General features: G+C 39.9%; 2 protein-coding genes across 8 annotated transcripts; one reads left to right on the forward strand and one right to left on the reverse strand.

Annotated features, from left to right (window-relative positions):
* Window positions 1-330: 330 nt before the first annotated feature.
* Window positions 331-29,006, reverse strand: FBXO15 (F-box protein 15). 6 transcript variants are annotated; one of them, XM_071804293.1, is made up of 11 exons: window positions 27,488-27,976; window positions 24,833-24,952; window positions 22,773-22,877; window positions 18,310-18,552; window positions 17,822-18,031; window positions 16,036-16,165; window positions 13,568-13,650; window positions 12,488-12,633; window positions 8,504-8,628; window positions 5,361-5,422; window positions 4,891-4,987 (listed from the first exon to the last, which is right to left on the reverse strand). In XM_071804293.1, the coding sequence occupies exons 1-10, from the start codon at window positions 27,637-27,639 to the stop codon at window positions 5,402-5,404; spliced, it is 1,335 nt and encodes a 444-aa protein (XP_071660394.1). In that variant the 5' UTR covers window positions 27,640-27,976; the 3' UTR covers window positions 4,891-4,987; window positions 5,361-5,401. The 6 variants fall into 6 exon arrangements, with proteins under 6 accessions (XP_065687915.1, XP_071660396.1, XP_065687914.1 ...); XM_065831843.2 differs by lacking the exons at window positions 5,361-5,422; window positions 27,488-27,976 and adding an exon at window positions 28,637-29,006 and having other exon boundaries at window positions 331-4,987; XM_071804295.1 differs by lacking the exons at window positions 5,361-5,422; window positions 27,488-27,976 and adding an exon at window positions 28,005-28,614 and having other exon boundaries at window positions 331-4,987.
* Window positions 29,007-29,232: 226 nt separating this feature from the next.
* Window positions 29,233-35,769, forward strand: TIMM21 (translocase of inner mitochondrial membrane 21). Of its 2 annotated transcripts, XM_065831846.2 has the most exons (6): window positions 29,235-29,765; window positions 31,414-31,476; window positions 31,576-31,673; window positions 33,059-33,132; window positions 35,077-35,182; window positions 35,280-35,769. In XM_065831846.2, exons 1-6 carry the CDS (start codon window positions 29,474-29,476, stop codon window positions 35,370-35,372), a joined length of 726 nt encoding a protein of 241 aa, XP_065687918.1. In that variant the 5' UTR covers window positions 29,235-29,473; the 3' UTR covers window positions 35,373-35,769. The 2 variants fall into 2 exon arrangements, with proteins under 2 accessions (XP_071660397.1, XP_065687918.1); XM_071804296.1 differs by lacking the exon at window positions 31,414-31,476 and having other exon boundaries at window positions 29,233-29,765.
* The last annotated feature ends 36,320 nt before the right edge of the window (window positions 35,770-72,089 follow it).

A 72,089-nucleotide genomic window follows, 5' to 3' on the forward strand; every position in this document is an offset into this window, starting at 1 on the left:
GTTTAAAATTTTAAGTAAGAAGAGAATAAGCAATGCTTTGATGTTGAGCACAGTAAATCTTTCCTCACCGTACACAACTGACTAGCTACCCTTGTTGGCATCATTTCCCATTCTAATAAATGCTGGAAGCAAGACACAAGGAACAACACCACGATTTAACTTTTCATAGTAACGTACTTCTAACCCACTACACCAGGGGTGTCGAACTCATTTTCACCAGGGGCCACACCAGCCTCGCGGTTGCCTTCACAGGGCCGAATGTAATTTTAGGACTGTATCAATGTAGAAGTAGTTACATTGATATAGTCCTAAAATTACATTCGGCCCTGTGAAGGCAACCGCGAGGCTGGTGTGGCTGCTGGTGAAAATGAGCTGGACACCCCTGCACTACACATAAGCAGGGACTAAAACCCATTGCTTGTTCTCATTCTGATTTCTTGAAACATTGTTTTATCTGTGCAGTTTCTAATGCAGTTATATTTGAGCTCAGACTCAGTTATCACAATTTAGTGAGTCACTGCGTATCAGCTGAGCTGCAGTAACATGCCAGACAGGCAGAAAAGCAAATGCTTTTAGCTAAATGTCCTTGTAATTGTTTGAATGTGTTGGAACACCTCATAAATATAGGGTAAGCTACTACCTGACTGTTGCTGGATGGTAACTGATTAAGATGTACTTTAGATATACCCCTTGATGACTTGTCTAGAGTCTTATTCTGAAACAGTATTAATCCCTTTCAGCTCATGGTATCCTTATTATTCTATATTTTTGCTAAGTATTCAGTCACGTGCATCAGATAGCCACCTAGCTGAATTTAAAAAAAAAGAAAAAAAAACACAAAACAAAACACCACAACAATGAAAAACGAAAACAAAAACACAACAAAACACAAACAAAACCAAACAAACCGACACCCACAACAGTCCTTGTCTCAAAAAGCAAGCATATGACAATGAGAACTGTTTCAGTGAAATCAAGACCATACTTAAATACCTAACAGACAAATGTGAATCAAAACATGCCTGCTAAACAGGGATAGAGAGGCCGGGCAGGAAAAAAATAATATATCTGTAATGAGCCTATGCAGCAAACAACTGCATTCTGTGTTCTACCAAATGTATCAAAAGCACATGGGAACAGAAATACATAATGAAAGCAGAGCTGGATCTCTACTAGCAATTGCAGAAGGATGGGAAGAAGAAACAAGAAAACTGAAAAGCCACTTTGAAGCAAAATACTATGATTACTAACCTACACTACAGACTTCAGAAATACACAGCTGCTGGTAGTTCCCCACTAAGTAAGCAAACCACAGTAAAGAGCAATGATTCCAGAGTGGCAGTGTTAAAATTAAAGACAATTCTTTAGATGTTATAAACCAACACAGTTCCAGCTTGTATCAATGGAAGATAACATTAAGTGCCCAGGAACATTAATGAGTTGTTTACTGAAGACAAAAATAAAATCAAGAACACAGAAAATGGAAGCATTTAGGTACACAGCAGACATCTGGCAAAACAATGACAAAGGGCAGGATTAACATTTAAATGTAGTTCTATTAAAAAGACAACTTCTCTGCTGTTGGAATAATCTCATAAAAGCCCTTTCATTAAATCACTCTTTCATACTAACGGATTCCTTTTCAATGCAATTTAAACTTATTATGTTAAATGAGCACTATTACAGTTGCAATAAAATAAACATAAGTACTGTTTTTATGCTTGCCTACCAGGTAAATCACCCTTTTAAAAATACTACAGTTCTACCTGCTGCAGAGTACTTAAAAAATACACATTTAAAAGTTCGTGTTGGCTACTCTCTTTTTACTTAGATGAGTCGTTCCGTGAGAAACACACAAATAAAAGTAAAATCTTTAACTTTTCAATCTTTTCCACTTGAAAGTGCTTATACGTTCTCTCACAGGAATTGTCCTACTACTTGCACAAATGATGCAATCACAACAAAGACATTGTCCTGTCTTCAGTATGGAACACTAACAAAACCTTTAAGAGCAGCTGCAAGAAATCCTGAGGCATTAAGAGAAAAATGTGATGTAAGGCTTAGTGTCATGACCAGTTGTGTATTTTGATGATCAGATTTCAAGTGGTGCCTCCATTTTGCCCGTTTCTTGTAATAATTGCCTTTCATACAGCAAGAACATTTTATCACAGAGTGGGACATGCAACTCGTCCTGCTGCCTTTTGTATCAGGCATATAAAAAGAAACTTGGTAGAAGATTTGCTAAAGCTTTTATCAAGCCATGTAGTATTTTTGGAACAGATTATATTTTTTTTCATAAAAAGGGCTAATGCTGTTACCTAATGTCACCCATTTTCTTTGTGGAGGTTCAGTGTTATTTTCTCATTTATACAAAGAAAGCAAAATAGGAGTTGAAGAAAACTAATTTTGAGTAAAGCCTCATGTAATTTTCCAGGTTTGATCATACAGGTGGTAACTACGGAGTTTGCTTCTGCTGTGCAAGTTAACATCAACTGTCAGCTGAAATTAAAGCAGTGTACACATGGCATAACACTACAACAGGTTTAGGTCCATCTCAGGTCTATCTGAAGAAGTAAGAATGCATTCTTAGTCTTCATATTTTCAGGAAGGACAAGATTATGGTCCTGATATTCCAGTGAAGATGTGCGAGAACAGCTCTGCAACAGTTACCTCCATTTTTGAAGATCTCAGAACCATCATTTGCTTGGGTCTGCTGCAAATACATATTCTTGTTTATGAACAGCAGAAATAAGTTAGCAATACCCTGAGGAAACTCTGCTATGCCTTGTATCACTTTTTAGGTTGACAGTGCTGCTAAAGACTTGCCCACCTCTTTATTACTGCTACTAAACTTTCAGGCTACTAGACTGGAGCATTGGGGTAAGGACAGCCATACTCTCTTGTTTCATTCCCAACAGTGACACCAGAATTTTCTATAAAACATTCAATTGTATAACGAATTCAAGTGCCTTGGAAATCAAAATTGCTTTTTAAAGAAAATTAAGTACTTAAAAACCAAAACGAAAACAAAACAAAAACCCCACAAACAAACGAACTAACCATTGGAAATGCAACAAAAACTCAGCTAGAGTAAGCAGTGACAGGATTCTTAACCACTGGATGGCTGCTGCACACCCATTGACTTCGGCAGCTTCACAGCAGGTCAGAGAGCATGCTTGCACATCTTGAAGGATGAATGCAGCCAGAATAATTCTACATCTTCATTTACAGGCTTAGCAGTGAGGTCAGTGACTGAAGACTTTGGGACTGGGCTACCATTCCCTTGCTTAAGGTGGTGCCACAAAAGAAAAACTTGACTGGCCACTTGGCTGTGCAGTATGAGTTTTGGCATCTGTTACTCTGGAATTCATCACACCTAGTCCACTTGTTAAAACATCTATGTGATTTCTTCCCCATCAGCAGTCAATAAGAAAGGAAACTGAATGCAGCTGATCCTGCTTGTTACACTGGCTAAGGACCAAACACAGAAATATTTCCATTTCTTCATTAGGTAATGTTATACAAGTCAAACTAGAACTGAATCAGCCTTAACTTTATTCTCTTTGAAAGTTACATTAAGAAACAACCCTGTCACTAAAGTACAGGTCTCCTACTGTCGCTGCAGTATAGAGCACAGGTGCTTCCACATAAACACTACTTGCATGAACCAAAACGCTACCATAATAAAGTCACAGAAGGCAACAAGAGAGTTGTTCTTTTTTCTTCACAAAGTGCTGTGAAACTGCACAAATTTGCTGTGGTTTCAAACACGCCATGTAATGACACTGGAGTCCCGATGTCACGTAATTTTATTTTTTTTAAACAGGAGCAGTAGATTTGGTCCTAAAGTTACTTCAAATAACATGAAAGATCAGACACACATTCAATTTTTATATTAATGCTTCTTGTGAAACAAATGGTATCAGATATGCATTGTTTCCAAAGCAACTGAATGTTAGGTACATTCAGTAAGAGCAGGTATCAGCTCAGCTGTGCTGATGGTTTGGATACCAATACATAGGCCAATACATGACGCAAATATTTAGGTTCAAATCAGACAGAGGGTCCCAACATGGGAAAACAGATGAAATATGAATTCAAATAAATTTTGTAATAGACAGTATATGTGATTTTCTTAATGAATGACTTAACTGCTATATTGTTCAGATCCATCACTTCCTGTCTAGCTTTTAAATACCCTACTAGAATACATTTAAGTGAACTATTTTATGAAAAAAGTACTTCTGCATTTAACAAAACCTGTCAAAAACTGGTATTTACCAATAACATTCTAAATAATCTGAACAGAACAGCACATATGCTGTTTTACTACTAGGCATAAAAGTCAATGTTCTCAAAAATAGTGTAGATTACGTAAGGTAAGACATTTTCACAGTATGGCTCTCGCAAGAAGCAATTATTTAACCATAGAACAAGTATCTATAAAGAAAAATAATCCTAGAAATAATGTCAATATACTCAGTACCAGAAACAGACTAACCATGTGATGTTCAACAGAGAAGAAAAACATTCATTTATCAAAATGTCTCTTCAATTCCTCCTATATCAATTTAAAATATATATATACATATATAGGTACACAAGTGCACTTCTTACTGAAAAACTTGCAGAAACAGTCTTGCTCATTGGTATCAACTTTAAGCATCAAAAGTTTAGTGTGTTTTTGTGTTTGAAGGAAATTTGTGACCCAGTTAAGTCAGTAATTGGTTCCATACCAGTTATTTACCTTTTTGGTGCTTATATAGAGCACCAAATTGACTATAAAATACTCCTTGGTTTCTTCCAACCATACGAACTCAACACAGACTTTACCCTCTGAATCTGCATAGTCTGTGGTATACATGTGACCCATGTAGTCATAGAGGGTGGATGCCTTGGAAGACAGTTCCATGTAGACTGGGGCACTGAAACACCAGAAGGGCTTCCCAGTTTCATCCAAGAGGGTAAAATCCATCACGTAGCAGTCCTACAAACACAAGCAGAAGAAATTATTTAGCTGTGTCATGGCACAGTAAGTAGATCTGTCCCTGATTTTAGGAGACAGATCAGAGTTCAAAGAGACATTTCTGACATGAAGGGTAAAAATTGAAAATATGATTGGTAGTCCTCTACTGACTACTAAAAGCTACAAATACTTAGATGTTTCCTACAGAAATCGAAATGCAACTTTCAGACATCAAAAACTCCTACAGAAGGTAGCACTGCCAACCTAAATGAGACATTAATTCTTGAACATTTTAAAGCCTTTTAAGATCTGTGTTTCTCAATTATTAGTTACCTTACAATTCAAATATCGCTAGTCCTTCCAATATGAGAAAGAAATCTAAGTTTAAACTCACGTGCTAAACTTGTGCGAATGCAGCAACGTTTGCAAAGATTCTCAGAGATCACCTCCAGGGCACTGCACACACACACAACAATTACCCTTATACGCCAGCTACAAATGAAAGGTATACAGCACTTTTTGAATGGCTGCAAGATTCAGTTCACAAAAAGGTAACGTTAACGTATCTTTTTACCCTTTGAATAATTCTTCCTTTTAAAAACTCTTGAAAATATTTCCTTACAACACTACACAATCAACATCACTTTATAATGCTAAGATTAGGATGCCAATTCTTAGGTACTTGCAAACTGCTGGTTTCACACATGCCTTAAAAGCACATGGGTTGTGTGTCACTGTTAATATCAGCTGTTACCTACCCTCATGAGTTCTGAATCACTAAATGAATCATATTATCTTAACTAAGATATTCATTACTTCCAGGAATATCACACACTGCAAAAGTGTAAACAAACCAACATCACATATTCTGTGCCAAAAAATTCATTAGGAATGGTTTATTTCACTATATTACAAAGTTGTGCTTCCATTGTTTTAAAATTTCTTTCACTCTCACTGTACTTCAATGAAACAATACAGAGCAGATGGCACAAACGTGATACAGACAGTTTCCCTAAGTTTGTTACTATACCCTACACTGGAAATACAAAATTCAAGCCAAATCTGATGATCATTTAGTAACTTATACAAGCTATAAATTTACTTCAAACAAGAAAGAATGGTCAGAATTTCTGGTCTGACATCTTACATATCAAAGGCCAATTAATGAAAACAAAGCAAGATGGCCTGGAGTGTCGGAGGATTTTTTTCTTCCCACGTATTTCTAGCTACCTGTACTTCAGCATTTTTTTGATTAAAAAGTCCCCCCAAAAAAAGAAAAAAGTTGGCTTTTTTTTTCCTTAGAGTATTGGACAAAATTCAAATAAATTCGAAGTAGTGGCACGTTCTCCTGGCCGTTGCTGAGTTTATTTAGCCTTCCGATGTTTTAAGAGTTTTGGAGATTTATGTCAAAAGCCAAATCGAATTCTACCCACAGTTATGTGTTGGCATGTGCAATCTCTCACCACAAAATGAGGGGTTTAAAAAGAAAATTGATATTATTTATTTTTTCCTAGAAAAAAAATATTCAGCATCACTTATGCTGTAGCACATAGGCCTGAGCTAAACTAAAGGCTACAGCCATAGCTCTCCGTTTCCACTGACAGTTAATTTCCCAGATTTTTATGTGCTTCTCATTACTATTTTCACACCAAAAAAAAAAAAAAAAACAACAACCTGTCAAGCAGTTGTTAATCATAGAGAATAATAGAATGATTTGGGTTGGAAGGGACCTTTTAAGGCCATATAGTCCAACCCCCTGCCATGAGCTGGGACATCTGCAACTAGATCAGGTTGCTCAGAGCCCCATCCAACCTGGCCTTGAACACTCCCAGGGATGGGACATCCACAGCTTCTCTGGGCAGCCTGTTCTAGCGCCTCATCACCCTCATCAGAAAAAAAAACAAAACAAAACAAAAAACAATTCTTCCTAATATCCAATTTAAATCTACCCTCTTTCAGTTTAAAACCATTGTCCAAGGTCTGCAGTGACAGGACAAAGGTAAAAAGTGTGTCTCAGTCTTTCTCATAAACCTCCTTTATATTTTGAAAGGCCACAAGGAGGTTTCCCTGGAGCTTTAATTTTCTGATATCTGTCCAACACGGCAGCAAGATTTCCTACCTCCTGTTGTATGCTTTTCAAGCAAATGACGTATATTCTGTAATTACATGCTAAAATCCCACTAACTTTAAGCATGCAAGTAGTTCTAAAGAATTAATGGGACATACAAAATAAAACTAAAATAAACCAAGTTTTCAGAAGTTTCAAAAAAGCACCTATTACGCATTTTGGTTCATGACTAATCATAGCAATTAAAGAAAGATCACAAACAATTGCCTTAAAAGTGTTTCCTTGTTAGCCTGAATTCCTTCTAATTAATGATACATAGGGGAAGAATTTGTTGTTCTTTTGAAAACAAACACCCAACTCAAAAAACTTTAGTACAAAATGAGAAAAAATGTGAGTGAACAAACTCATCATTTTACAAACAACGAATTTGAACAAAAAAAATTGCTAAAACTGAGCAATTAGAGGAGGACTGAGAACTGTAATCCAGGTTCAACTGTATTTGATGTTCCTGACAAAGGAAGTAGATTACTAAGTTCTAAGATAAATTTTATATTCCTCATTGCACAGGAAAGCTGGCTGACACTGTAAACTATAGAACAAGTATGTGAATATCTATGAGCAAAATATGATGTTATCAAACAGTACTCCACTCCACACTTACGCAGGATTAGCAGAAATTAGTTTTATTAAGTGCCAACATTGAAATCACATATTGTACTAGATATTTTTTCAGAATATTTGGTACTTTTGAAATATTCATGCAGCTAAGTACATATATGTACCTTCACCACTATTGCAAAATCTACAGAACTACTCTCAAACTTTAAAATAATTATTTCAGGAATCTTATACAAGAGAACAAGTGCAAATTTCTCTAAAATACAAACAGTTAATCCAGCTGACCTATGTACATGACTCAAGAGCTATGTGCTGACTGCATGAATGGGGACTGGAGTTTCTGCCTGTGTCCATCGGCATTTTAACATTTTCCAAGAATTTCTAACTTTCATTGCATGGACATGCTACAACAGAACTGCAGTGTTTCCCCAGGGGTTCAAGATTTCCAGAAGAAAAAAAAAAAACACACACCAAACACAAACAAAAGTCCAACACCACCAAAGAAAAAAACACACACAACCACAAAAAGCAGATCTGCAGGATGTATTTTGGGCAGCATTTCCAAGCAGCGCTGGTCAGTCACAACATCTCTGCTGAGTGGAAAGCACTGGGGTCATCACACATGCATTATGGATCTATCATGCAATCTAGACTCTAAAACAGAAAGGATACAACTTTTTTCCCATCAAAATTCACAGCATTTTTGCAATAGTTGAAATTATTTTTTTCTAGTTACATACATCTCACACAAATAAACACTTATTTTTTAACTTATCATCTTTAGGATGCATAAACGTAATTCTGTTTCAAGGTTAGTATTTCCAGAAACCAAAAAAATACTTCTGACTGACCTTTACATTGCCTTTCAATGCATCTGTTTCCCAGGATAAGCCAAGTGTCCCAGTAAGAGGCACGTGCTTTGTACTATCCTTTAAGGTTACAACTGGTAGCCTCAAATATCCATTTGCAATGTCACCTGAAAAAAATAACAATATATAACATTATACTACTACAAATCAAACTAAGCTCAAGTACACCATAGATGTTCTCTCTGCATCTCTCCACATCTCTAGTTTCCTCCCACTCACCACTAAGGAACCCTGACATATACCAACAGCTAGATAGCGAGCGCATTATAGAGAATTTAAGTTGCAGTTCATGGCTTTCATTCCGTGATCCACAGTTAGAAGCAACAGCTAGAAAAAAAATACTTGGTATGTTTGATTATGAAAATCTGAATGCCACCTAAAATACTTCTGCAAGGATGCAAGGAGTAAATTCCACATTCAATACTTCAGTTTCATGCTGCCAGTGCTCCAATCACTGCTCACTCTCCAAAAGTCAAGCTCAACACATAACACATGAAATAAACTATTAAATACTCCCCTGTTTTTGGTTGGTTGGTTGGTTGTTTTTTCCCCCCCTCTCCTTTTTTAATCTCTCTGTTCTGTCTGGTAGCTCAAATAACCCTGTATGATAGGATATAAGAATAACTAGCAGTCCTCCCTGGCAAGGGCATTGCATCATTTAAACTGACAAGTAGTATGTGCTGATTTGAATCAAGTTTTTAAATTACGGACTATTCATTTTTTAAATGGTCTTCAAAGACTCACTTTCATTTTTTGACAGAATTAAGATTTCTTTGTAATTTTTTAAAATTTTATTACTACATATAACCATATTTCTTCAGTATGGCTTCCTCCTCCCTCAAAAGAGATTGGCCTTTTTCAGTTGGTTTGAAAAGGTTTCAAAAGGTTTGATGGAATAAAAACAGATTGTAAAACACATACTGCTAACAAATTAATGAAGCCCAGGACATCACTACTATTCCATGGCATTAATAACATGAACAGCTGCATTACTAGATGGATCACCTAAGGTGTAAGTTATAAAAATAAAGGGAATATGAATATAGAAACATATATCACGTAAACAAATCTCAGGGGAAAGAAACAAAGAGCCAAACAGTTCAAAGGCATTTTTTTTTTAGGTAAAAGTCAAGCAAGTTTGTTTTGCTACCCAAGCCTTTGTTGCAAGGTTATTTTCACAGGGAAGGCTTAACACTAATTCTGGTGGCAACAGCCAGCCTCAACAGGCTGAAAAGTTCATTTAAACTTGCAAATCGCTTTTCAATGACAAGCAAAAACATTTCAAACGCAAGATGTGATATTTTACAAACGAATCTTAAAAGCTCCCTAAACGCACAAAAATCACCCCATTACATTTTGCAAGCACACCACATCAACAGGGAACAAAATTGAAAAGCAAAAGCTTAGACTACTTTATGGCTACACAGCCACGCTTAAAAAGTTGAAAACCTCGGTAAATACATTTCAAGAATGTTTATTAAAAAGCTAGATGTAGTATTCGTTGCTTCTCTGAGTCATATGAAGAGCCTGTCACAACTTCCTGAAAACAAGAAAAAAAAAGTTTCCTAACACTTTCCATTCAATTTGAAAGTATTTAGCATATCCACCCTACAGTATCTGTCAAAAAGTCCATATTGCCATTTCTGTTTAAATGGAAGCATAAAATAAAATGCTAAAAAACAGCCAAAACGTAGTGGCAAAATAGCTAGCTACTGCAGTGCAAGTATTAGTAACAGAAAAAAAGATCTGAAGCCATATATACTCCATCTACTTTGTTCAATGAAGTGTGATATTACTTTTTTAATTTAATGTTAAGAATGTTGCAGAACAATTTGAAAACAGAGCAGCAAAATGAAGGACAACATTAACGAACACTAACAAAAAGCAGACAAAAATGAAACTAAACACAACAAATAAATCAGTTTTTCTGTAGAACAAATGGACATTCACTGGTAACTCAGAAGTGTCTACAGCTGCCTAATGGAAACAAATAAACAAGTAAAGCTCCAGTGTAATAGCTGACAAATGATCTGTGTCTCAGCTTGTTCAAAGTGACACTGGCATGGTACATCCATAATTTAAAATACATCTGGATTGGGTAGATAATTTAAAGAAATAGCAAGACTTCTCAGTATGTATGAGACCTCCATGCCTCAGAGCCTTCCCAGAGAAGAGGACAAGCCTATGACTAGAACAGAGCTGAAAATCAAAGCGCAAATTGTCAAATAAAACCAGCTTGGACAAACCTACACTGTTGGCCACATTCAGAAACACCATGTTTACCAGCAAGAGCAAAGGGAACACGAAAATACTGTGAAGATACGTGGCAGCAGCCAGCCATTAAGCTGCCTCACTACATTATTTTTGAGCACAAATTATGGAGGAAATCAAGCACTTTCCAAAAGAATTATTGTGCATATTGCCTGCAGAAGCCTGGCTTCAGCTGGCTTATGTCCTCTGAAAGCACAATCCAGTGGCTGCCACACAGCTCAAGGACACAAAACCTAAACAGTTCAGAAAACATTCATGATCATAAAACAAACCCTGTAACTAGCAAAGTGAGATGGCATCACAGCTGTAGCTCCTGAACATTTGCTATAATTTGCATAAACATCAGCTTTTTCTTTAACAGAAGCAGCTTCTAAGCAACAAAAAAGTGATACCAACAAAGAAACTGTGCCACATACTGCTTTCTCTTGTACAGCTGTATTTCTGGGAGCATAAAATTTTCATTTCAGAAGACAAAACATGACATTCACCTAAAAAAAAAAAAAAAAGTAAAATGAACTGGCCCTCTGGGCAATTTACAGAAGATTTTTTTTTTTGGAGGGTATAAAGAAGATGCCTGTATTGAACAACACCTCAGGAGAAATTTCTATTGCTACCTGGATAGAATTTCACTCAAGTTTTATCCTTATAAGTATTTCTTTATTTCGAGCTTGGAGCTTTTCTGGAATCTGAAAACACGGATCTTTGAAATTCAAAGGACTACGACACTCCACACTGCACACAAGGCTAGAGTTTAAATGACAGTACTTAGAATCATCAAATACAAATTTTAAAAAAAGAACAATTTTCCTAATGATTTAACACTGTAAAAGACTTAAGCCTGATAACAGTGCCCTCTACTGTTTCCATCAAAGCAGTATTTTTTAAAAATCAATAGAAAGTTCATTAGTAGTTATCAGAAAAATACTGGGAAAAAATAATTCATTTTCAGTGTTTAATTTTAATTGTTTAATATTTTAATCTGCCTCTGCTGACAGACAGGCAGCATTGTTTTAAAGTTAGGTCAAGAGATAGATCACTCACATTAGAATTATTAAGTTGGGCAGTACATGAACAGCAAGGATAGCAAATCACATCTCATTAAAAGAAATGCTAAGTGTTGAAAAAAATGCAGCACAGTTAAAAACAATCACTGAAATTGTTTATCACACAATGAAACAATGTCAGAATAGGCAACCTCAGGTTGACATAAATAAAAGCCATAAATCTTAAAGATTACAGTATCTTCTAAAAATGTATTTACATATTTAATCTGTCAATGCACCTAAACCATACTTAAAAATTCTACAGAATAGGTCCCCAAAATGTGTGAGGACAAACTCACTCTCCCTTATAGTATAAAAGTGGAAAGAACACCAACCTGCACCAAAAGCTGTGCTGCTGCATTATTAACTCGGCACCGAATCAAACAAAAATACCCTGACAATCTGCAGACCTTGTATCTCAGGCCTGACATCGTGTCAGTGTTATAGCGGGCAGACGTCACATAGAGCAAGCTTGTGAAACCACACAACACACCACACAGATACAAAGAAATCACCCAGCGAACAAAGAGATAGCTTAGTCTTAAAAATCCATCTCAGTTTCTCCCCTTAAAACAGAGATATTGGATATAAAGGAAAAACGTAACAGCAGGGATCATTTTAAAAACAGACATTACTGTTCTGTCAACTCTACCTTTTCTGCAGAAGAGGTTCCTGAATGTCCCACACAGGTAGGTGCAGCTTCTACCATGCATATCAAGATGTAGACTGTAGTCATGCAGGCCATATTCTGGGTCAATGTCATCCAATACAGGTTTATTAGGTGGAAAGGCATATTGACTTTAAAAATAATGATAATAGAATTAAGCAAGGGAGAACTACTTAACAGAGACACAGTAAATAGCCCTAACACTACAAATCTGAAAGCCAACTAGCTACAGACTTCTCTGGAGTAGCAGTTATTGAATAATTTTGTCTGCGCCCAACCTAAAAGAGAAACTACTGCACACAAATGGCCAGAAGAGCCCAAATCCCAGGAGCAAACGAGCAGCCCCTCCACAGGACCCTATTTGGTAGTAAGGAAGATGGTGTTAAGTCTCAATTTCTGTGTGAAAAGAGCCACACTAAATTACAGTGGGCACAGAGTACTACCAGTAGATACAACAGTATCTGAGCAAAAAGCTGAGGTGGGCTAGGGGGAACATAAATCCCCAAAATCGTCTTCTAAAGCTAAAAAACTCCATCTTTCTAAACAGCTTACAGTGTATAAACAGGTATATTATACACTGCAATATGCACATATAAACAAATACTTCATAGGAAATCCAGCTAGTTTTTCAATAGGACTGAAAAATAAATACAGGTACCTCACCAATTTCCTAGATTTCTTTTCTCTCCTCTTACACAGCGAAAGATTATTTTCCTGTTTCCTAAAATGTCTCCCTTCTTTTCTAGGTCTTTCAGAAGGAATAGGGAATAAAAAGACTGTATGTGGAAAGGGAGAAAGCATGTGCAGTGTATTTCTATCTTTCTTAATACAGCAAGCACTCATACACTTGTATGACTAAATTATCTCCATAATACCATAACAATGGCAACATTTTAGTATGAAAATATTTCTAGAGCTTTGTATATAGTTACCATAATGGTTGTTTCTATTAAACAAGAATAGTTAATTACTGCCTAAATATAAACCTCTTACCAGCAGCCAATTTTAACTGTAAAACTCAAAGCTTTATTCAAAAGGTTATCTTTATTAGCCACAAAAACTTACACAGTAGCAGAACCCAAAGTGCTTCTCTCAAGAAGTTGATGATAATGAAGACTCGCCATAACAAAAGCAATTTCATTTTTCTCCTGAAAAGTTAATTAAAGTAGATGTATTTTCATCTGGAAATACTTTTTTTTCCACAAGGTCTTCCTGAGCATTAAAATTCATAGATAAATGCTGCTGCTCATTACTCTGCCAGTAACTGTAATGATATTAATAATAATGGCTTGCTTAAACACTTGGAGGACTATGACTGCTACTGTCCTTTCACAAGAGTAGAGAATCTATGTAAAAGATTAGCACATTTCTATATTATGGGGAAAGAAGGGGAAACCAGCTATGTCAGGGCAAAAGTAAGCAGCAGGAATCCACAAATTGTACTTCTGTAGCTTCTGCTTACCACTTTAAACCAGACACCTAGAAAGGCTCAAACAGGCCTTACTCCTAGCTACTAAATACCTAAGCATTAAGCTTATTTTAATACATAAGGAACTATTTACAAAGAGAGCTAACACCAGTGAGGAATACAGAGCTGTTCAATAGAAACATTGAATTTCAAAGTAAAACCCCACATGTCTTCACCAGATTACATGCTCCTGGGAAAATGATAAGAGATACCTTCTATAGGCCTATATATCTCAAAGGAAACTTCAGAGCTCAATGTGAGAACTAAACATAGTGAAACTTATCTATTACTTCAAGTACACAGAATGTTAGGATTTCAGCTCTTAAAAAAAAAAAAAAAACAAACAATTTTTTAAAAAAGCATTTTTAAGTCCTACATTTGCAAACATATAGATAAAGAGCAAAATTATTCACTATCAGCAGTCTATTACTGTCCTGAAAAGTAGGTAACTATTGTTTTCATGTCTCTGGGTTATCAAAAAGAAAATTACATCCCCTATTTGAACTTTTTTTTATTATTTTTAGCTATTCCTGTACATTCATAGTGCAAAATTACAGCTAGAACATATATAATGACAGAGATCTATCAGTCACACAGGGGCTCTCAGTTTTGCTCTGATCAAATAACAGAAGGTCCACATAACATGTCCTTGGTTATCAAAACTACTAGCATCAACCATTTCTGTTACATGGCTATGCGTAAAAAAATTAAAAATAATAATTTTTAAAAAGTAGTGTCGCATTTACAAATATTACACATCTACAATTAACAGCCTAACGTTACTCTGCCCATATAGAGATTAAAGAACAGTTGTTCAGAAAAGTAAGCAGGAAAAATATACTAGAGAGAGGCATTCGATGCTTAACAACTTTGTGTAACTTAAGTTATGATTGAACCATTCACAGGTGCTGAAGGAAGTCTCTTTCCAAGCATGGGAACAGGTAACACACTAGCTAGACCACAGGGGCAACACAGAGACACCAATTTACTAAACTTCTGAATATACAGAAGAAATGACTGTTCAATTATCAGATTTTTTCATAGGCTGAGACGACCCATGACAGACCCAGGCAGGTCAGCTTTCAAGGTCAAGTTTTCTAAGAAACAGACAGCTTTAAGAGTGAACCAAATATTCCTTCTGTGGTTTTAAACCATTCCTCTGGTGACTGTGCACATTAGAGGCAGCAAGAGTTTCCAGTTGGAAATGAGACAGTTTAGAACAACTGTTCACAGGCTCCTTGAGGGAAGTTCCTTGCCAGAGCCAAATAACTTCCGTCTACATCATTAGCATGACTGGGGGAGGAGGAAAAGGCTGCCACCTCTGAATTTGGACCAAGAGCAGAACATCCGAGATGGGCTTCCATAGCACCTAACTGTAAGCAACTTCAGGCAGACAGTGAGGTCACCGTGTACTCAGTGCAAAGACACAGATTCCTTTAGAGCAGACATCTAGTTTGGATGTTTTGCGCTGCTCTCTGAAGACATTCATCTGCACACACATCCTGCAGAGACTAACCCTTAACTCAGACAGTTAATATCAAGAACTGAATGTCCCCAGACAGGCATGATTTTCAACATTGTTACTGCTGGAGCAGGATACGACTACCTGGTGATGTAGATTAAAGGAAATAACTAGCCAAGTTGCCTTGTGGGAATTCATCACTTCAAGTGACAGGGACAGGGCAAGGCATGAGTCAAAGGAAGAAGCAAATCTCTCCTCAAACAACTCTATTTACAATGTCTCTAGGCTACCAAACTTTGACATGTTAAGACTGCCTAATAAATACAACTGAACACAAAAATAAGTCAGCACAGTATCTGATATACTATAAGACATAACTGTTCTTTTAATTGGAGGTGGATTTTTTTTAATACAATAAATCATCAGCTAGCTGTCCCTACCTGTATTTTATTGTCGATACAGACAAGATCTTTCAAAATCCAAAGGAAAAAAAAAGTAATATTAAAAACAAAAAAATAAAACCTCCCAAAATCCCAAACTGCAAGCAAAAAGAGTTAGTTTCTTTGCCTCAGAGTACAGTATTGAAACAAAATGTTATCTTACCTTCCAAAGTCCTATTAAGAGTTCCGGATTCAGACTGAAGAGCTGGACAAGCTTATCAGCACCAATTGCTACACCACTTTCAGTCAGGTTTGCAAGATGGTATTCAGCAATTAAGGAACGTTGACGGGGTCTTTGAAAAGAACATATAGGAAGTAGCAACATAACTATGTCTCCTTATATGAGTAGAAGTTCAGGCTAATTTCATTTTTAACCCTGAAGTCTGACCAACAGCACTTCATGAAAATAGTTCTGAAAGCATTCAGCATGCACAGCCATACATTTTACCTCTGAACAACCACAGCACACTAGCAGGATCTCAACACATCACAAGAAAAGAAACAAAAGCCACAATAGGATGGTCTGATATACTATTTAAAGAAAAACTTATGTGCTTGCCCAGTATTTCGAAATAGACACAGAATTACTTCATAATTTGTTTGTACTACTATATTGGTACTAGATGGAATCACTGAAAAATTGTCAGTATGAAGCAAGCTACTAAGAAGGTAAAATCTTCTTCCACAGAAGCAAAATTTCAAGGAAAGCATCAAATTGTACATATAATAAATTAAAAGCTTATGTTAGAGGAAGCTTTCCCTTTTTTAGAATGTTATTTCTAGATTTTTGCCTGTCATCAAAGCTATTTAGCTCAGCTTTAACACCCTTTAACTCAAGTTCAAACTCCACTGGCATTCTCACTGGCTAATGATGCATTAAAAAGAGCAGAAAGTGAAGCCTGCGTTACCGACTCAGCCTCTACCAAAAAGGCTTCTCGTGATATTTTTTTTAGGCAAATACTTTGCTTCTGCTTGAGGAATCATGTTTTTTGTAGGTGAACAACCGTTCTCCCTTTTCAGAGCTCTACTGCTAGGGGTTTTGTGTAAGAAGCATGTAGCTGACGTTAATGTGTTGTGAAGTTCTGTTATACTTTTGCCAAGTCACTATTCGCTGTAACTGGTATTCCAACACGTACTTTTAGTAAAACTCATAATTGAATTGGACCCCGGGACTGATTGTCTGTCATTCACTTCACATAACCGTGCAGAATTAACCCAGAGTTAACTCACACCTGGTCTCATCTGTTGAGTCAGGGCGTGTGTCACATTTAGAATTAACTCATCCCATCTGTTGGGATGGGACACATGTGGAAAACTCCTTGACAGCAATCAAATACTTACATATCTCAAATGTACGTTTTTAATTTAAAAATCTTTTCTCAGAATATAATGCCAAAAAATATTGTACACACTTAAGTTACAAAACAACAGCCATCCAACACTGTGCTGTGGACTGCCTTTTTTTTTTAATATACATATACACATTTATATATTGTACACGCAGCCAAACAACAGGTTCCCTAAATTCACATACGTACCTATCAGACAGAAGAAGATAAATGTTAGTAACATAGTTTACTAGATTGTAGCCACACAAACATTGATGAACTGTTCCAATCTAAGCGTCTCAAGTTATCCCCAATTTACATGTTTGTTTCATGCTCATTTGTATCTATGCCTTAGATTCAGCTTTCCAAGGCAGGACCTATCAGTCAGTATGCTGCATGCCAGTAGCTACATTAGCCTGTGAATTAATGTCATAGTTTGCTGGATTATTATCTACTTCTTGCTAAAAAGCTGTACCAATGAAGGACATAGGCTTTGGAAGAAATACTACAGAGAGGCTTTCTAAGAAAGCATTAAGTCAAACCAAGCTCAGATTGTTCCTACAGACACATAATCAACCAATTACAACAAAAAACCCTCAAAAATCCTATGCTAAAACTCACCCATTCTTGCTGGGAGCTCTGCTTTGGTCAGGAAGCAATGGTGTAACTCCAAATAGTTTTAGGGTTGACAGGATGTCCAAGCATGGCCAATTTGTACTATACCAAAGTATAGTAACAGATGTGTCCTTAAATGATAGGTTTGCCTTCTCCATTACGTGTTCCTTTCCATTTTTGTCCTTGAGAACAACTATCCATCTCAAGTCCAAGGCTCTGTTATTTTAGGAATTGAGAAGAGAGAGGGGTATTTAAAAAAAAAAAAAAGATTCTCAAAGTGACAAAATTAAACTATGCTTCCAACAGAATTTTAAAATTTCTACTAACTGCTACTTATGTTTCTCAGGCTAGGTCATTTATAGGCTATCACCATATCTTCCCATTATGATATACATTTTATAGCTCTATTCCATATCTCCCTAGCATTTCTAAAGCCATTAATATTCAGTATATTGTTCTTCAGTAAACATCTTCTGTGACAAGGCATTGCTTACTCCATAGCTTCTTTGTTTTTACATGGAAGACCTGTATAAGGATCTACAGGTTTAACAAGTCGCATTACTCTAGTTTTGACAGCAGCTATTTGTTTTAAGATGTATTCTTTCTTCCAGTATCCAGGCTTTCTATCGCATAGAGGAATACAGCCCAAGGAAATAGTTTCTGTTTGGTCAGACTTCATTTTCCACATTGTCCTTTTTGCTTGAAAACAACTGGAATAGATTTTCAGCCAGATTCCACTGAAAATAAAAATAGAATAAAGAGGAAAACCACATAAATTTCAATAATAGTTACCTAATGATTCTTATATGCATGTCTCAGCTACCACTCATCATAATGTTAGCAGAAAAACATAAAGGCATAGATTATCAGCAAACTGGGTTTGATCTAAATCTAAATTTATAGAAGACCAGAAACTGTAGCATCGTAAGTACTAGTCAAGAAAACGTAAAAGCAATTATACACTTTTCCCTATTTTGACCTTCCGACAGCTTATATGAAGTCAGTTTCCCTGGTGCAAACATGAAACATGAAGGCAGAGGAAACAATAGATGCAAGATGTCAGCATTTCTCATGGGTCTACTAGGTTATCTCAAAGAACATGGAATCTCTGAACACATTTCTTGTTCTGGATTACACATACCAAATGAGATCCACTTGTGACTTTTCTGCTCTACCACAGAAAAAACAAACAAATTTTTACAATATGCCAGTAAGGTTGATAAACATCTCAAAGTAGGATCATCATATATTGGGATCTTCCCACTGTTTTATGCCTCTTAAGAGCACACTAGAGCATGTGGTTTTTAAAAACCCTTCCTGCCGCTTATGCTGCTATTTCCATCACTGACACGGAAGCAGATTAAAAAACAAACAAACAAACAAACAAACAAACCACCACGCAGTACATCCCTGAGAGAAAGCTATTATGTGGAAACAAATAAAAGGTAACTTCTGTCTGTCTTCCTGAAAAATACAGGATCCAGGAGGATGCTCAGAAACAGCATAGCCATACACAGCAACTTAAGTGAAAACTGATTTAAGGTTAAGCAGTTACTTTCAAAAATTCTGCCCAAAAATGCTAATGCATCCTCCTCACACAAAATCAGCTGGTGAAAAAAAGTGGTTTAACACCTCTTACCCAAAAAAGACAGCCTGGACCCCTCCAGTTTCTCACACAGATCCAGCTGAAAGTGGGGTGGAGTAGGAGTAGTACAATTAGAATCACCTATGTTTGGTGGTGGTACCACTGTCATGTCAATCCCTTCTGCACTCTCTTTTGAAAAGCTCAGAGTTGTCTTTTTGAAGAGATCAAAGAAACATGTAACAGGAATGATGGGTTCACCTCTTTCCTGCTAGAAAAAATATGAGGTTGTATTTCTGCCCCTCACACCCCAGTATCCTTAGCACAGTTCAGGGAATACTGAATAAAAGAATTTACAAGAATTCAAACAACAACCTGTGAATAAAGGTTTCCAATAAGTTTTCTAATTTTAAAGTGCTAGCCACACAGCCTATATTAGTGCACTAAAGAAAATTAATAGCAACAGAAACAAATTCTCAGGAGAGATTCTCTACCATTTATCAGCAAGATTACCTTCACCAGTCCTCACTTATCCCCAGGCAAACTTGAGCTAACGTGCTTTGTAATGCATTTTCCCCTCCTTAAGGCATTAAAGCATTCAAGGACTGAATCCATCCCAGACTGCCTCCTACCCATGAAAACAACTCTCACTTCATCAGCTGCTGAGAATAAGTCCCCACATGCCCAGAGCCAGGTTCTTTGTTATTGATGGAAACGTACTCAGCAATTTTCCAAAAACCTTCCAGCCTGCTGCTCTGCAGGTCTACATGCAATCTCCCACTGCCATTTTCTGACTCAAAGCTCTTTGAAACACACAGAAACATAAGCTTCCATGACTGGTAAAGGGGGGTTCACAGTCAACATGAGCCTCCAACTTGCTTTTCACCAAAATCCAGGGGGGGAGGCGGAACATGAAGAACAATCCTATACGTAAAACAAAGATTCAAGATACCTCACTTTCGAGACCACAAAAGACAACGCAGTTATCAGATAGCATAAAATATTTCTGATGGAGGAAGGAAATTATTTAGTTCCAAAGCAGCTAAGAATTGCAGAATGATGAAAACAGAGATGCCCTTGACACACCATCATCAGAGGAAACTGAGCTGTGTGTCATCCAACTGGTCTTAGTCAGCCTAAAACGTCCAGCAAGATTTCCTCTTACAAGACTCTCCTGTTAGCTAGAAACCCCTTCCCAAGACAGACATCCTTTGTTTCATGGGGAGAGATGCTCAGCATCTGGCTGCTCAGTGCTGAAAAGACAGGGATTAGTAGTAAGCATCTTCTGCATTTTGAAGGTACAATCTCAGGCAATGGAAGTTGAATGAAGACAGATTTGCCATGAATACCTACCACCCTTCTCCTCACTCTCCGTTACAAATTGCTTCTTCCTTTCCCAAAACAGCATTGTGCAAGCAGATGAAAAATTAGTTCAGGCAGCTCAAAAATTCAGTTAGGGCAGGATGGCAGAGGAGAGAAAAAAAAAAAGGGGGGGGGGGAGCTTGGAATCACAAGTGTTTAGGGAGGTATCACTGCTCCTTCATCCTCAACTTCTGAGGAATTCACGGCAGACAAATCAAAAAGGCATCCAACAGGGAAGCATGAATTTGCCTCTTTTATAGCTGAATATGTGCCACTTTTGCCTCAAAGTGTTAAGTATAATATTCCTCTCAAGGACTCTTATTAATAAGATACTGTCACAACAAGCCAACCCAACCTCATGCTGCTAACTCAAATGCCAGAATCACACACGCATCTTTGTCAGTCATCACTTGACCACAATGGCAAAAAGATGTTTCCCTGTGCTCTGGCTTCTCACCTTTTACACAAGCACTCTCTGCTGGTGATCAGAAACCTCAGGCTTTCAGACAGACCACCTGTGTGAGTTTCCCACACTGCATGACAGAAAGTCTGGAATAGTACGACATGCTGGGGTGAGGGGGGTGCAGAAAGGGAGGTCAGAAGCACTTCCTTGTCTTCAACAGGTACACTGAAGACAGTGCCACAGAACTGTTCAAGCACAGACATTATTGGAAGAGCTCAAAGACAAAGCACTCCATTAGGCAGCAAGATAAATCATGATGGAAGACTGATGGCCCTGTTGCATCAAGGACAGCATCTTCTCAAAAGACACTCTGCCTAAAAGGCAAGATGAGATTTGTCACAGAGATATGGAGGGACTTAAATTCAAACTTGTGTTAATTCACCACAAGATTCAGGAGCTCAAGACGGTCCATGGAAATCCAGCATGAAGAAGTGACATGGTCGCACTGAACCAGTTAGTCACCTTGATAAGGGAAAATATCTCTTCCTCATATCCCATTTGCGCACACATAGTAATCTCTGTCGGGATTAGAAAATGGAAACAGACATTCTTGAGATGAAAACAGATTAATCAGCTTCCCTTGAACAGCCACAATGATTTTATCCTACCTTACTATGCTGAAGTGGAAAAGACATATTAAGACATATAATTTATGTCAACTATGCAATTTTTATCTACGTGCATCTGCTGACAGCCTCAAAAAATAAATCTGGATTATGGCCTTCCCTTTAAATTCATCACTTCTAAAGGTGTCGATGCCAACGTTCACAGATTCATTGCGCAAATGAGAAATGGATGAACATGAGATGCAGCAACTTCCCATACATTAAAACATTTTCTCATTTAAACAACATGAATGCAGCAGAATTCTAGAAAAAAATACCCGGACACCCTAGCTATTGCATACCAATCTCTCAATCCTTTCACAAGATTATCATGATACTGGTAGGAGTAATTTGTGAACTCTGTATAAGCAATTGCTCACAAAAAAAAAAAACCACACACACCAACCACAAACAGTCTTTATCTTCACTTCTTTTTTTTATTTAGAAGCCACCGAAATCTGACAAAAAGAGCAACAGGTAAAACCCACTAGGGAATCACCTGACTAAGTCAAACTCTCTGCAAAAACCTGATGAAAGAGCTAAATAAGTAGTACTTCAAAATTATGAAAGCTATGACAATTCTACAAAGCTACTGGCTACACACCACTAAGGATTGTCTGAACAAAAAAGTTGTTGTAGGTACATGTGAATACAAACAAATATATGCAAATTTTACAACAAAATGAATGCTAATAGCAACATTTTAAAACACTGTATTTAGTTTTTGCCTCATAACTCCCATTAAACTCAACAGGGCTTGCACAGCTAGAATTCCATAAAACACATTGTACTGTGAGTTATGCAGTACATTTTCAGCAGAGTAATTGCCAGCAGGTACATGCATCAGTGCTCTGGCACCAGTGAAACTAAATTAGAAAGACTCATAACTCAGGTAAACTCAACTGCTGCACGATTAAGATTAGCACTTATGCTTCACTCCCTTACTTATCGTTGGCCAGATGATAGAAGCGCTTATTTACACAACCAACAGACAACAGGGACACAGCATCCAAATAGGAAAATATCTTCATCAGCATTTCTGATGGCATGCTGGAAAACAAGAAAAAGACAAATACCATTGGACCTGCCTGCAAATTCCAGAAACGACAATGGCAAAACATTTTTATTCCAAACAAGAGCAAAACAAGAGATAGAAATTATCAGCTTGTAAGCACGGAAATTAAAACTGACCTGAAGAATTAATCTGCAGAGTTTGGGTTCCAATTTGTCTCTCTTTGATGTAAGATATTTGCTTAAATCGTTTCACAACTCATTCAAGTGGCCCAGCACAATCACATAAAAAAGTGTGTTCACATTTTCATTAAACTTTGTTAATTTTAACCCCGTTTGACATGAAACTACCTCATTCAACTTCAGTTTCTCACTGCTTGTATCACGATTTTAACGCTTAGTCCGTAACCACCAGCATTTACCAGAACTGCGTATACTCGCTCTTCTCCTGACTGTGGCATTAGATCTCAGGATGGATGAGGACAGGTATGTCATAGTCAAACAGCAAGATTATGTTTTACCTCATCAAAATCTTCAAACCATGTGTGCCCAAGAGTCTCATACTGTTTTAATTTATGTCAACGGAAAGATGTGAAATTCAAAATAAGAGCTGAGTGGCATCTGGAAAAAAATAATGGTTTTTTGCATCTGTAAGGCTGCCTGAAATGCAGGTGCCAGTCCAAGTACAACTACAGCGCAACCTGGAGATGAGCCACTGTGATTTTTGTATTAACAGACAGAAATCTCATACCCTTCAAGAAGTATCTGGTAGCTGTACAGAGTTTTAAAAAAAGATGCATTTCATACTCTAACTTTTTGGAGCGTGAGAGTGTTGGAACACCAAAATCACCACTGAAAACACAAGATGCTGTGAAAGTCAACACCTCAGTTGTCTCTCTTGTCCATTTACCACTGGGTGAGTTACACCACTTGCCAATTTATAGTACTTTATTCAGAAGCATGTAGCTTTCAAGCAGAGTGATAATAATGCCAATACTCCAAGGTTTCTATTAAAACCCAAAATCTTAGTTGCACTAAGATAGCAGTGACCATGACAAAACTTGCACAGTAATTATGTGAAATAACTCAAACACTGTAAATCCAAAGCAGTCAGTGCATTTATTACAGAGATACTTTAGAAATTCTCTCTTTAAAAGCCGCAAATTAGCTAAAATAATATGCTTGATCCAGCATTCTCAACTGTAGTTTTTGCAACAACATTATTTTTTTCTTCGAAGGAAGCTGAAAAAATTATTTTTTTTTTCTTTTTTTCTCTTGTCTTTCACACTAACCTAACAGCATAAAGGATTGAATGGGCCACCCAATGGAAAAATTAGAAATGATTATGCAGGAAGCTACAAAATGTATAAAAGAAAGAAAATGAATTAATCTCATAACACATTCTTAGATGGTTTTTGTAGAAACATAACTAATTTTCAAAAAGAAAGCAACAATTATATCAAACATTAACATCACATATTAACACAATTATACCAAAAGTGCCCTTTCACTGTCAAACAGGAAGAGAACCATTTACGTTGCAGCAAATGTGCAGCAGACACGTTATTTCTCCCCTCTCATCCCACTCCACCATCCTAAGCCTCTCTATAAAAAGCAACCAGCATCAGGAGAAACATCTGAACTTTAATTCCAAACTGGCTTTTATTGAAGTAATACAATAAGAATTTTTATTCTCAAGGAACAACACAGCCTATGATTTGCAAAGGTGTTGCTGAAGGCTTTGTATGACTTGGAAAACCTACATATTTCAATACTAACCTAGAAAAGGAGATGAGGGAGAACCATACCAGAAAACATCAGAAAGTCAACACAAGGATCACAAAGTAGGCCAGGAAAGCAAATAATTTATTTTCCACTCAGAACATTTGACATGGAAATCTCCAAGGTACAAACATGGCTGTAAGCAATCAAAACATGGTTTATAGTCTGAAAGGGGTCTTCCACCCTTCCTCCTAAGCTAAAGACATACTCACCTCTCAATGCACAAATTAGGTTTAGGTTTTACAGAAGGTGTCAAATGCAGACTTTTAATCGCAGCATTTACAGTTTCAGAACATTCCCCAGACCTGGCAGCAAAGCTTCTTGACCTGTTTCTAAAAAAGAAAAGCTGTTAGAAGTCTCATCACCACAAAATGAAGTAATGTGCACATTATGCACACCTAGACACCACGCCTCAACTGAGACAGGATTCAGGAAACACATCACATGGTAACTCATTACTATCAGTTCACAAATTTGGACAATCACCACCACATTAAAATACCTGACATCAGGAAGATGTCAGATTTAAACTCACAAGTATCTCTCCTCATCTCTCACAATACTCAGAAAGGAATTGTGCTGCACCACTGAATCAGTTTAAATCCAGTAGAGATTTGTTAACATTAGACAGTTGCATGGCTATGGCCACCATAATCAAGCTCCTGATAGGCCCTTGCAGTAAGTCAAACTCACCAATTAATCTTCTGGTTTGCAACATCACTCCAGGGATGTTTTTGAGCCTTTCAACTTGGCTCTCAGACCAGAGCAACTAAAAACATTAACTCTGTCCCAGGGTGTTATCTTCTTGTTCTCAAACTAAGTCCAAATGATGAACATGCTAGCTATGAAAAAGAACGGTTTCTAACTGCATGAAGAAAATTAACTCATTTTCAGTCAAACCAGCACAATACCCAGTGATGGCACAGAGCAGGCAGAGCTCCCCACACGCTGTTAGCGCTGATTTCTATTGCCAGCTGACTTTTCAATACCTGCTCAATCCAACTCTGGGTTTCTAAGCAACCAATGAATGTTGGGCAAGAAAAAACTAATTTTCAAGTACGTGGCTACTGCATCCATTTAATGTACTCTGTTATTGATTTAAGATTGGTTTATGCTCAAGAAAATTAGAAGAAAAGAACAACTCTGCCCTACACTGTCAACTGTGCTATGTTAACAAAAAAAAAAAAAAAAAAAAATATATATATATATACACATAAAAATAACCCCTCCCTTCTGAAGTTTTACTGGAAATTGTTATAAGCATGAGACAAAAAGACATGCACATTCCTGCTTGGGTGCCAATCACTGATATACTAACAAAAGGAACAACTACTAAAAAAGTAACTGTATATCAAATATGCCCCGAAGGACAAGCAAATTATTTATCCATGTATTTATTACCAAGAAGTACATTTAGATAACTATATGAAGCTGCAACAAACTACATTTTTCAAAAGCCATTAAAGGGATTTAGAGACACAGGTTGTGTTCAACAGCAGACTACCACTTCTGTATCACTCCGGGCAGCACATCACAAGCTATTCTGCCCTGTGTCTATGCTGAAAGCACAAAGATACCCAGTTTGGGCATACCCTACAGTGACATACCTATGAAGACTCCAGGTACAAGAACTGGAGCCTGGATTTTACAACTCACTTTACCTGGTACCAAGCATAATGTTCATGGCCTGTATTCAGTATTCCAGGTATGAAGACACAACAGCATATTTATGGCACAAAGTATTTTTAAAGTATTGTGTGTGCCAAGATTTGAAAACAGTATTAACAAAATGTTTTTACACCATGTTGACAAAGCTCACCTGCCCAAGTTAAAAAAAATGTTAACTGTTAATCCACCTCTTTAGAGACTTCTAGTAACAACAAAATGTTCTTGCTTAGAGGCACAACAACCTCAACTGTTATTTCATTAGCTTTCAATTTCTGGGATTTCAGTTTTGCACTAGTATTTTCACTTTCATACCCTGTAGTACTTGTAATGTGACTATTGGCTTTTTGCTGTTCAGGGAATAAATCCATTTCAAAGAATGTATAGAAATCTGTAACCTGTCTCCTTCTCTAAATGTCAACACATACCTGGGGATAAACAGAAATGACAGTAATGTTTTGACCTTTTGTTTTTCTACCAGCTAACAATTCCAAAGTCTTTTAAAAAGGTATTATCCATTCCATTTACAGTTTAAAAAAAAAAAAAACAAGGAAAATGAAATTACTGTGAAACCCGAAGTTGTACCAATGGGTTAGAAGAAAAAACTCCTTTCTCAATTTTGCTTCTAAGACTGGTTTTAGATTTTTGGAAGCTGAACTAGTACTATAACAATTAAGCTAATCACACCTTCCACAAAGAAATCCTATCATTTGTTACAAAGGCCTAACTACCCTGAACTTATATACATTAGCCACTACACCAGCTAGTACTTTGTAGACAGCCCAGCACTTATTACACCAACTCCTCTAAGCTCAAGAACATATTCCAAGTTAAAGCCTCACTACCCAGAGAACAGTGCATTAAACCCAGACCTTCCCCACACCTGGAAATGCGTGGGTTTACTATCACAAGGTGCATCACCTCTACAAAGACATTGGCCTCCATCGAGCTAGAGGGAGGAGAGCACCATGCACATGACAGTGCAGGCCTGAACTGTGGCATCATTAGAGCTGGAAACCAGAGCCCTCGGGTGAGTGGAAGGGGTTTCCCAGAGCAGCAAAGGGAGTTAAGGGTAACCAACAATCCGCTCCCCGCGGACAAGATGAAAAAGGACGAGCAGACATCTCGGGAGTGGCAGAGTCCGGCTTCTCGCTCGACACCCCCCGGCGGCCTCCCCTCAGGCCGGGCAGGGCGACCGTTACCTGGGCCCGGCGGCCCGGCCAAGCCGAGGGCCGGTGGCAACAGCAGCGGGGGTAAAAGGCCGCGGCAGCCCGACAATGGCGGCACCAGGAGAAGCTGCGGCTGCCGCGCCGCGGCCGTACTGCCGCAGGGCTCTGCCGCGACCCGTCGCCATGGCCGGCTACACCACGGGGCTGCGGCTTCGCGCCGAGGAGGGGCCGCTACCGCGTCCCGCGTTAGGCCGCGGGGCGGTGCCCAACCCGGGAAGAGCGGCGTGCGGCAACGCTGCTCCGGGGAAGTGGGCGGGCGTCCGCAGGGCCGGGTCCGCGTTCCTCCCCTTTGTCTGTCAGTGCCCCAGGGAAAGGCCATCTGTGGGGATTCATGGTCGCACCTAAAGGAGTTTGTTGTTAAATGGAGGGTAGGGACAACGCCTCCCGAGGCGTATGAGGTATCTACGTTGAGAAAAATAAAGACACATTAACAGAATCACAGAATGGTTTGAGCTGGAAGGACCTCTGGAGATCATCTATTCCAACCCACCTGTTAAAGCAGGTTCACCCAGAGCAGATCACACAGGAATGTGCCCAGGTGGGTTTGAATGTCTCCAGAGAAGGAGACTCCACAACCACTCTGGGCAGCCTGTTCCTGTGCTCTGGCACCCTCAAAGAAGTTTTTTCTCATATTCAGATGGAACCTCCTGTGCTTCAGTCTCTGCCCATTGTCCCTCATTCTTGCTTCTGGCTATTTCTCTAGCAAGGCCACCCATTTTCTCTTGAGCAAATTCAAGTTTTCACTTGTACAACCTGTAATTTTGGTGTGACAAAAGTTAAGAATTATTCTACATCATATGATAATATGATTAGAATATAAAGAAATTCATGTGCATTACAATCACTAGCTGTCTCATATGGAGAGTAATCACAATGTTATGTGTATTTATATGTGGCTCTCTCCATCACCATCTTTTTTCTGGTATAACTCTTAAATTGAGGGCGATCTGACAGAGAAACAAGGCCAAATAATTAGTTTTGTGAAAATAGGTAGATAGGTAGATAGAGTGCCTCTGCTAACGAGGAGGCTTTTCAGTCTTTGCATTTTTAGATGTCTAGAAATCTACATGCAGTATTCTTTAAGGAATTTTTCATGAAGAAGCTGGTCACCATAAAACCAACCGTGCTTCCCTTCAGTTTTCCTGAGCGTCCGGCGTGCGCCGCAGAGAGCATCGAATGCAGCAGCGGGGCCGCCCCGGGGCTGGGCGGCTGTGGGACCGCAGTGGCCGCCCCGGGGGGTGAGCGCCGCACGTTCCCCTGCCCGCCGCAGCGGCGTTGGGTTCCCGAGCAGCCCAGTGTGGGCCACACGGAGACACACCGCTAATACAGCGGGGAGCCGCAGCCCCCAGTCGGGACCTCGGCCAAGCGTCCTGTCAGCTGCCTCACGGGGAGCTCCGCGCCGGCGTGCCCTGCCCGGGGAAGCCGGAGCACGGTCTGCTCAGGTGTTCTGGTCTCCATTCGTCGAAACATCAATTGCACGGCTGTTGCGCAAGATAAAAATAGATATACTTTTTTTTTTTTTTTTAACATAGGGTGAGCACGGCGCGGCGGGCAGCCCCGCCCCGTTCACCGCCCAGCGGGTCACCGCCCCGTCGGGGCGGGTTGCGGCGGCGGCGCTCGGCATGGCGGTCACTGTAGTGCTGTTGCCGGGAGCCGTTCTGAGCGGCGGGCGCGAGAGGGAGCCCGTTCAAACTACCGCTCCCAGGGCCCGCTGCTGCTCTCTTCCCCTCCACCCCGGAGATTTCCGCCGGGGCAATGGCGAGGGGCGGCTGCACGGCGGGTAATGGGGGCTCCTGACCCGAAGCAGTGGCAGCAGAGCCGCGCTCAGAGCTGCAGGCTGCCCTGACTCTTTCCCGAAGGGTCGCCCCCGGGAGAACGGGGGTGAGCTGCTGAAACTTTCCGTTTCGTTCGGGTGCCTCCGCCGTACTTCCGTGAGGGCGCCTGGGAGCCGTGCCCGGGATGCTGCCCGCCGCCCTTGCCTCGGCGGGGCAGTGCGGCCGGCGGCTGCGGGCCGCCCTGGGGCGGTGGCTGCTCGCTCCGCCCGGCTGCGCGCTGCAGGGGCCGGGGCCCTGTCTGGGGTGGCGGCACCATCCCCCCTGCAGAGAGTCCCCTGGGCTTCTCTGGGCCACCCGGCAGAGGTTCGGGACGCGGGCGGGTGGTCTGAGAGCTGAAAAACCCGGTGATAATAGCAAACAGGTGTCCGTGCAAAGGGATCGGAAAGAAGAAACCGTGCTGTCCGCTGCTCAGAAAGGTAAGATGGGCTGTCATTCGTGAGTGGGAACACTGAGCGCTCCTTAGAGAGACTGGCACTGAGAAATTACTGCCACAGTTGAGATTTTTAGAGCCCCACAACTCAGGAACTGGAAAAAAACCCCGCAATTCTCTGAAAACCAGCAAGCCCGGTTTGTTTCACATCATGTTGTTTGCAGCAGTTGATACATTTCAATGTATATATTGCACAAGCAGAACAAAAATTATGTGTCTTCTTCCAAACAGTGTTGAATTTACATCAGGGATAGAATCAGAATCATTGTGGTTGGAAGAGACTCCTAAGATCATCGAGTCCAACCATAACCCAACTCTAGCACTAAAACATGTCTCTGAGAACCACATCTATGCATCTTTTAAAGACCTCCAGAGGTGGAAACTCAACTGCTTTCCTGGGCAGCCTGCTCCAATGCCTGACAACCTTTTCCATGAAAAATGTTATCAATCTAAACCTCCCCTGGTGCAACTTGAGACCATTTCCTCTTGTCCTGTCATTTGCTACTTGGGAGAAGAGACCAACCCCCTCCGTACTACAACCTCCTTTCAGGGAGTTTGATAATGTCTCCCCTCAGCCTCCTTTTCTCCAGGCTAAACAGCCCCAGTTCCCACAGCCGCCCCTTCATCAGACTTGTGCTCCAGGCCCCTCACCAGCTTAATTGCCCTTCTCTGAACTCTCCAGCACCTGCCACACACAGCCCGTCTCAATGCCATTAAAACGAGTTTCCTTCCAGGTAAAGTGTCAAAGCTCTACACGCAGTACTAGTTTCTTTATAGAATGGTTGTCACTTGGGTTGGTCTTGTTCATCTCAGTGAAAAGCAGTTACTATGTAATTAGCCTCAGAAATTCTAAGTGTTTTGAAACAGTTTTTGAAAAACATCCTCAATTGATCAGAAAGCTGCAGGAAAAACATTTGTTAAAGTGTCTTTGGTAAGTTGTGCTTTGCTGAAAGGTGCACCTTATCACTTGAACAAATGAGTAGTTTCTTCCAAAGTTCTCAGAAATATTTTCTAACAGCAGATCTCATAGGACTTTTTTGCAGTGTATAACAACACTTTTACTAGTACATTACATCAAAACTAATAGATTAAAAACCAATTGGTTAAACTGCAGTTCATGGTCTCAATAAATAAAATACATATTTTTGGTCCAATATCCCTTCTTTTTATTGTTCACTTGATTGAGAATTCATAAAATCAGTTATTTTCACTGTGTGAGACTTAGAAGCTTACACTTATTTTTACTTCTCCCTTTCTTTGCATAAGGATTGCTATGATTATGGGTTTATATGGTAGCTTGAATACTGCAGTGCTAATACCTCATTAGTTCTTAAATAAACTAGCTCTCCTGCTGCATGAAAAGTAATAATAAGTGCTAGTCTGGGTCTTGAAAACACCTAGGAGGAAAACAGTAGTAAAGCTTAATATGGAGATATAGATATGCCCTGTACAACATAAGAGGCGTTCCGTGGTCTCTTAGTGATGGGGCATTATGGAAGCTGATACTGGAATTTTTTCTTCTGCCAAAATGTTATTTGAGCTGTAGATTAATACAGGAGCATTTGAATAAGAAAATTATGCAAGTCTTACTATGCAAGATTGTTAACTCTTGCATTGTTTTCTGTCTATTTCAGTGAAAGAAGCTGGAAGAGACTTTACCTACTTTATTGTGGTGCTTGTGGGAATTGGTGTTACAGGTTATTTTTTTAATTATATTCTTTATCAGAAGATGCTTTTCATTAATTCCATCTGGTTTGATTAGTTTTTCATTCTATTTGCTGTTGTTTCTGTTACAGGTGGTTTGCTCTATGTGATTTTTAAAGAGCTGTTCTCTTCTTCTAGTCCAAGTAAGATCTATGGAGATGCCTTGGAGAAGTGCAGATCTCACCCTGAGGTTGGTTTTTTAACTTTCTTCATAAGTTTATGTTTCTTACTGTCTCTCTTTGAGTCAAATGTTTGCACAAGGAATCTCACAACCAAAGTTACGGGAAAACCCACATGGTTCTTAGCAGGTGAACAGCAACAGATCTGCTGGTGCTTTTAGCTGGCCAGAGCTGGGTCATCTCCACATTGGAGCCTATGTTAGGACAAGTTAATGGGCCTGAGCTAATTAGCCTGCTACAAGCCAAGTTAAGCAAGTGTACCAGGGCACAACAACTGATGTAACTACAATGTGTGCTCCTTCAGAGCATGTGCTTGTGTCTCCATACACAAAGTCTTATAGACATACCTGAGCACCTATTAAATGTTGTATTTAAAGAGTTTTGAAGGTCAGGGAGGGAACTGATCCTGCTTAGTTTTATAGATCTAGCCTGCTGTCTTTCCTCTCACAGTTACTCTGTTGTGACACTTGCATTAGGGTTCTGTCAGGGAGGGAACTGATCCTGCTTAGTTTTATAGATCTAGCCTGCTGTCTTTCCTCTCACAGTTACTCTGTTGTGACACTTGCATTAGGGTTCTGTCAGTCTGCAAGCACTCCATAAGCATCCAGGAACTTAAACGCTTCATTCGAAACACAGTTCGCATTCCTGTAGCCAACAGGAAAGAGAACAGTCATGTGATCACACATGCACATGTGACAGCTAGATGTAAATGAAAATCAGTCTAAAACTAGATTCTTAAAAACACAGCTTGAGGTAAGACAGGGTTGCTACATGTGCCACTGAGGCTAACCTAGAAATGAAGTGACAAGTTGTCACTAGAATAAAAATGGAGACTGCTTTGGAACAAGTTTTGAACATTGAAACTTCTGTGCTTATACAGTAAAAATCACCCTCCCTTTCTAACGAACTATAAAGTAAATTTAAAACTAGGTTAATTTGATCCGGCCTTATAGATCTGGGAAAAAAATAAAGGAAAAAATCATTGAATTTCTTAAATGGTGGTGGGTTTTAGACAATGTGAAGGGGAGTGCACTTGCATTTTAAACTTTGAAACATCATCTTGGAGGAGACGAGCAAATATTTCCTGCTTTTTTTCCTTTTTAAACAAAAAGTCAGTAAAATATAAAATAAGAAGAGAGATTAAAATGTCATAATCACAGAGGATGGTACAAATGGAAGGTATTAGTACGATTTATTTTAGACATTTAATATGTGACTGTGAAGACAAGCACTGAAATACAGAGAAACTTGCCTTACACTGTTTTCTTTCATAAATTCTTCTATTCTTGACACATCAGACTTGCAAGGGGCATTTTGTTGAAAGAAAACGTATTCACAGCAGGGGTGTCAGCTGATACTGAATATCTGTTTGAATGTGATACCTTCTCTCTTGTAGGTAATTGGTGTTTTCGGTGAATCTATTAAAGGTTATGGAGAGACAACAAGAAGAGGAAGACGACAGTTTGTCAGGTGCCCTCTGGTGTTTGCCGCATACAGACACTGGTTTTTGCACAGCAAAGACATTTTGGGTCACATCATAGCAAGTTAGATCTCAATTAATGAACTGTATGCAATGTCCCTGTTACTTTTGAGTGAAAATGAAAGCATTTTTTTGCTGTACCTCTTGTGTGGCACATACCACTAAATATGGTGCATGTACAATATAAAACAGCAGTTCTGAGTGCCTCAAAATAAGCAAAGGTCAGCATGGTAAACATAGAGCTGGTATCCAAAAAATAGGATGAGTCTTAAGAGAGTAGTATAGAGGCCTAGGCATGCATCTGGGGAGCAGGGATCTGACTGAAGTTTACAGTCTGAAACCCTCATATAGAGTGAAATTGTTCCTTGAGAGTTTTTCTCCTTTTGAAGCAGTAGTTCTTAGTAGGCAAGAAAGATCAGGACATACTATTATAACTGTACAGGTTGTCACTGCAGTGACTATATTGTCCCAAGCGTATATGCAGTGTTTCTCCCCATTTCTTACATTGCTTTTTGGTACTTGAGGCCACATCTCTACTGTGCATTTAACAGAACATCTCTCACCTAAACCTTTCATGAGTGTGTCTATTTATTATTCTCCTTTTGAAGGAAACAAAAGAACTAATTCTTACAAAATGTAAATCCTTCCTGCACTATAACCCAATAGGGGCTTTGTCTTTAGTGGGCTCTTTGACTTGAATTCATTCAAGGAGGTTTCATATAGGATGGGATACATAAGCCCAGATACACAACTTGAACCATTAAATTGAGATTTTTTTTTTCTGGAGTAAGAAGATTTTTACTGGTGGAATTTTATCTTTTCACTAAACTCCATGTAAATGTGTTTAAAGTGAGCTGCTAAGTGAAAATGATATGCACAAATATTTTAAGCAACAAACTGTGTAAATAAGTAAATGTACTGTCAGGTTTCCTAGTATTTCATTTCCATCATTTGGAAAGTCTAGTATTTTAAATAAATTTTTGAGCTGAGGACTTTGTAAGATTGTAGTGTTTGTGTCTGCAGTATAAGGATGACCTTAAATGTCTCAAAAATATACAGATTTTTGAATGTATGAACACCTTGAATGTGAGTTTACTACAGTAGGGCTCTTCATTCATCTGTTCTCTGTAGCCCATCAGGTCACCTTGAACTGTACTGGAAATGTAATTCACAGTGTATATCTGAGTATGACTGATGGAAATACAAGCTCGGCATTTAGTAATTTCAGGAGGAAACATGAACTGGCACCAGAACTGTAGTTTGATTATTAGTATCTGGAAGAGGTGGCCTTGAAAATGATGTGACCTTTCTGTTCATTTAGTGCTTGAGCATAGTCTAACTCCTGTCTAAATACCAGCATTTAGGTTTGAGATCTGATATCAGTGGCAAAGTTACACAACTTTAGAAGAACAAAATCATTAACAAAATAAGTAAAGCGTAAACTGTTTGTTTTGATGTGATTTAACCAACTTGATAATTAAGTTAAAAAACATTGTTTGTGTCGTTTGGCTTGGTAACTTTAAGTGCCTAAAAAAAGCCCTGGCAGCCTTGGTGATGTGGGTGTTCCTTTCTAGATGTCAGGCTCTGAATCTGAGGATTTTTTAAAAATAAACACAAGGAAATTCCAGAATCTTCAGCCATTGGATTGCTGCTGAGTTTTGAGGGGAGGACCAGGGTGGGGACACTTAAGCATCTGTTAATCCTCAACTGCTTATTAGTTCTTTTTTCTAACTCTGCTACTCTTTATATGCTCTACAGTGCAGCTTGGGAAGAGCTGTAGAGAGGAAGCCATGGTGGCATAAGGACTGTATCGGAATATACTTTATCAAAAAATAGTTAAGCAGCTCCTCTAAATAAGTTTAAATCTGAAGTTTAACTAGCATATAATATGTATCCTTGCTGGATGGGGTTTTGTTTTGTTTTGCTGTTTTTAGTCACATTGAATACATAAAGGATGGACTGAAACATATGCGTTTGAAGTTCTATATTGAGGGCACTGAATCAGGGAAGCGGGGAACAGTCCATATGGAAGTCAAAGAGGTATGTACAATTGCTTGACATAGCTGACAAGATTAATGTGAAGTTTACACTACTGAAGAGGAAAAAAAACCAGAACCTGAAATTGTTTTCCTTACAGAATCCTGAAAGAGGAAGATTTGAGGTCCGCTACATATTTGTGGATGTTGACACCTATCCTAGAAGAACTATTGTCATAGAAGACAACAGATAGCCAATGATCAAAGTTGCCACTTCATCTCGTTGTGTTTTGGGTAATACCAGTGTTGCCAGCCTACACATGAATTCTTCAGTGTTCCTGACTGTATCTTGCAGCTTTGGGATTGTGCTACAGGACATCACCTCTCAGGGCCTCCATTAAGGTCTTTCATTGCAACAGATACAGGATTTGAAGTTAAGCCAATGAAAAACAGTAGAGCCATCACTTATGGCAAATATTTTTGACATAGGAAAATAATGGCTCATAATAAACAGTTTAATGCTGGATAATACTTCTACACACTCAAAAACTGAGTCTTCCAAGATTTTAGGTTTGTTTGTGGAGCTTTTTGACTTCCTTTGCTTGGATTTTCTACTAGCACTGCAATAAAGAAAGTGGTATTTTAAATGTAGTCAAGCTCACCGTTTTCATTGTGGATGCCGTTATGTAAGTAAGAAGGTAAAATAAGGATGTATGTTAGTGGTGCAAAGCGGATCTAACCCAAAGACGTGTAAAAATATGGGTTGTGGAGACATGCATCCTTGGCAAATGACTGAAGAGAAAGATTTCAATATTGTTTTCTTCTAAGTAGATAAACATCACACAGAACAGTGGTGCTGTCTGCTCCTTCCAGCGCTTGCCATGTTGCTCCACTAACGACAGTGGCGTAGCAGCTCAGCACTGCCCACAGTTTATCCATTAACTTAAGTAATCTAAATCTTCTGAGAATCAGATTAATATAGTTTTACCCAAACTGAAAAACTCCACTCATGACCAAATTTCTCACCTGTGTTTCTTCCTCAGTGCATTAATCCAACTGTGGCTTGTTTTCAGGGGGCTTCACAGCTGGAGAAAGGAATACTTCCTAAAGCAAGATGTAAAAAACTTTTTTTTTTATAGTAACAACATTTTTATAGTAAATGGTATAGGTACAGCAAAGAGGCCAGCCATTAGGTTTATTTTTGTCTTGGTTTAGAGCCTTGTTTGCATGGAAGAAACTGCCTGGACTAGAAACTTTCTGGGAAGGAAAAGATACTGACCTCACATAATGATGTTTTTCCAACCAGTGCAAGTGTGTGAAATTCTGTATCACGCTTGTGGTAAAACAGCAAGCATAGGACATTGGGATTAATGTGCATGTTTGGCTTCAGCTTGAGAAGACAAACTAAGAATTTGGTTATTTGCAACTGGATTTATTTACAGGTTTTTTCAGTAGCAAGGACTTCCTAACATACATGGAAATATATTTCAAGGGTTGCATGAAAGAACTGTCCGTTTGGGAATCAGATCTCTAGTCATTTGGTCACTTGGAGACATCAGGATAGAAACTTTTAAAGTTATCTGTAAAGCCATCAGTACCACAGTTCTTGCACAAAGTGCCCTTGTCACACTTCGGCATGTGTCAGGCCTCAGTATCGTGCTCCCTAGCTGGGAATCAATGGTGCAGTTAAAGGCGTCAGAAGGATTATTAGCAAAGTCAATAATGATTCTGTCTGGCTCTGGCAGTCAGTCCATACCCACATGTGAATAATGGAGACAGACCAAAACTGGCAATAAGGAAGAACCACAAGTGTAATTTAAAAGACACAGGTGGATATGGAGTTGTTCACAGTGCAACTGACCTTCATGGTTTCTCCATAATGCTATGACTGTCTAAAAAAGCAAAGTACGAACTTCTGTTTTATGCACTGCATTTCAAGAAACTGGAGAATCCAGAGAAACAAGTCAGGTGGTTACTCTCAATCTTATCTTTTGTTAGGGTAGCCCAAATATGACAGTTATAAATAGGATGTTTCTCATCCCGTACTTCCGTGGAGTGCAGCGTTGTCATGTTCACAGCTTCTCTTTCTCCTGTGGAGTTGCAAAAAGGCAGATGAGTGAACACGCTTGCTTAAAGCAGCAGGATATGCAGATGTAGTGGCACTTCACATCAAACAAAACATCTCCCAGTCTGGAAAGAAGCTGCAGTGGAGGAATATATAATCTATAAATCATCTTTGTGTATCATCCTGCATTGTAAATAGCCAAATGCTAGAGAGGCAGGAAAATATTTTGCTGATAAAAAGTGGAAAAATGCAATTGTCACAGTCCGTTCAGCAATGGACTCATGATGGTTCTTTTAACTTGATCTCAGAGTGCAAAATTAAGGTGACCAATATGCCAAGGGGTTATGATTCAATCAAGCAGTGTTACTTTATTAATTTGCCTGAAAAGCAGCACGCGATAGAGTAAGAAAGAGAAAGGGGAAAGAAACGGGGAAAAGTGAAGGAAAAGATGAGAAAAGAGGTTGCATTTATCACCAGTCCAGTTCCAGAAGCGTCCCTCTGGTTTCCAGGTCCCGTGGAGTCCGGCCGGTCCTCCATCGTGGTTCGGGATCCTCTGGCGGGAAGATCTTCGATGGTGTCCATTCTGGAGTCACCTTTTATGCTTCTTCACCCCCCCGTGTTCCCATTGTTTTCACAGCCGAGGCTCGTACTGCATAGGCTTGAAAGATTCATGCTTTCTTTTGCCAACGCTTACGTGTCCAGCATTCAGGGGTCTTTCTCTGGTCCGTTGGGTGACCTCAGGACCCTTGGCGAGCTTCTGGGCATGCTCCTTTTCGTTGGCCATTGTTTGAGGGAACAGGTGAGGGACACGTGTAACTGAAGCAGGAGGTGAGAACACGTTCTTCTGGACAGTGTCTGTTGTTTCTGGGTCGAAGAGACCCTCATAACAATAGCTTTCAGGAGGTAGGGGCTGGTTTGGCTGGAGAAGCAGGCAAAGTCCACACAACAGCCATTACTAGCAGGAGCCACCCCATATCGGAGAAACAGTTCAACACAACACTTCTTCTCAGGCCTCTCTCCAAGTCATTGTCCATCTGTTCTTTCGGTCTCAGCTTCAGTTCTCTAAGTTTTTGATGGCGATGTTCAGGCAAATACTGCTCAATCTTCGGACCGACTCTCACAACAATGCTCTTTGCTTTCAATCCCTGTAACCAGAATGCTAGCTAAATGCAACTGTAAGAGGGATGAGCATATACATCCAAAATGTTCATGAAGCCAAATAGTAGTATGGTGTCTCTTGAAGAGAACTATTTAGCCCTAAATATTGTTACCTTCAAAACATTCTGAAAAACACAATAATCCAGTTAAACTTCTTTACTTCCCATCTTGTCTATGTAAGTAGTACTTACTAGGATGTGTCCTCAGCCCATAAAGTGCTCCTCACAATTTTTGTTTTAGTGCCTGCACCACCTCACTAGATAAACAGATATGCAAGGGTATTTTTCTTTGTATTTCTGGAATGGGGGGACACAGCTTTAAAGGAAATAACTTTTCCTGCTCTATGGAAAACCTGACAATATACTTAATAAAATAAAAGCAAAATAAAAAAGTAGAAGAAGATATCTACCTTTACCTGGGCTTTAGATATATTAGTGTTCTTACTTTGGACAAATGACAAATACAGGGCTGAAATGCTTTCAAATCTCAGTGGAGCAAAGATTTTGGAAATCCTTTTTCTAGTAAAATCTCTTCAGTGAAGAAAAAAAATGGGTCTTCAGAGCTTGATTTATTGTCCTCCTCCTAGCTAGATGCCTTTCACCAGTGAGATTATTTAAGGTCTGTGAGATTTCAAGGGTATTCAAGTTTTATATGTATGTAGTTTGACTGCAGAAAAATATGGCGCTTTTGAGGAGGATTTGAAGAGGAATCAGTGACTGCAGGCGCATCCTCATAAGCTGATGTGGTGTTTTCTGCCACTGAAGATGGATTCAGACTGCCAGCCCTCTGAAAGGTAAGTAGAGGGGCTGAGAATTGCAGGGAAGGGGTTTAAAGTTGGTGTAGGGGAGAGGGCCATCCAGGAACAGTCCCCTTTGGGCGGGTAAAGGGTGAAGGGATGTTTTCAGCACAATGCCAGCTTGTGCCAGGCAGGGCAGCTCCAGCCTGAGTCTGTGCTCTTGTGTAGTTTGGGAAACCTCAGGTCGCACTGTTCTTGTTGCACTTGAGGAGCATGGCAGGCATCTTGACCATCATGTCTAGGGTCTGGAATGCCTGTACCCATTGGCGCAGTGCCTCAGAAGTTTCCAGTCGGTCGCCTTCTGTGGCATCATGCTGGGCTGCATTGGCAGCTCTGCTCTCTAGCCATCCAGTTTAATGGACTAGTACTTTTTCCCAGCATTATGAAGTTTTTAGGTCATGAAGCACACGTGTCCTCTCTGTTTTTACAGTATCATCACATTCAACTCCTTTTTCTTTGGGGTTGCAGTAGAGACTCCTTTCCTCACCGCTGTGTCCCTGTAGGTTCTTTTGCTTGACGGCATCTGTGGTCCAAGAGTCAGTCTTGTTGTTGAGCATTTTTGCTGCTGTTCGAGTTGCATTTTCTGTAGCGTTCTGCAGAGTGTTGATCTGCGCATGTGCGCAATTGGCTTTGAGCTGTTCTCCCCAGAGGTGTAGTCAGGGGCAGGTGGACTAGCACTAGGAGTCCATGTTTAAACTGTTGATATGCCTAGACTGAGTAGGCAAAGATTGTACAGTCATCTGGGATGGAGTAGCCATGGGCAGGGGGAGTGGACTGTCCCTTCACTAGTGTTTTAGGGACTGGATGAGAGCCTTCTGAGAGGAGGTGTTCAGTGGGAGTGAGGCAGGTTTAATCTCAAAGGAGTTGAAGCTTGTATGTGTGTGGCTTAGTGTTTGGTCTGTGTTTTTGAGTGGCAGGCTGTAGTTGGACTCTAGGTGGTATTTCTGAATGGAAAGCAGACCTGTGGAATGGTTAATTTGTTCATCACCGTCTGGGACATGGGGGCAGCCTGGGGGCACACTGAGGCTCTGGGACACAGTGGTTCTGCCATAGGGGCCCGAGCAGCTCATCAGTCTCTTCAGGGTGGTGAGGGATGACTTCAAGACCAACGCACTGAATGACCACAAATTACAGGTACCACTGGGGGGGTTGCCCAAGTGTCCAGGAGGAACCCAGGCGTTGGGGAGAGGGGAACCAAAGTTCAGGTCACCAGGGTGGGGGGAAGGTAAAAGAGGGGACAGCGGCTGGGGGAGGGGGGGGCAGAGGAAGGGATTTGATGTGACACTGGGCAGAACCAAAGTTCAGGGTCACGGAGGCGGGGGGGATGGAAGGAAAAAGTGGATGACACGGGGGAAAAGATTTGATGTGACACCGGGCGGAACCAAAGTTGGGCAAAACAAAAGTTCAGGGTCACGAAGGGTGGGGGCAGGGAGGTTAAAGAGGGGACACGGGGGAAGGGATTCGATGTGACACCAGGAGGAAGCAAAGTTCAGGGTCATGGGGGCGGAGAGGAAGGGCACCGAGGCAATTGGGGGACGGGATAGAGGGGACACCGAGGCCCCTTGAGGGAGACCTCATGGCGGCTACAGCTTCCTCACAAGGGGAGGAGGAGGGGCAGGCGCTGATCTCTTCTCTCTAGTGACCAATGACAGAACCTGAGGGAATGTCAGGAAGATGTGCCAGGGGTCCCTTCCAACTTGGTACATTCTATGATTCTAAATTAAGCTCTTGGTAACATAGAAGTCTTGTGGGAACTAGTCTCTTCTTTCCATGTTCCTTGTGAGGCTTAATTTCTGTCAGTCCCTATGGACTGAGCTGGGATCCATGTTTAAAAATACATTTTCACAAGTCCCCTTTAAATCAAGCAAATATATGGGGACATCTTCATCACAATTAGGTGAAGAAGGTTTGTCCAGCAAGACATGTGTTTTATTTAGAGAAGACTGATCTCATCTGTAGTACCACTTTATCTGGTGGTACTTCTGCACTGGAGGAGAACAACTGCATTCACTGATTTTAAACATATTGTTTAAACATCATGTTTTAGAACATGTAATTTTGAAGACTGTTAGCCTAGGTTGTTCCTTAAAAAGTCACTCCTGCTTCACTAGATCATTGCCCTACCAGTAATCTGGCCAGTGCTCCTCTGCATGGCGAGTAGCTCAGAGTGCTCCATCCTCCCACTGGATGACGCTTGCCTGGGGAGAAAGCAAAGTGACTGGAAGGTTCAGCTTCACGTTTTGGTAAACATAAGCAACAAACACATCAGTATTCCCTTTTAGAGCTCTTACCTCTTTTTCTCTGGGAAAGAACAAAATCATAGCTTATGCCAGTTATTAATACATTCTCAGGTAAAACTGTCATGTTATTGTTACTAAAGCTGGCAAGAAAAAAATAACTGCCAGAACTGAGTGCCAAAACAATGACATTTTAGTGGAAATTAAACAAATTTTCTGGAGTTGAGTTTTGATCATTGCAGCATTAATAATTATATATTATATACGCTTAAAAACCTGTTCTCCTTTAGGAAATGAAATTTTGTCACTGAAATGCTGTTTTTGAAGAAACATTGTGTGGCAGACTACTAAAAATGTATTTGAGATAGGTGTGCAATTTGATCTTAACTTTCCCATCTCTGCCTTAATTTTTGTGGATGCCGAAACTTGTGTGTATAGTATAGGCAGCCAACATCCTTAAAACTGGTTTGTGGGAATAGTAATATTACTTTGTCATCTGCATGACTTCTATTTGTGTCTAGGTCCTTTGTAGACTTGCTGTATCGTGACACAATGAAATATACCTTCGGGAAATTATTTTTTTGAAAACTTTAAAATATAAAAAAATGGCTATTTTTTTTGCTAAGCTTCAGTAAACAGAAGGTCATGCAAATAAAATAGAATTTTAGACTCAGAAAGAAAAATGTTGTTGTGCATGACTGATGGAGTTTAAAAATTACCTTGATACATAAGTATTTCCAGCATGGAAATCAAGTTTTAACAACCAGTTTAGGCAATGGAGTCATGCTTTTGGCAAGGGTTGCACATATATACATGTTTGGTACAAGGAACTTCAACAAACTCACATAACAAGCAGGGAAGACAGGAATGTGAATAAGACAGTTATTGCAACACATGCCAGCTGCAGAAGTAAAGACACAAAAACGATGTGCTGGGGGTTTTCACAATTAATTTCAATTCACTTTGTTCTGAGCTTCATCTCACTATCACAAGGGATGTCATCTGTCCCAATACTCATGGGATTATTCCAGTGTGTTAAATATTAGGTCCAAAAAGCACTGAAAACAATGGGGGCAGGTTTTGAGTCAAAACCCACTTTTAGGATTCATTGCAGCCTGTAAGCTGATGGAAACACAAAAGGGTAAAAGGTTTAAAGGAGCGAGCTTGAAGTGAGGCCGTAAGGGTTCATGACTGACCTCTGTATATGAGGTTGTGAATTTTACTTGAAGATCTAGAATACAGTTGGCTCTGGAAAAAGAGAAATTTCAATGCAAAAAGATCTCCCCTCTCTTTTTCTGGGGAAAAAAAAAAAAGGGGGCGGGGGGGGGGCTTAGTCCCTAAAGAGTTGTTCACTTGCTCAGAATAAAGAATAATAAACCTCCAGTGCACATTCTCCTTAGGCAGCTGGGAATATATACCAAGGATTATGAAGCAATGGTTCTGAAGTGTACCATAAATAATTGAATGCAGAAGTATTTGATAGCTCTTTTTATTAAGTTCTCAGTGTTTTTTTTATTCTGTTTGTGTTATGTTATGTAAAATAATCTATAGGAATTATAGAAGAATGTGAATTAATACCATCCTGTATTCTAAATCGGTACATTTAGATTTTCATAATAATGGTATATACTTAGAAGTTGAAAATGCACCAAAAAAAATACGTTGAAAGTAAAAGGAAATAAAAGTTTAAAAAAAAAAAAGCTTGTTTTGGAAGTCTTGTGATTGCCCTAGGAGGAATACATTTGATTCCCTTCATCTCATATAGGTCATCAAGGAACATTTGTAACTTGACAAATAAACAAAATAAGCACAACTACCTGTTTCAGTAAAGTAGTTCAGTTTGGAAAGCCTGTGGTTGCTTCTCAGTGTTCAGTATCAAACTACTGCATTTTGTTTTAAATATCCACATAAAAATAATAGGAGATGACACAATAAGTCTAAAAGAAAGTATCAGGGATTTAAAACTAACAGAAAATGTCAGTTTTAGTCAGTCATATATGTACAAGTACAAATACTTATGGGGTGAAAATGGGGAAGAGCAGGAATGAGAAATCTTGCAGTTTGGGATGAAGATGGGGAGATTGCTTGCCAATTACAGTCGCAGGTAAAAGAGACTTCAACATTAACTTTATTTATTGCCAGTTGTTGCTGCTGCTGCCCGTGTTGCTGCATGGCATGGCAGTGTGGGCACCAGGGGGCTGATGGTGCAGGTGTCTCTACTTCCAGATCATGTACATTCATTTGCCTCTGCATCTGAAAACCTCCTGGTACTGTGCTGGGAAACATTTCCAGGATAATCATGTTTATCCAACCTTCATTTAATTACAATTCCCCTTTATCTGAATCAGAATTATGTTTTCTAGCATGAACTGAATTCTTGTATTACTCCCTACAATTATCTCTATTGACCTTCATTTATCTGAGCATGTTTTCACTTTTTATAGGAACAAGGCTGTTTTGCAATTTCAACCCTATTTTTTTTCCACTAGAAACATAACAATATCAGCCATAACAATGTCTTATTACAGCTGTTTTATACACACACTAAATAAGTGACTGTAGTCCCTGAGATCTGGTATGCTTCATTAGCACTGCAACATCCATATAGGAGCTGGAAGTGAATTGCTATTTTGTATGCTGTCTGGGGCCGTGCATCACGCTACATTTAATAACACAAAGTTATATCCCAATGGCAGAGCACAGATTTGCAGAATATCACTAGTTGCTTTTTGGCATAAGACCTGGCAAGGTCCAGGTGCCCTCTCCTCCTCCGTGATGCTGGAAAGCCACTGTATCCAAGTATGTGACACAAGTAAGGATACAAGCGGCAGAGACAAATAGCTGAGGCACCTCAAGATTTCAAACAGAAAGGAGCCTTCTATCACCTGTCTTGGACATCAAAGCCTCATAATAAGCTACAACTATTTTTCCCCGAAAACATCTGTGAAAGATGTCCTGATTAGTACATTTTTTGTATTCTTCCCACTTATTTTCTCTGAATTTCTTTTTAAACACTTTTTTTTGGGAGTCCTGCCAGCCTCTGCATGTATTTCTTTTTCCCTTCAAAATATTATGCCTAACTTCCCTGTCTGCATTTCTCTTTTTTACCTATATTTAATTTACCAGGATGAAAGCTGAGGAAGAAATATTACACCTTCAGTTTCCAAGGTTTCTAGAGCTGGCAGCTTTTCTCCTGTGGCTTTCTCCAACTTTTCCATCATGCTGACTCACTTAAAAGGTGGTATGAAGTCAATGTCTACAGCCTGTAATTCAGCATCATCTGGATATCAAATATTTTACCACAGGTTAAAGTGAAATGATTTCAGGGAAATAATTTTAATTTTACTGGGTGTCTGATTCCTACATGGAACAGCAACAATACATTCAATGTATTGCCTATGATTGTATCAATATACCATATGATGGACAATGCTTTATATCCAAAACAAAACTCAGGGAATTCAGCCCTGTCCCACCAAAAAATGGAACAATCAAGTCCAAACAAGAATGTCATCCAAACCAGTCTTTCTGCCCCATTCTGCAACTATTTGCTTTTTAATGTAGCATATGTCTATATATAAATACAGATATATGCATATATATAAAAACATATATGTGTAATGTAAAGCATACATGCTCTATAATATCTGTTATGTATATGAAATAGAAATACCTACCTACCTACCTACATATATATATATGTTCTTGACCTTCTTGTTAAGCTTTTCATGTAACATCAAAGTAAACCAGCTCCTGAGGCCGTTCAAAGGCAGGCACCTACCATTACTGATCAAGTCATATGGGAGGGCAGATCTCCAGTGATGCTCCTGAGATCGCTGCGATCTGTGGGGGCCACGCAGAGCTCACAAATGGTGAATTCTGGATGATGGGTCAGATCAACCCTTTCATTTTTGAACGGATGTTCAGCATCCCATCCAAACTTCCAGCCACTGACAGCTAAAAAAGATCTGGACATACTCCACTGGTAAATACTTCAAGTGGAATTAGAAGAAATCAGAGAAGCACTGAAAGTATGTGGGTTGTGGTAAGATTAAAGGCAGCCAGTTCTAATCTCCTCACCTGCACTGAGTGAATCATGACAGCAGTTTTTCCTTGATGATGCCCCACTCCATCCTGCACTGTAATGCTAAAGGCCAGAAAAATACTGCTGTATTCACTGGCAGTTGTCAGATTTTTTGGATGGAATACCAAGATGAAAGATGGCTATGTTTCCTGTGTTAATATAAAAACCTGCATTTTTCATGTTGAAAGTATTAATTCTGAAGCAACTGCCAATGTCACAGCCCGCCCTGGCCATCCCGCTGCACTGCCCACGCAAGGGATGTGACATAGTGTGGTGATGAAGAATGATGCAGACTGACACAGACAGATGCACAGACACAGAGCTCTTGTTAGCAGCGAGAGCAGAGCCAGGCAGAGCAGAGGTGAGCTGAGCCAGGCTGAACTCACTTTTATTAACAGTTCTCATTTTATAGGTTTACAGATACACGCCTGGACCAAGAGGTTAGAGGGGATGTTTTTTCAAAAAATGTTATTCCCAACACACCACACTCATGTTATGACTGTTTTCAGTCACGTTCCCATGCATATCTTGTGGGCGGCGTTCCAATCCACTCGTTCACACACCCAGGCCCAACATTCACACATCATACATTCAGGGGCAGTTTTCTGATCCAAGATACCATTCTCATTGGCCTGAGCTATCACTTCTTCCACTCAAGAAAAACATACTTCTGTATAATATGTCCAAGGCCCTTTAGCTGGAACCACACATTCTGCCGTTCCCAAAACAGTGACCTCCTTTTTATGGAGGACTGGTCCTGTGCGTCTTAAGTGAAGTGCTCCTACATGACATCTCCAACATAAATATCAACCACAACATAAATATCAACACATACATGCACAAGATCAAAGAAAAAGTAATACTCTAAAAAATTAAGCCATCATAATGTCAAGAAAATGAGTATGTATTCCATGCAGTGAAGTCCATATTTTTAAATGTAACATACTCCGATAAATATTGTCAGGCAACACTATAATCAGTGAGCAATCTTGCTGTGGAGAGCATTAAATACTTTTGCTATATGTCCAATCTGATGTGGTTACATTGCTGTATTGCGATAAAATTCAGGAGCACATACCAGTCCATGTTGAGGTGATAGTGATGACTTATAAAGGTTTTGCTGCTGTGCCCACTGGTGTCATACTCATGGGAGTCTCCACCTTGCAACTGGCTGACATTTGATGGCTTTCATACAACTATATTGTGTTCAGTCTTGGAGCCCTGGGGAAGTTTCCTGCCTTTAATACAAGCGTGATTAATCTCCTCCTTGGGAATAAGAGGTGGTTTGCTGGAGGCAACTGCAGGGTGGTCCTTCAGACCTCTGCGTACCATGCACGTTCTTCAGTCCATGCTTTCTGTGGCCATGCACTGTGTGACTCCGTGCAGGTCACGCTGTGATTTTAAAGACAAGAAGTAACATGGATATTTTTGGAACCACCTATATACCTCTGCCGCAACATACAGGGTTAGATGAGAAGCACAATTTCACACAGAAATAGTTTACTTAGTACAAATAAGGATTTGTCAGTAGCGATACAGATATTTTCTCCAACCAGGAATAAGCACAGGGATGGGACTCAGGAAATACTGATTTTAAACTAAATTCTGTCATTCATGCCATGTATAGGCCTGGAATGAAAGCTATAATAATCACCTGTCCCAGATGAATATTGTGAGAATGAGGTAATGAACTGAAGCTGCAGAAAGCCTGGGCCAGTAGGCAGGAGCCCTCAGAAAAAAAAAAAAACCCATGAGTTTTCCGAAAAACCCAAAGGAACACATTTACAGAAACTCTTGAGCACAATTGTTAAACACATTTCAAGCCAGATACTCAAAAGCATTCTTCCAGGAAGAATATCTCATCACTTCTGTCAATTTAAGTGATGAGAACAGAAATGTCATGTCACAGAAAAAAAACCACGATACCAACCTTTCTCTCAGGCCATACCTCAAGAAATCCATGGTTATACAGGAAATTTCATAGGAAACAGATAACATTAGTGCTGATTATGAAGGGCCAAAATGTCAAGTGTATCCTGGACATCCCGCGTCCCTGCACTGCAATTAATCTGGTTTTAGTGAAAAGCTCCTCATGCTTGAAAGAGTATGTCAAGAAGCAGAAGCTCACTTTGAAGCTCAGATCAAAAACAAAACAAAACAAAACAAAACAAAGCAAAGCAAAGCAAAGCAAAACAAAACAAAACGAAACAAAACCACCACAAAACCACCACAAAACAAACCAAATATTTTTGTGCATGACAGACCTAAACCTATCACTCAAGGACAGCATTTACTTCTTTATGCATATAAAGAATAAAATACATTCCTCTGAGCTGGGTGCAGCTTTCTTCTGACACAAACAGAAGCCGTAGCAGCGTGTGCTGTGACTGGTAGCACACACACCGCTCCACGATACAAGGGGCTGCATGACTAGTAGCAATTAAGCCGTTGAACTACCACCTACTGTAAATAGCAATGCTGCAATTGATAACATATGATCTGGAAGAACATTTTAAGCGTAACTGGTGGTTCTTCCTTTTTGCCCCTTTATAGCTTAACCCCTCAGAAGGGTTTCTTTCACTAACGCAGTGGGCCTGGCTGGGAAGGAGGAACAGGAGGCTGCAGCACATCTCCATCTCCTCATCTCCAGGCACAGGGTCAGGATGTGGAGCCTGCGACCCCCAGTCCCTTATGAGCACAACTGCCCGAGGTGAGAGGGAGGAAGCAAAAGCAGGTCTGGAAACTAGATCCAGCTGAACACGGGTGTATTACCTTGCACTGCAAGTGATCTAACAGGTAGACTTGTCAAGATTTTGCTCCCTCTGCTGACACTTAGTGGATATTGTGAAACATTTTCAAAGAGAAATTTGCAGGTCTGTGTCTTGGACATGCATTTGATTGACCTTAATCTACAGCTGCTTTGGGTCCAGGGTTATGCAGATGATTCCTGTTCAGGAGCTGCTGCCTCTCCCAACAGCCTGGGGCTCCAAACTAACTCGCACATGGCAGTAAACAGCCGGGAACGACCCACAAGCACAAGTGTGTTGGCAATGAGCAAATTATTTCTAAGGCTGAACAAATATATGGCAACAATAAAATGATAATCTGCCCATCTGTAGTTCACAAGCAAACAGGACAGCAATAACTGATGAATATTTCTTCACTGTTAATAGCAGGTGCAGCCGCATCGTACCTGGGTCTCATTGAACTTTTTGATTAAAAGTTGGTGGAAGTAAGTTGGAACACTTACAACTTCAAATAACTTTTTAAATAACATTTGAAAATTTTACATGATTTCACACCCGTGAACTAAGCTTTCTACAAGTTTTCATAATAGATTCCCGCCAATCATGGAAGGGAGTAGGGATGGATGGAAATTGAGAGCAGATCTTAGTTCTGAGATTGATTCTTCTTACATGACAAAATAACAGATGTTGCAGAAAGGACTGCACTTTCCTAACACTGAACTGGGAACTTTATTAGAAGATAAATAATATTATCCTAAGCCCATTCACTATTTTTTTTATCAATTCTCTACAACATTCCTTCTGCAATCTTTCCAGATTTCAAGAAAAGGTAACTAGCATCAGTAAATTGTTCTTTATCTGCAAAGGATGCACATTCCCTCAGCTTTTGCCTTAATTTGCAGTTTAGCAGCACCTTCACAGACATGAAAGAATGACAGCTTTGCACTGCCAGCTCTTTTGCCTTCAAGCCTTCACACAAAAGCAAAGAAACAGGAAAGTACAAAGAAGAGTGACTATTTCCAGATCTGTTTTAATTACTAGGCATTTTTAGTAATGAGATGGAGTTCTCCATCCTCAGTAATTTTTAGACCTCAGCATTTTTTAGAAACTATCCCACAGACTGGTGCTCCCTGTAATGCTTCAGTTATGATAGGGCTATCAACAGCTGTGAATCTGTGCTGTCACAGTTCCAAGGCCTGTGGCTTACATTTCCAGGTCATGAAAACTGAAGTTTCTAATGCAAACTGTAGTTTATGCTGAATGTAGCATAATTTAGTATTAAGAAGGAGATTGTGAGTGCCAGATCTGAATGCAGTCCATTTGCTCAATGTTCTGGGCAATAAGTTTCAGCCTATTTTCTATACTTTGTCATAAACAACTGTTATGGTAAGAGTTTCAATGATTCCTTGAAAAACAAACAGAATTGCCACTGGTAGTTGGCAGCCTCATAGTACACAATATAAATAAAAATATAAACAGTAAAGGTGACAGACGCAGGGGTAACTGACCTACATTAATGTATAAATTAAATCCATACCTCAAAGAACATTCAAGTGAAGCATCTAGATTTCTTTTCAATGCGCTCTCCAGATTTCCCCTTCTACTCATTCCCCAGCATGCCCTCACTTGCATGGGGCATGTTCAGGATCAGCTAACCAAGAATAAGCTTAATCACAAAATTACCTTACAGTCACCCTCTGCAAAACTAGGCTGACCTCCTTATCCTGTGACCCAGAAGCTGCATATACCCCCCCATAACATGCCTCACATGTTGATACTTCAAAAGAATCCAGAGTTCTGTGTACTTTTTCCTGGTTTGGCGCTTCGCTTCAGCACTTCAGACTCACAGCAGGTATTCCCCAAGATGTGGTCACAAAATTCAGGGTGACATGTGGTGGCAGTCCTGCCTGTGTTTCTTGGGACAGCCTGAGGGCTAAGCCACTTAGTGCCATGTTGGATGCTGAAGCTGCATCCCCTCTTAAGCTTTTGCTTCCCTCTCTGGTTGTTGCTTTTAATATGGATGAAACCTCTTAGGCATTCTGTGTCTTAGTTTCTTTGCCTATGCAATTACACAAGCGTCACCTGACTGTGAATATAAAGCAACCCCTCGTTGTCTCTTTGAGGGAAGAAAAAAAATAGTGATATCGTATATGAAGCAACCATCACATTTTCCCTGCTAAGTCTTCACCCTTTTATCACATATTTAATTTCCCAAATTCAGAACCTCCACGGCAACCAGCAGTGATTTTAGTTATGGCAGTGAGATAAGAAATGGGCACATTTATGTCTGCTGACTCTGAGCAGCAACACAAAGAGATGATAAATGAGAAGAGAGGAGCAGCAAGTGTCAGCCTTTAAAATCTTCCTCAAAATCCACATGTGAATCAGGTATGGTTTCTGGAGGCAGCCTCCAGAAAATTCATGTGAATTCATCTTTCAAGGTGAATTAGTTTATTTTCTTTATGCTTTTGTCTGGATGTTCTCATGCAAAATTAAAAAAAAAAAAAAAAAAAGTGGCCTTGATTTCATTTCCTTAATTTCCAAGAAGAAATAAAGCAGATTGAATTAAGGACACTAATTCTGGCTAACAGTGTCCACATCGTACTGTGTAATGCATTTCAATCCATGCCATTTCAATTCATATATTTAGCTTATTTAGACTACATTTCCAGCGTAGCCCTGAGAAGACAAACACCAAATGCATTACTGTTTGAAGAATGTTATGATAGCATGCAATGCTAAACAGATATATGTTATTTTCTTGTCCCAGTTAATGGAGCATATAAATATTTCCATAGACATTTCTACTCAGTAGAGGCAACTGCATAAACACATCTGTGTGTTTACATGGCACATATTTTTGATGCTTCTGTTAAAATTTGAATTTCACTTCAATTGCACCTGCAGTTTACACAAAAAAAAATGTATTTTATCAGAGAGTTCTTTCAACTGTATGTGACATTTACACTTGCAGAAATAACTGTTTTTCATATAGATATGCCCATGGTAAACAGATTAACTCAGCAGGAAAACTATTTTTAGATGTCTGTACTTCCCTTGGCTCTCCAGACCTTCTAAGACATGAATCTCTAAAACCTCTCAGTATCAGGTCCAGACCAGCCACAGAGTGGGACAGGTAGCTCAGCTGGGGACAACTAAAGTGTTGTGGCATTTTCTACTCATGATGTTAATATCCCCAGTTGATTGAATTGATTTGGGCAGACTCTGACCACTCTTAGTAAAACAATAACACTGAAATTGAGCCAGTAGGTATCTCAGGGGTGTTAATGCTGAATAGCAAGTCCTTTACGGCTCTGGTCCATCAAACACCGTGGTCCTGGACAGTGCAGCCTGCAGAGCAGGCAGCTGCCCTGGGCTGGTGGGGATTCTCCATCTTCCTCTTCATCACTTTTGGCATTGCTGGAAGTGGCGGACACCACAACCTGATTGTCCACACAAATGGGATTGTAGAACCTGGGTCTTGGGAAACTGGGGGCTGGAGAAGGGTCAGTGGGCTGCCCGTGTTATGAACTCAGTCACATTGACTTAATGCTTTTCTTCAGTGTAACCCATCTTCCCTCATAAATGACATCAAGGTATTGTGGCCAGTAAGATATTTCTACCTCAAATGTACTGCCCTGGTGAAGACATCTGTTTGCCAAGCAGTTTTTTGTCTTCCAGGTAAGTGAACTTTGCAATTACCTCTGTGAGCATGGTATTTGCATGGAAATCATGCCATTAACGACACTCTTTTCGTCTTTCAGCTGCTGCACTTCAAATTTGACAGCACTGCTGTGCTGTTAGAAATTTGAAGAGAACAAAGGGCGAACAGCGAGAACAGAAGGCACACAGTATTAGCAATTATTGTTTGATGAATACAAAGTGGTAGCGCCAACTATAAAAACTAGACAAGTTCTGCTTACAGTTGCTTAACAACTTGAAATGAAATTTTACACAATGAACATCTGTTATCAGCTGATTTCCCCCACACTGCTTCACCAAAAGCTTCAGCAAATATAGTTTGCCCATTTCTGGGGCTAAGGCTGAACAAAAAAACAGTGATTCCATTTCTTTTCCACCTGACATAAGATACCAAGACCCTCTTCTGGCAGCTCCAGCAACCTCTGATTGGAAGCAGGGACTTCAGATATGTTTCTGCACAGCTTCTGCAGCAGAAATGTAACCTTTTATTCCCAAGAAAATCTGAGCGAGCTTTGCCAGTACACCAGAAAGTGATGATACATGTTGTTTGCTTCCCACAAGCTGATGCAAATGCCCTCTGCCTGTGGCTGTCTCCCAGTAACCAGGACTGGGCAGCCCCTCCTGGGTCATGGCACCATCAACTGCCCTGGGGTGCCCAAACCCAGGCAACCCTGGCTACTGGGTCGTATCTGTGTGAATATCCCACTGGGCAGCAGGAAAACCCTTGGAGCCTCTCAAACAGCAAACAACCTCACCCTTGCCTACAGGATTTATGGCAAGCCCTCTTGGAAAACTTTTTCATCACATTTTTAGAAGGTGACATCTTGCTTGTTCTTGACTGAAGCCTTTTTGCATGTTGACAGATCTTGGCAACCTTCACACCTGGCAAGGTGAAGCCAGCTGAGCAGCTCGCTGTTCCATCAGAGCTGTGCAGCTGCAAAACTGGGTCAGCAGACCCAACACAGCTACCGTGGGGAGCCTGAGACCTCTACTTGGGCACCCAAAGGATAACTTCTGATTAAATTATTTAGACATTTATTCTGACATTGATTTTTTCTTTATTGTCTTTGTTTTTTTGTCTTCCTGTACATTGAGAGCACAGGCCACTCATTCTCAGTAATTGCAGCAGCCTCAGTAGACGTCCCTGGCAGGGGCAGGGACTGGCAGGCCTGGTTTAATTAGCACTTCTCACTTCACCCTGGGGATGGGTGGCTCCTTCAGTCACCGTGTCTCAGTTGCACACAGTCATATTCATAAGCCCTTATGTTTTTGCTGTCGCCATAGAAAAGGTGATAAGCAGAGGTCTATAGCAATGCAATAGGATGCTTTTCCGGCACTGTTTAGCGACAGCTTGTATCAAATGTTTGTAAACTCCTATGCACTGCAAGCAATTGAAAAACTTGAAAAAATTACCAAATTGTGTTAGGTCACCTGCATAAACAGTTTAACTCGCACAGCTAACGCTCTGCATGTATGCTGGGGAGGAGGCTGCCGGCAGACAGCAGCGAGGACCCACCAATCCCATCGCCGCTTCCCTTGGTACATGGGTCAGGAGAGGATTTATTTCCTTGGCCTGACAACTGAAACTCCTTAGTTTTAAGCCCCGCTCAGACTCTTTAAATCCACTTTGATGCCCTTAACAAGTCTCTTTTTCCACTTCTGAGTTCCCAAAGTGGTAACTGGATTAATTGCTGTTTACACAGAGCTTTGTGATCAAAAGACTTGATAAAATGTGTTCTGTAGGTTTAGCAGTGTTAGGACTGCAGATTCAAAAAATTGCAATATGAAGTTATTTAAGCGTCCTCATTCAGGGAAATACTTAGGAGCATGTTTGAAATTAAGGATTTGGGTTAAGAACTCCACTAATTACAAGCCTAACTTTATTAATTTCTTTTATAAAATGAGCAGTTTTCCATGTTGGCATGCATGCCAGATGACAACCATGTTTTATTTAAAGTTGTAAGCAAATCACATTTTTGTCAAGCATCTGTAAATCCTGCTGAAAACATGTCTGAGTTATTTTGCATAAATAATTTGTAGATGTGTATTGAAAGATTCGAAATGTTTGGAGACAGATGCCTCTTCTAACTCCCTGAAGAAAAATTGAGAATAAAAGTGTCTTTAACTGTTTAGCACAGATGGTAGGGCAATAAAAGTGCTGAAGAGCTATAAATCAGGCACCAGAAAATGACATCCATCAAAGAACAGCCAGTAGCAGTGAGATGCACAAATACAGATACTAGAGAGAAGTTAACTTAAGAGCAAAGAATGAGACCTTTTATCCCACATGTCATATTCTTTCAGCCTCTGTGTCATTTTGTTTGTCCTGATGCCAGTCTGCCATTGAGTGGTGAACAAAAAATACAGTTAATTGCTTTACTGGAAACAGATCCAGCCATATTCAGCATTCATCCCTCACAAAGAGTCATGGTTGTATGCTGTACATGCAACTGGTTTCTTCACTTACCAGTGCTGAAAACAGTGAGCATTTTTTGCTGTAAATTCCAAGTATCCTATCGCACACTCTGAGGAACTGGTTTTCCTGCTCTTCCCTGTCCCATGCTCCGATTTGCCCTGGTACAACTTCCATGCAGAACTGGAAGGAGCCAGTTTACCCTGCCTGACTGTTCAAGGGCAGCATTCAGCACCCAATGTGCTCATGTATGTGTTCATTAATGATTTCATTAGCACAACTGTTTGTCTCTCTGCTACTACCTGACCTTCTGTGGCTTATGGCTACTGATTTTCAGGCTTTTGTAAGTAGCATTTTAGTAGTTAGTAACATTATTAATAATTACAAAATTATTTTTACAGTTACCTCTACCACGCCAGAGCTTAGTGAAGAGCTCTAAAGCAGAACACTTCTAAACTTTTATCTACCTACTCTGGAAGACCATTAATTAAGTAGGCTATTTGACAAGGTAAATGGTTTCAGAAATTCTCATTATTTGTTATCTTCAGACTTTGAAAGTATCAGTAGAATTCTTAGGTCCGATCTCATCTATTCCAAATATCCAAGTGTCTCTATAGGACTTTCTTACTTGGTGCCCTTGTTGTCTACTCAGGTTCCTTATGTTCCACATAAGAAGTCTGGTTGTCTTCAGTTGTTTGACTCAAAACTTTGGAAAACAAGAATCTCCAGAAGGAATACATGTTATGTTTCAGAGGACATTTCTAGATTTTGCAAGCCCAGAATTTAAGACTTTGAAAAAAAAATAATTCCCTTTTAAGAAAATGGAGTTTTATCAACACTAACATATATTTTAAATGAAATTATTGTTTTAATTTGCCACAAAAAATGATGCTAACACTGCCTATTCAAAAATTTATTATCCTTTTATTTTCTTTATTTAGATTCTTATGCTTTGGATTAAATTTTAGTATACTCCGATTTTCATCACAGTCACAGAGCCTACCTGTAAATCTATAAACCAAGAATCTTGGATAAATCTCTTGGCTCCAGAAACAGAAAAATTATGCACTTCGCTTCAAAAAAAGAGTAGCACTTCAAGTAAACATCTATAAACAAAAGGGAAAGAATAGTTCATTTTTATTAACCAAGTTAAATCAAATTCGAGGAGTAGATATGAAAATAAAGTAGGAAAAATCAATTAGATAATTTAAGTCTTTCTTTTTAATATAAAAACTCTTGGTAGACAAGATAAGGATTATTTATAACTGAAAGTATAGTTTGTTTAATCTTCATTGTTCTGGTTCCACTGAGAGTGCTTAATTCCATGTATTGCCCATGGGATGGGTGTCTATGAGGTAGCATAGAGCAATGAAGATCTGATGGCAATTCCTAAAGATTACTAAATTCCTTCTTCTTTCTTGCAGAAGTATAGAACAATTCTAAGTTACTTTCTTCCCTAGAAATGGAGAATTCTCTTCCCTTTGGTGGTTTCTTTAGAATTTAAGACATGCAGATGAAGGCTCGAGGTGTCAACTGTGTGTACAAAGTGATGACTGCTGCCTCAGACCTCTTGATGCTCCATTTTCTTTGGGATTTATCACCACATAAAATTCAGACCTGTGAATTATGTCTTTGCTTCAAAACAGTTTTGTGGTTATCAACCAATGCTTCACACTACTTTGCAGTGTTGCAGTGACAGGCCTTTTTTCCTGAATGAAAAATAGATGAAAGGTATCTGGAAATGCAGTTTCTCTGTTTTTGTTTTTGTTTGTGTTTTTGTTTTCTGAATCAGATCAATATTTTTTCTCTATTCATAACCTAATTTGTTCAGCTGATCTTTACAAAAAGCAGGTATAGGATTTCAGAGTGCTTTTGTCTGCATCACGCATCACTTTTTACAGACCTGCAGTTACATACTATAAAATTGGAAAACAGGTCCCCAACAAGGCTGACAAGTTCACAGACTTTTCCTGATGACCAGCAGACTTGGCTAGACCTTTAACATTTTTCTTTCTGTACTGTATGCCAAAAAACTGTGACTCATACCAAATTCATGTAGCCCTTAAGAGGATAATACTAATTCTGGCTAAAGCTAAATAACTCACCCTGCGTTTTTGTGTGTGAACAAGAAACAGATTCAGCACAAATTGTCTGTTATAACTGTGACTAACATAGCACAAAGGGGCTGTGGTAGGTAAAGCAATGAGCTGTTTTATTGGATATGCCTAACAGTTTCAGAGAACTGAAGAAATATCCTTCAGAGTCCATGGGCAGCACCTCAGAGTCAGTAAGTCAACAGCAAAACTCCTACTGACTTTGCTGAACTGCCTCTGACTGGATGGATCTTCCCAGACATTTAACTGCAGACTTGCCTGTAATTCATCCTGGCAGGTCAGCCTGCAGGGACCAATCCCAAATAACATAGGAACAAAGAATTTCATAGAATCATAGAACCACGGAATGTCTTGAGTTGGAAGGGACCCATAAGGATGATCGAGTCCAACTCCCTGCTCCTCACAGGACAACCTAAAACTAAACCACATGACTCAGAGCATTGTCCAGATGCTCTCTGATCGCTGACAAGCTTGGTGCTGTGACCACTTCCCTAGGAAGCCTGCTCCAGTGGCCAACCGCCTTATCAGTGAAGAAAATTTGAAATACGGAATTGCTACATTGGCATAGATGCAAACATACTAATTAAGATGTATTCATTGCACAGTAACTATCAAAAATGTACACAAGAAAATATAGTAGCTATTGAGAGATAACTACTATTAATCCTTCTCTGTCAGGATGCCACTAAAGCAGAAGTAGCGTATCAGTTCTAAATGTGCCTCTTTTCTAGCGTAGATGCAAAATGTTTTAGCATATCATGGCCAAACCAAAGAGAAAATGCACACCAGTTTACATGACCGTATAGCCAATGTACATACAACCTCTGCAATATTTCTTAATGGAATTCTTAGTCACTTAGGAGAAAATGTTAAGAATATTAAATGAAATCACAGTAGCTTGTAGCACTTGTACAGTCCCCTGCAAGTTCCCTGAAATGCAGTCATCCATTTTTCAACCAGCCAGCCCCTCTCCTGTACACTCAAAAGGGCTCAAAAAGAACACAAAGCACATATATGCTGAAGGCGTGTACTTCCTGGTGTATTGTGGCAGCATGTAAAACTGAGGCTATGTCTTCACTGAACAAGATGGTACTGGAGAGACCTCTGCAGCAGCTGCGACAGCTGAAGCAGCACAGGTGTGTTAGTATCATGCTCCGACAATGTTGAATCACACTGTGGCTTGGGCCAGACATCATAGCCACTCAGCTCAGTGCAAACACTTTGTACTGTATAGACAAAACCTCAGATAAAATCAAGGTGGACTTCAGTTTAAGAAGTTACCAGCACCCACAGAAACTACGGTCTACAATTTTCCACCAGCTTTGCCAAAAAGCCTGTGCAGACCCCATGTGAGGTCTGCCATTTTTGCACGGGGCAGGGACGACACCCAGAATGTTTTCTGCATCCACAGACCACACGACCAGCACGTCTGTGATTCAAATCCCCCATGGCTATGGCTTGCCTCTGTTTCATCATAGACTTTTGCTGGAATCTGCTGTTAACACTGCCTTTGACCTTAATGCTTAGATTCCCATTTGCTAAACTCATCATTATAGGTAAAAAGGAGCTATAGAACCTCACAAGGTCAGTACAACCAAACTAAGTCAGAACAACATATGCAAAATGCCAGGATATGTAATCCCACAGCAAAATCTGGTCATCACACACTGCTCAGTGCCCCAGAAAAGGCAACGGTGATGCCCTCGCCCCTGCCCCCTTGCTAACGCGTCCCTCCTGCTTTGCAGGCAGCAGCCATGGCTCCTCATAAGTCTGATTAAGGCAATTACTCAGTCTCTTCTGAGCAACTGTTCTCAGCATGGATTTAACTTCACGAGTTGCCAAGAATTTAAAATCCAAAGACCTTTCTCTGTACTTGCACAATAGTGGGGTTTTTTTTGCAGAAAGCCAGTGCACACACACCCACCATTTCAGCTTCCACTGTAACCCAAAATTGCAAACCATGCTTTTAGACCTGAGTAGTCACGAAAGAGACAGACTTATCAAAGTAATATGAAGCTAACACACCCTGTGCCCAGAGCCAGCACTGCCAATATCCAAATAAATGGTAAAGGAACACAAGTGAAACAGAAACTGTCGAAAATATGTTGTAACTAAAATTTCTGTATCATGTTTGTTAGCAACAGCTAGGGACTTTCCAGAAATGTAAAACAGGATCATCTTTTCCCTGAAGAAACTAATAAACAAGGGCAGATAAATGTTAGGGGATTCTTGTAACCGAGACATACTAGAAGGTTACCAGAAGTTATTTAATTAGAATATAAAGAAAAAATAATTTTCATTAACAGTGTGAAAGTTCTTAAACAACCACTGAATACAATTGAATTATTTTTCACCTGAAGTTACCCTTACAAAATTTTTCATTACATGGCATAACTTTGAATAAATGGCTGAACAGTATTTTCACAATAAAAAAGAAACAAACAAACATTTGAGATCACAGGATAATTCTGGTTAGAAGTGAGCTCAGGGTACCTCAGTCCAACCTCCTGCTCACAGCCGGACCAGCTCTGAGCTCAGGCCAGGTTGCTTTGTCCAATTCATCCGCTTTTTACCACAACGGATTTTTTTTCCTACTCAAAGTAAGAAAAAGAGAAAAAACATGGGAAGAAGCTGTACTGATTCAAATCACCTAGGCCAGGATCTTGTTTCCAGTGGTGCTCCACCAGTTGGGGCACCAACAGCCGTCTTCATTCATGTCCTTCACAATGGTCCCAGGCAGCTTCACCTGATGTCCCAGTGCTGTACTTGGAGGAAGGATGGTCAGTCCTTCTCTAACTTAGTCATACCAACCACAATTTTGTACTGTAAGGGAGCCACATCGCCAGAATTTCCTCCTTTCCTCTCCTTGGTTGTTCCATTTCTTCTTTTGTCTAATTAAAAAAGATACACTAATGAGCCCATAGACCAAGAGTACCTGGTGTCTGAGCTTTCAAATATGACAGAAAGGACATATTCAAACATGACTGGATTAAAAGTAGGCAAATAATTTCCTAACAGAAAATAACACAGGTCTGGCAAAATATAGGTTCTTGTAAGACGTTCTGGGTGAGAAGTTTGCATGAAAGGAACATACAATTTTATTATTTTTTTTTCCCAAAAAAAAAGATAAAATTATAAGAATGAATAAATATACATGCTCTGGAAACTTTACATGATTTTATATTAAATTGGGTCCTCCAGAAAAACCTAAAACGCCATGTTGAACAGGAAAATTGGGCATTTCAGCTTAAAAATGCTACTAATTTAAAATTCATCGGTACATCACTAATTGCTATAGCAAAGGCACCTAGCATCATTGCAATATAAGCACTTGCAAAGGCCACGAGAGAGGTCCTCCTCAAAAGCTGAAGCGAACTGGGGAACTGTACAACCACAGTGCTGTTCAGTACCTTCTCTATGATATATACAGCATGAAACAGATATCTCAGAACCCCTCTTTAGCAAATCTCAGCAAGCTCACTCGGCTTGCATTAGTGTCACGGAGGATATGAGCTTCTGATCTAGTAAAAATGCTTACAAAAACTCTTTTTATTTATAAAAACAAAGTCTCAATAGTTAAGGCAACTTGTTCTGGCTGCAAAATCCGTGTATTTATATTGCTGTTACCTTAAATATTTTTCAGCTTCAGATACAGACTTTTCCGCCCCTGGGTTTGAGAGAAAACACCCTCTCAAATTTGCCATTAATTCATATTGATCAGCAGCTTATAGATGGGCCACTTGCAAGACTGGGCTGCTGCCCAATCTACTGCCATACTGCAAATAAAGTTTTGACAGCACTTATCTCAGCCATGTCCCTTGAGTTGATGGGTTGCCCTGGATCCTTCCCAGCTCTCACCAAAGCCTAGGATGGCAGTTTGCTAACTACAAATAAGGGAAGAGAATAAATCTGAAAGAAAAAGAACTGCTGGCCTGTTTTTACATGCGATTGACTTCATAGTCCCAGGCAGAGAAACATGTTATTCCTCTGTATGTTACTAGCAGAAAGTTAATCGTCCCTTTCTTCCTCTACAAGGCCAACAGTGATAGCTGCTTGTTTCTCAGCTTATTTATCAGGAATGAGTTCAGATGAGGAGCATTTTGGATCCTATTCTTTGGCTGAATAAATCATGATTAATTCTTTTGAGACATTTTAGCCTGATTGTGTTTTACATCCTTCTCCAAAACGCACACAGTGACTCATCTCTGGGAGCTGCTTATCTTTACAGGCAGTTTCATACACCTTGTTTTATAATACTTCGACATGTGAATATCCACTGAAATGTACTTAGCTTTCCTCTGCTTGTATTTATTTAAAGCTTTTGTGGTCTGTTCTTTTTGTAGTTCCCTAACATGGGAGTTATCAATGCACCACGCAAAGCTGCTTTGGCATCTTGCTGCTAAAATGTAAAGCTGTAAAGCACACAGAAATTCGAGTTTCCTGATTTAAGGATTGCTATTCTGTACTTTAAGTCAAAATGGCTATAAGAGGCTTAAAGGAACCAAAATCATACAGCATTGTGTAGAAGGACTTAAGAAAAGGTAAAAGACGCAAACCAAGTGTTTTGGATACAATTCAGTAAAACAATTCATTTGATCAAAATCTACCCGAATATAACCTCTAATACAGTTTTCAATGAAGGTTTTTATATACCTGAAGATACACGTTCGTTTTGAACAGACAGGTTTTAAGCAAGTACAGGAATGAAGGTGGGTACCTACACTGTCTCTCAGATGCATTTTAAATCTGCTGAGTGTACAAGGTCAAACAGTTCTTACATAGTCAGCCCTGCAAAGCCTGCTAGAGAGCTGTTAAATCAGGGTTGGTTTGGTTTCATTTTTTTGGGGTTTTGGATTTTCTTTTTTTCTCTTTTTTCCCACCGTCATTAATTAAGGTCTCGCAGGAGAGAAGGTTTCCATGTTCCAGCAGCAGCCACTGTATCCTGCTCTTCATTAAGCTATTTAAACCATGCTGCAAACTGTCAAGCGGCTTGAGAGTATTTTACTGGCTTCCTGATTGCAATGTAACATCAGTTGTGGTCCACAGTGCACTCCCAGGAGAAAAATAATTTGTTCTGAGCTCTGAGGTTATGGGTCTTGCCTACATTAGGGATTTTTTACACAAAAATCCCCAGTTATTATAAGAAAAGCTGAGTAGATACACAATTTTCTGCTGAAGAAAATACAAGGTGCCCATAAGTTTTGTATGGTAATATATCCAAAATTAACATTTGAAGATGTGATCTCATCAAAGGTAATGATAAAGATCTAATTACAGTTGGGTCTTTCTACTTCAGTTTTGTGATGCTAACAACTCTAAAAGACAGAAATAATTTATTTTAATTTCTAAAATATGCATAATTGACTTCACATGCAGCTTGGATGCAAATTTACTGACACAGAAAACACTGTTCTTGTTGTCATGTGCAACAGAAGAATTGCTCTTTAAATATAATTATAATCTTCAGAGAGAGAAGTTTAAATATTTGATGATTTTCAGGTCTTGCTAAAGTGATGTTGATTATTTTTCAGATTCTGCACCTTTCCAGCTATGGGAGATGTCCTTCCTGTGAGTGTTATGTGTTTGCGTAAATACCTCATTACCACTGAGACTGAAATTGTCAGGGTGGTGCGTTTTTTTCTAATTGTAATGGCCACAGCACACAGGATGTGCATAATATCTGGCAACTATAATATCCAGCAACTATAATATCCCTCCTCCTGCCACCCCCCTTTACTGATTTTGCAGAAAATACTGCCTTTCAAAATACATAAAGAAATCAGTGGAAGCTCTTTAAATATGTGTTAACCCTGTCTTTCTGCACATGCTGAGTATTCCATGGATGAAAACACATTAAATAATAAGAGCATAACGTGTGTAGGGAGACATGGGGGCTGGGGAAGAGACAGATCACTGAAGGACCAAACTGGAAGGAAGAAATGAGGTGACGTATCGTAGCTGCAGGCAGATAGCTGGTCCCTGTCTGCTGATGCTGTCTCAGCAAGATATGGAGAAATTGCTGGAGATGACAAAGGACAGTGGGAGAAACTGGCAAAAGTTAGGAGAGCCAGGAGGGATAGCTGGATTTCGCAGGGAGCTGAGGGGAAAGCATGCAAGAAAGGGCCAAACGTGACTGCTGAAGGTTGCACAGGGGACTTTTGTACCTTGCAAGGCCAACAATGTTTGGGGATCCACCTCAGTAAAGTCCTCTAAGGTGGAGAAGGGAGGTGGGATGCAGCAAAACTGGGAGGAATGAGGAAAACATGATTAGGCGAAAGCTGTTTATCTGAGTAGAAATAGGGAGAGGTGGAGAAAGGGGTGTAAAAGAGCAGCTAAAAAGGTGATCAAGCAAATAAGAAAAAGGAAGAAAAAGTATACCAACAATGTGATCTGTGTGGTCTAGAGGCACTTAGAGAGCAGTCCAGCTCTTGGTCACTGGGATCACAGGACCATTCAGGCTGGAAGGGAGTTCAGGATGTCTCAGTTCAATCTTCTGCTCACAGCTCTGAGGTCAGACCTGGTTGTTAAGGGCTTTCTTCAGTTGGGTCTTGAAAACCTCCAAGGACTGCCAAAACCAGAATGCTTAAACCACATCAGTTGTCATGCCCACACCACATCTCAGCCCTGTTGCCATGGCCCAGAGGCTGGGGGATGCTTTTCCCACTGCAGCTGAAGGTGGTCCCTGGGGGACACATCAGGTGTGGACCTTACCAAAGCTGCACATTATGGCAATGCAGGCCTCCAAAGCTGTGCTTGGTGTGTCCCTGATGGCTGTCTGAAAGCTCTTTATCCCTTCAGCCCTGCCTTGCTCCCTCTCTCAGGTCATCTCAATGGACAGAGACACAGGGCAGGGTTTAGCCAGCAGTGAGTGACTGTATAAGTCAGAGTCAACCAAAAATTTATTTGTAGGTAACTCCCCTTTAGCACTTTGCATCAAGCCTTTCCTACAGAACTAAGGATAATACACAAAGAAGCGGTTTTAATCGGGATATAAGCCATTTATGCAAACCAGTCTGAGTATCCAGTGTTTCAACATTTAGTAATTGGTGACTCATTGAAAATTTTGGCACCTAGTTGTTTAATCACTCACTTCTCTGCACTCATCAAATTAACCAGGACTAGAGATGCCATATTTCTCTACATTTCATTTTTTTATTGACTCTTTACATTAATCACTCTAGGACTGCAATGCCAACGACTCTTCCCCGGGCTTCAGAAATTATGATTTAACCACAGCAAACATCATTCATGTAGCCATAAGGCAGTAAAAGAAAACAAGAGCTCAGCTAATTTAGGCCTAGTTTCAAGGCCAGGGAAAATTGCACCTAAAAATAAACCATCTAACTTAAAGACCTTTGGCCATGGCAGCTCCATCATCACCTATAAAGTCTCCTCCATTGCTACCTACCCTTGGTATGTTATTGCAGCACTGCTGCACAGTGCTCGCAGTCCCCAAATGTCCTCTCATCTTTTCCTGCAGAAGAGAAACAGCTGTTCCCTGTGCAGTGACAGTACTAAATGATTCCTGCCCAACTGTACAACCTTTCTTCTATCTCCATGATGAAAATGATCTATGTCTCCAGTTTCTCAATATATTTTTAACTCTAACTTTGTTCCCGTGTGTTTGCACCTTCTTGTTTCCAAGAAATTCTGCATAAGAGACACCTTGAGCAAGGTGTAAATCCCGTGTTCTCTAATGAGGCACTAGTGAAGGTATCTCTAAGTACTCTCCACCTCAGCCTCACATGGGCACTTTGAGTCCACACAGATTCCGCTCCTACACTGCTGTCTCTCAGGACATGCATTAACAGCTTTTCCTTTTTAGCTGGCTAGATATTTTTACACGTAGAGTCAACATTTAACATCTCTGAAACCTTTTCCGTACTGCCAAGTTTATTTTACGATAATAGCCAACAATTTCAACATTTTTCAGGGGAAATAATATACAATTTTTATTCCAAAAGTAACAATCCTTTAGAAAATTATAAGAGAAAATGATGGGTTAATGCATTTTGCGCTCATGTCAGATAAATAATTTCTTCAATGGCTAAGCAAAATCACCTGAACCACACCTGAATTTAACATTTTCAGATCTAGAACACCTATTTCTGCTACAGTTTTAAAGTCCTGGCATAGGATGACAACTCTTAAAATAGCAACAGTCTCAGGCCTGGAAAAGATCAGGTATTTTCTAAGCACTACGAAAAGAACTCATTAAAGAGTTACCTGTTCTATCAGAAAATGCATTATGATACTCATCTGTCTTTCAGAAATAGTGGGGTTTTTATTCAGAATAACAAACTTGATGTTAATGCATATTTAGTGCACAACATTGGTTTTAATTAGAAAAAGGTTTCTTGTTGTGGTTCAGTTGGTTGGTTGGTTTTTTTGTTGTTGTTTTGTTTGTTGTGGGGTTTGTTTGGATTTGGTGGGTTTTGGTGGTGGTGATGGTTTTTGTTTTTCAGTTTTGTTTTTTGTTTGTTTGGTTGTTGTTGTTGTTGTTTTGTTTTAATGGAAAAGAGTCCTATCGTTTATGCTTTGACTTACTAGTATTCCAGATCAAATAAACTTCTGGTTCTTTTTTTCCTCTCTTGTCAAAGTGGTTGTTTGGAAGAAAGGGAGAAATAGCTGCTCCTACTGCACCAGTACTTTAGATATGTAGAACAATCTGTAGTTGACATATTTTGTCACTAGAGGGAAATCCATTACAGTGCTCTGGTCAGTAATGCTGGTAGGCACACTATTCTCCAGAGCTGCGAAATGTGCAACAGTCTTGAGTTTGGATGCCAAAGTTGTAGCAACAGAGTATGGCACAGGGAAGACTGGTTTTCCCTTTCTCAGAAGGATGCTCAGGTAAATCGTCCTTAGTCTCATCACATCACATCACATCAGAAAATCAGAAGGAAAATTGTGGACCACAAGGGTTCGCAGGAAAGAGAAAATCCCAAACTGGGCCAGCCTCCCCAGTCCAGTTGTTCTGCAACAGTGTCTCCAAGCCAAAACCGGAACAGAAAGCTGTCTCCCTGAGGGGAGCACAGGAAAGGAAACAGTGATGCCTGTTTCCACCACCAGCCCTCAGACCACACACACTTGGGAAAATACAGCAGCATTTGAGACACTTCTAAGTACCACCTCCAGCTGCTCTTTCTCTAGCTGGTCTGCGTCTTACACCAGAGCTCACGTGGCTGTTGGCCATCAAACAAGAAATTGAAGACAACTTGTTCTGTCTAGTTTTAAAGGCTGTGTCTCTGGGATCAAAAAGCCAATTTGGAAGTTAATGGTCACAAACAAAAAGCGCGGCAATCGGTGAGCTGTGGTGCTGCAGGGGCAAATCTATTGCACTCTGCCTCACAGCATCCATGTCCTCCTATGTGTTCCTGTACTTGATCTCTGCGACACACGCTGCAAGCTCCAAGGGCATGTCCACGTAGGGGTGTACATCCCCGTGAGGACCTCAACCTCACTCCTCACCACCCCCAGGCCTGTTGGCTGACTTGCTCCCGCTCCTGCCACGCACCCCGGTGCAACCAGAGCTCCTTGAGGTGAAAGTCCCAGGTGGTACCTGGCCCAGGTGCTGCTCCAGCCCTCGCACCGCTGAGGATGATCTGCATCGCTAAGAAAAAGAACAACATGAAAGAGAAATGCTAATGAGGGAGCAAACCTGATTTTCAGTGCTGGCTCCTAGGGATTTTATAGTATATTTTATCTTTGACCTCATTTGGGAGGTGTCAAAGCAAGTCCATGAGATAATAGAAAAGGACAGCACGAGCTGCTGCCATTTTGCGTCACAGTTTGTCCATTTCTAGTTTAAATGTTTAATTTCCAGATAATAAATCGAACTCATCTCCAGAAACACCATTTCTTGCTGTTTTAACAGTGACCTTCTGCAGCAAAGCACTACAGAAATCAGTATTGCCTGTGTAGCTGGTATTAATTATGCTCCTTTTAATCAAAGCCTCATTTTAAATGAAACATAGTCACCACATTTCAATGCTTACTGCTTTTATTTTCCTTTTTAAATAGTGTTACACTCCTTACCATTCAAACATTACATCTCAATATCAGGACATTATAAACCCTGAACTTTATGCTATGAATGAAATAAATAATAAAGAGTTGTCTAATTTCTTGATAGACCAATCCTCACTGCCATACATGCTTTCTGGTTTTGTTTGTTTGTTTTTCTCTCCACTGTAGTGATATACACTAGTAATTACTTTTCTCCTCTGGTGTCCTAAACAGAGATGTTGAAAGATGGAGTAGATCTTTCGATTGACGCAGGGTTACATTGACTTGTACTGGCAACATCCTCAGCTCTGATCAGCCCTCTATAAAATTTCCCAATTTTATTATTCCTTTAACTCACTGCAAAGTGATTTTCATCCTCTTACACAATTTACTTTGAATGCAGCTGAGCATTAGATTACAAGATTTTCAGGCTACAGAGAGAATGCCTGAACTTAAGAATCTTCAAAGCCTTGGAGATCAAACTGAAGAAATACTTGCGTAATTCTAGTTTTGAACAGCTGTCAAAATCGATTTAACTTTCAAAGGTTCTTATTCTGTTTCAAAAACTGGAGTAGCTCTGTGTTTGCATATGGAACAGCCAAAAAAACCAAACAAACAAACAAAACCCCAACACCACACAGGAAAACAAGACACACTAATACATGAGTCCTAGGAAGCTTTTTCTCCTAACAGGATTTTCTTATCCTATGGATATATATTTTAGCACACGTATTATGGCCATTTTAAAAGGACTTATATGAGATTTATGTGCTATTCCTAGATGATAGCAACTAGCAGAGAAAAGAAGTAGATGAAGTAGACCAGGAACAGAAGAAGGAAAAGAAAAAACTGTGGAAACCACAAACAAGTAATTAGTGAAGGTGGATCAAAATTGCTTGGAGGAGACACCAACAACCCTGTCTCCACCCTTAGGCTGTGACTTCCATCCAGTGGCTGCAGGTCACTTTTTGCTGTGGGGACAAGCAGGACTTCTAGATTTGCCTCTTTTGGAGCTAGAAATGCCAAAACATCCAGGATTCAAACTTGTTTCTAGAGTTTTTCCTTCCAATAAACAAGTGTCTTGGGAAAAATAAATTTAACTTGCAGAAATCCATAAACTGTAGCCCCTTACTCACATGGGTTTGTTGCACTATAGCTTGTTTTCCATAGTTACATGCTTCAGAATCACAAGATAAACATAAATAATTTTTTTTACTCACTGACTTAACCAGAATGCTTTATGACAACTTTCATACTGTTTTCAGGGAAAATTATATCATTAGGCTGGAGACAAGGAGTAACCTTTTTTCAGTGCTTGTTTGCATATGCATATATACACAGGTACAGAGAAACTCATAGAAAAACTTCAGTTGGAAGGAACCTCCTGATCTCATCTAGTCTGATCCCTGTTCAAAGCAAGGCCAACCTTGAAGTTAGATTTAAAGTTAAAATTAGATGGGATTGCTCAGGGTCACATCCAGTCGAGTTCTGATTGTCTCCAAGGATGAACATATATGCTCTCTCCATGATAAACAAGTAGCTTAGATCCAGAGCACAGGCAGCTCAAGGACTTAACCTTTTGGACTTCATCTGCAAAATAAATTAAGAACACTAATGGAAGGTATCATGTGAAAGAAAGACACTTCATCCCATTCACTAGTCTCAGATCTGGACTTGGATTATAATCTACTGTTCTGTGACTAATTTTGCTTTTCCATTTCCAGTGTTTTACTCTCACCCTAATATCACAAAATCACAGGTATTTTTTCCTTTAGGGAAAAAAGTTAATTACATTACATACAAGTATGAAATTTAAGGTCTAAAATTAAAATTGTATCAAGATGTTTCCTTTTATGTTCTCTCACACACAGAGTCTCCGAAAAACTTCCTTTGCTGATTAATAGGCTTCTGGCAATCAAAAAGTCCAAAGTTTTACTGGCAGGACTGAACTCTCTTGCTCTTTATCGATGATGAGCCTTTTCAGAAGCTGCAAATGTAATTAAGTAGGCTTTTCTATACATTATGCAGGGAAAAATATTTCCTTTTCACCAGCTCAGAGTTGTCAGTAAGAATAATAATGAAGTCAATTGGCAAAAAATTAGGTTAATTTCAAGACAAGTTTCAAAATGTTGTGGCATTTGATGTGTTCCACATTTATTTTGAAATGCTGAGCAAAATGTTGGTATTTTACTTTATGAAATGTAATTGCTTAAAAATATGAATTGTTTTGGAAAAAGTGACCACAGACAATGTTTTAAATACACAAAATATTGAGTAGCAACATGAGATTTTTTTCAGCTAGGAAGGACCCAGGTGAAATACAGGATCAGACTAGAAAACAAGGGCTGCTGTAGCTTAAGTCAAAGTCATTTCAGATATACTTGACCCCACTAAAGGTCTCTATTCACTGCTGAAGGTCACTGAGCCCATCCCTGTCTCCATTCTTCATCCATCACAGTCATGGCCGCTGCAAACCTCTCTTTTATGGAGATGGACTTGAACTAATATGCTGATTTGTAAACTGGGATATACACAAGCTGGCACTGGCACAGAGCTGCAACCTCCAGCAGAATGGGGCTAAATCCACTGCTACATCTGTCAGAGCCATTAGGCTCAGCAGCACACAACTTTATATCATTTGTCCTCAAATGAAGAACAGACTCGAGATTCCTTCTTCCTTTATCTGCCCCCCATCTCTTAAAAGAAAAGTTTACCTCCACCTGTGTAGCATGCTGGCCCTCAGCATGTCCACATTCTCAGAGGATACCAAAGTCACTCCTCTCAAACCAAGCCCTTGGGGACTTTAAACAGACATCTATTCTATGGTTCACATGATCAAGGTATCAATTTGCTCATCCTTGTTAATGCTGGAACATCTCTGGATGAATAAACAAATGCTACTGTAGCCCTGGGGGAAACTTAAGTCAGACAGAAAGATTTTTCTATGGATGTTAAGAGACACCGGGGTTAAGCAATGCCCAAGCATGATTTTCAGGACCTTTATTTTGGACATAGGGCAATACCTTAATCTGGCTTCTAGCCCCAACAGCAACAGCACATCAACAATAGGAAATAAAACAGGACCAGGGCACAGGTTGCCACAGCATAGATCCAGCCCAGGCAGCCTTACACAGGTAGGAGGGTGTGTGTGTTTTAAACGTAAGGAGGGGAAATTCAGGCTAGACACAAGGAAGAAATTTTTTACAATGAGGGTGGTAAAATACTGGCAGAGAGGGGCAGTAGATGCCCCGTCCCTGGCAACATTCCAGGTCAGGCTGAACAGGGCTCTGACCAAACTGATCAAGTTGAAGATGACCTTGCTCATTGCAGGGGGTTTGGTCTAGATGACTTTTGAAGGTTTCTTTGAACCCAAACTATTCTGTGATTCTGTGGATGGTAGATTGAGATTTCCATTGGCTTCTCTTGTCCTCATTTCCAGGCAGAGTATCCAGCACATCAGCCTCTCGGTAGTTTAAGTATGATCCTAAATTCATCCTTTAACAATGTCTCATTTCTCATTGCCTGAGCAACGACAATGTGAGCCTAACTCAAGCCCTAGCACAGCCAGTGCCATCCTGTCCCTGAGTTGTTTGCATGCCGTTTCCCTGTTGGGATATCAAAAGGCCACCATGACCCACCAGGATGCTTGTCCTGTGCTCAGTCTCCAGCCTCAAAAACTAAAACCATAATTGCAGTATGAGCCATGTAGGACAGAACATGGCAAGAAGTCTCAAACTTGATTCCTTGTGGCTTCCTCTAACTGAGACCTTATTCTTGTTTAGTGAACTCACACACACATCTTACACCCTGCCCCTTCCCCCCCAAACTGACCTATGCTGATTTCCCATTCCACTCTCTGTCTGTCCCAGTTCTTATTCACGTCACATGTCCCATCATTGCAGCCCAAAAGCAAAAAGCTGCAATTCCCTCCAGAACAAAATGTTACCTGGTCACATCAACTTCCAAGAAAGCAAATACATTTAACCATAGCCCTAACCTTTAACACATGCTTAAAAAGGTAAACCTGATCTAGCTGTCTTCATCAACACATTTCACTCAAGATACTCAGAGACTCCAGATTTACAACTCAAAAATAAATAAATAATAGCTCAATAATTAGAAAATTATGTCTTAAGTATTTATTTTATTTCCCTAACTCCCCACTTATCTAACTGAAATCAGTAATTAACTTTAACTACAAATTATCCAAGGGAATTCCTATCAGTTCAAGAGGAAAATCAAGATAGGACAGGTGCAATAAAACTTGGTTTTTTTTTCTGAATGCAAGATTTACCTCTGTATTTAGACCACTGAAAAAACCTACTCCTGCAAAGTCCAATCAGACCATACCTATTACTAGCAAAAAAAGGTGCTTTTTAAACCCTAAAAAATGTCTTAGACCACGCCAGTGCTCATCCATAGTGTGGTGTAGCCATTCTTTACACCCACCTGCTTCACTGGAGGAAAGGGTGATCCTTCTAATAGAGGCTCAGAGGAGCAGCCCCATGAGTTAACCTGAACTCACAGTAACCCAGGAGAGCCATTTTTTGGAAAGCAACCAATGTGTGTCAGAAGCACTCTAATAAACCTCATTTCAGAAAACCTGGACTCCAAAACATACAGAAGTAAATTTAAAGCTTCCTCAGACCTCAGCCTGGAGCCCTAACATAAAAATTATTTCTACCTGCATACCTCTCCAAATTGTCAAATCCCAAACCAAACCCTCAAATAAGTCTTACTTACTCTAAACAACTGCAAAACATAAACATTCCTCAGAATATCCCCCACTTAGAAGTGAGACTGATCAAGGAATGATACTGGGGATAAAGTTACGAATGGAAGTTACCAGAACAACAGCCAAATTGTTGTATGTTCATTGCAAAATAAATGAAATGGCCCCTTCCACCCAACAGGATTAAAAATCAGTGTCTGCAAAAACTGGGCCAACAAACCCACGCTTCTTTGCAAAGCTGACATAGCAAGGGGATCCCAGCACATGACCCATGCTGAACTTAGGCCAAAAGAGAAAGAGTTTATTCTGGTATTGCCAAACCAAATGGTAAAATAATAAATGGTTTTTGCAGGCCACACTGTGGGTGCAGCCTTGTAAAGACAGCACAGTTGTTGTAGGTAACTGGGCACAGGCTTTGCTTTGACCCTGCAAAGGTTCAGGACAGAGGTTTATCAGGCTTGCTTTGCCTGAATTTGTCTAGACCTGCCTGGAGCTTTCCTTTTATCTAGTTTGATTTGTTACTGTAACAGCCATTTTTCTAATGTCCAGGTAGCTACGCCTAACTTGCTTTGCTTATCTTCATACAGTATAATAATAGCTTTTAAACAGGTAGCAGTAACGCGCAGCTGTTCTGTGTAGCGTGAAGTATTTATGACTTAGCAGAATGATCTAATACAGGTCTGGTATGACAACAGAGGCCCTGAAGGTTGGCTTGCAAGTGGTGGTGTAGAGTAGTACGGGCACAGGATGAGAGTTGGGACATGGGCTAATGCTGAAGGCTGCAAGGCCGTAACCCACACACCGGAGGTCAGATAGCAAAGTACAGACCTGGGAGCTGAACAAAACCCATCTCAGGGGTAACAAAAAGTAACAAAAAGAGTAAATAACGGGTTTCTAACATAGGTAAAATGCACC

The sequence above is a fragment of the Patagioenas fasciata genome, chromosome 2 (genome assembly GCF_037038585.1).
Source record: "Patagioenas fasciata isolate bPatFas1 chromosome 2, bPatFas1.hap1, whole genome shotgun sequence".
NCBI classification, from domain to species: Eukaryota; Metazoa; Chordata; class Aves; order Columbiformes; family Columbidae; genus Patagioenas; species Patagioenas fasciata.

What these genes read in the sequence shown, in the direction of transcription:
- TIMM21 (XM_065831846.2), top strand. Translation starts at nt 29,474, where the DNA reads ATGCTGCCCGCCGCCCTTGCCTCGGCGGGGCAGTGCGGCCGGCGGCTG. An exon ending in TGTGGGAATTGGTGTTACAG is followed by an intron (nt 31,477 to 31,575) that starts GTTATTTTTTTA and finishes TTTCTGTTACAG; the next exon opens with GTGGTTTGCTCTATGTGATT. An exon ending in TCCATATGGAAGTCAAAGAG is followed by an intron (nt 35,183 to 35,279) that starts GTATGTACAATT and finishes TTTTCCTTACAG; the next exon opens with AATCCTGAAAGAGGAAGATT.
- FBXO15 (XM_065831842.2), bottom strand. Translation starts at nt 27,639, where the DNA reads ATGGCGACGGGTCGCGGCAGAGCCCTGCGGCAGTACGGCCGCGGCGCG. An exon ending in AGAGCTCCCAGCAAGAATGG is followed by an intron (nt 16,166 to 17,821) that starts GTGAGTTTTAGC and finishes TTCTTTTCAAAG; the next exon opens with ACCCCGTCAACGTTCCTTAA. An exon ending in GAACCTCTTCTGCAGAAAAG is followed by an intron (nt 8,629 to 12,487) that starts GTAGAGTTGACA and finishes TATTTTTTTCAG; the next exon opens with GTGACATTGCAAATGGATAT.